The sequence below is a fragment of the Rhinolophus sinicus genome, chromosome 3 (genome assembly GCF_057876585.1).
Source record: "Rhinolophus sinicus isolate RSI-liver-muscle chromosome 3, RSI-T2T, whole genome shotgun sequence".
Classification (NCBI taxonomy): Eukaryota; Metazoa; Chordata; class Mammalia; order Chiroptera; family Rhinolophidae; genus Rhinolophus; species Rhinolophus sinicus.
The window spans coordinates 180,804,113-180,876,201 of NC_142503.1; the positions used below are offsets into that span (position 1 = coordinate 180,804,113).

Here is a 72,089-nt window from a genome sequence, read left to right on the forward strand (position 1 = left end):
TCCAGCTAGGTCTTATTTTCGGGGAAACGCGGTACGTCCTGGTACTTGAGGCCTCCCTGAGCACCTTCGCTACCTTACCGTAAGACCGTCATCACCTCCTCCTCTAGCCAAATCTGACCGTGCGCTGCATCCTGGACATGGCCTGCATTCTTTTATTTCTCTGCCTTCACATATGAGGTGGTCCCTTTCTTCCTGTGTGCACTTCCCCAAATGCCAGCTGGTAAAATGTTATCCGCTTTTTGAGACACACTGGAAACTAAGGCCGCTGCCATGAAGTCTACATCAATCTCACCCTCCACAGAAGTCTGTAGCCCTTGTCTCTTTTTATGGACCTTGCCTCACTATACCCCCTCCTCACCCCCTCTCCTTTGGGGAAGGCAGACAGATCCCAACTTTGGATATCTGGGGTTTGGCACCTTTGGGGCTGTGTGTCATATCCCTTTCACTTGCCAGTGACAGAAACCCCAAGCAAAACTGGTGGAAACAATGAAGGGAATTCAGTAATTGAAAATTCCGGGGGTGTTGGCAGCCAGGCATGGCGGGATCCAGGGGTTCAAACGTCATCCGATCTTCCTCCTGTCCCCTTTCCTCAGGGTGGGTTTCACCCCAGGCAGGCCTCTTCACAGCATGGCCCCAGCACCCCCAGACTAACAGCGTTCCCAGAGCCAGCCATCCTCCCCACTGTTCCAGCACACACCTGAGATTGAGTCTCGCTGGGTTGGCTGGCATCAGGTGATCCCCTCTGGAATGAAGGAGGAATGGGGCCATCCCTCACCAAACCACGTGGATTCCCAATGGGGAGGAGTGGCTCCTCCAAGGGAACTAGAAGAAAACAGCAGAGATGCTGCACCCCGCTTTTATACTCGACCCGTCCTTCAGTACCCAGCCCATGTCTGCCAGCTCTGTAATGCCTCCTCAGCTGCTCTAGATGCCCAGAGTCAGTACCATGTACCCAGGCGCAGACCTTTATGCTGCCTTATCAAGATCTTTACGTTTTCATTTGTTAAAGCCTCATCTGAGCAACAAGATTACAGACCCACCGAGAGCACGGATGTGACCACCCTTGTGGTTTCTGTCGAAACTTCTCTGAAGAGGTTCTTGCCTCCTGCTCTGTGGTCGGCTGAGACATAGTAATATTGAAACCTCAGCTTCTGTTTCTTCTCGCCCATTTCATAAGAATTCAGTTGACAGGACAAAACCACATCCATTGTATAAAAAGAGGCAGACCTGCGCCCACTCGGGGAAAGTACTGTAAGGTGATATGAAGTGTGCCTGGGTAGCACTTGGCATCTAGAAGCTTGGCAAATACCTCTTGGGTGAATTTGAGGGTTCAATTTTATCTTGTGTAATTATTATCTAGCCCCCCTCTTCCTAAAGAATCCTGGGGGGCTAACACGTAGTTGGGACCTGTTAAGTGGTGCTGCCAAAGATGAACAGATAGAGATATTCATTGACTCATTAGTGGTAAAAGTAAAGCATTAGAAACACCCTAAATGCTCATAGCAACAGAAGAGTTAAATAAATGGTGGAAAATTGGTATAGAGAATTAGTATTGGCTTAGTCTGTTCAGGCTGCTAGTACAAAAATACCACAGACTGGGTGGCTTATAAACAAAAATTTATTTCTCACAGTTCTGGAAGCTGAGAAATCTAAGATCAAGGAACCAGTAGATTTGGTGTCTGGTGAGAAACTACATCCTGGTTCATAACTGGCTGTCTTACTGGCCCCATGGCATCTGGGCAAGGGAGCGTTCAGGGGTCTCTTTCATAGGGGCATTAATTTCATTCATGAAAGCTCCACGCTTATGACTTAATCACTCCTCAAAGGCCCCACCTTTAATCCCATCACACTGGGGACTAGGATTTAACATCTGAATTTTGGGGAGACACAAACATTCAATTTATAGCAAGTATATAGGGTGGACACTCGTGTGTGTGAGTGTGAGTGTGTATGTGTGTGAATCAAAAGCCCGTAAATGTAAATCAACTACTTCATTTGGGCTACAGCTGATTCTTTTCCTTAGCACAACTTTGAAAGCTAGCACTCAGCATGAGGTACAGGTTCACTGTTTCCCATCTCTACATCGCCCCAAGAGCGACTTTCTTTGCCTCATTTCTGCAGAAGAACTAGTCCAGGCCATATAGCTAATGTATAGAGGAACTAGAATTTGAGATCGGGTCCTCCGGACTCTGAAGCCTGAACTCCAGATGTCCGTGGGGTTCAAGCATTGTTCCCAAAGTGTGCTCTGCAGAACTCTACTACCCAATGTCATAAGGATAAAGGGTTCCCTGTTCTCAGAGAGATTTGCATTTGTTCTTGAGGTATTTGCATTTCTGTTGTGATTTAAAGTGGGAGACAGCTCATACAGTAGTTTCTAGAATCCACTTGTGGTTGAGTGAGGAGTTTATAGTTTTTTATAGATGGCGGCTGGGTTGACACCTTGGAATCATTCCATGGGAGCACATCAATTACTTGCTCTGAGTTGAAGGTAACCCTTTCTATCGAACGCCAGGGTCATAGAAATGTGGAATAATCAGAGTGAGGAGGGCTTTAGAAATAATAATTTAGGCTACTCCTTCATTTTACAAATAAGGAAATCAAGGCAGAGGGAGACCGACCACTCATCCGAGGACAACAGTTGTTTGGCTGAGAGAGGGCTGGCATGCAGCACCGAGGCCTGCTGACTCCTTGTCCAGGGTTCTTTGCTCCTTCTGTGAATACGAGACTCTTCTAAATTTCCCGGGCATCAGTGAGTGGTTTTACATACATTCTCCCTCTGTTTCCATTCCTTTGTGTTTTAGCTTATGTTCTCACTCTCTTTGTTTCAGGCACTCCTGGTTGTATTTGAGTTCACAGCAAGGTGGCAGGTTGATCACATAGAAAAGGGGACAAGAGAGTTGAGCGGGAGCCTTAGGATGTAGGGTTACAGCCTTGCATCAACTCTGATGGGGGTAAATGTGCATCGTGACACGTTAGATTTGTGACCAAAAAGGTAAGATTTTTACAGTTGAATCAGATCAGGGGATGCTTCCTATTTAAAGACCACTGTGGCCACCCTTTCCCTGATCCATTCCATCTCTAGAAATTTATCTTGCAAAGATGTGTGCCTAAAGATATTTTTAAAAACATTGTATGCAATGGCAAGAGACTATAAACAATCTAAATATCCACTGATGAGGCGATGGTTGTAAAAACTATGGTACATTCATACAGTGGAGCCATGAGATGCAGCATGGCCGGTTGTATCGGCTGATAGGGTGCAAGATCTATTAAATGAAAATATAAGGTGTGTGCATGTTTTGATTGAGGGTCCTTTGAAAGCAGAGCTTCAGACCAGGACTTGGCTGATGGTAGTTTATTTGGGAGGTGATACCAGGAAAAACGAATGAGGGAGTGAAGAGAGTGCGACAGAAGATGCCAACAAAGGGGGTAATATTTTTGAGTTGCTGCTATATATAAGGGAAGCGCAGAGAAGTCCAGACATTTGAAAAACACACACAATGTCTGTCTCCCAGAATTGTCTCTTGGTAAGCAGGAAGGCTGGGGCACTCATGAAACCCATCCTGCATTGGTTAAGGTTCTTCCAGGGGCTTAAATGCCTCTTCTGGCTGCATTTCTGTGGGCTGAACAGGCTCCTGTGACTGTGGAGAAAGCCCTAATGTTCAAGGTGGGATTTTGTCAGTGTCAGGGAAGGGACTGTCCACGGTAGTTGCAGCAGAAATGAGAGGTGTTCTGAGAGGATGGGGTGCTCAGCACTGGAAGCTTCTGCTATAATTCAAAACATGGCTACTTGTATGTAAACAAAGTATATGAGTGCATATACCTACATGCATATCCATGTACAAACACCCATATAGAGGTGTATACATACTCGTGTATACACATCGGCCATTTTTGAATAATATATAAAATTGCTGGCATCAATTGTTACCTTTGGGTAGGGAGATGGGATTTTTGGAGGTCTGGACATTTGGTGTGGGAAAGAACTAACTTTTCAGTGTCTAACTTTTTGAACTAGTTGCTTTTTTAAAATAAAACAACTATACAAATGTATTTTTAACCGTTTTAATTAATTTTATTGAGCTATAACTTATAATAAAGTGCGCCCATTTTAAGTGTACAGTTTAATGAGTTTCAGTGAGTATACACACTGATAGAACCCCTACCCCCATCATGATGTAGAACTTTTCTGTCGAGTTCCCTATTAGCCTTTTACAGTCAATTCCCTTGTCTTCTTTTAGGTGACCGGTGCTCTGCCTTATATCACCTTAGATTAAGTTTGTCTTTTCTAGAGTTTCTATAAAAGGAATCAAGTACTATACACTTCTTTTTTTGTGTCTGGCTTACTTTGCTCAGCATAATATTTTTGAGAATTACCCATTATATATTTTTTATATAAATAGTTTGCTGCTTTTTTCCTACCAACTAGTATTTTGTTGTAGGGATGTAACACAATGTGTTTCCCATTCATTTTTGATAGATTTGTGGATTGTCTCTAGTGTTGACTTACTATGAAAAAAAAAAAAAAAACTATCGCAAAAAAGTCATGAACATTTGCAACAAGTCTTTGTATAGACATATGTTTTCATTGTTGTGTGTGTGTAAATACCTAGGGAATTGCTGGGTCATCTAGTAAGTAAATCTTTAACTTTATAAGAAATTGCCAAAATTTCCAAAGTGCTTTATGTTGCATTTCTACCAGCAAAGTATGAGATTTCCAATTGTTCCACATCCTTGCCAACACTTGGTATTGTTTCTCTTTTTAATTGTAGCCATTCTAGTGGGTGGTAGTAAGTAGTATCTCATGGTTTTAATTTGAAATCCCGCAATGACAATGATGTTAATTAAGCATGTTCCATTTGCATATTTTCCATTTATATTTCTTTTTTGGTGATGTGTCTGTTCACTATTTTGCATATTTTTAATTGAATTAATATTTTATAATTGAACTCTAAGAGTTCTTTATATATTCCAGATACAAGCCTTTTGTTGGATATATGTTTTGTATATACATTTTTTCGATGGCTAGCTTTTTCTTTCTTTTCTTTTAATGCTCTCTTTCAAAGAATAGGAACTTTAATTTTGACATATTCCAATTTATCATTTTTTTTTTCCTTCTAGAGCACACAGTTTTGGTATACCATCTAGGAATTCTTTGCCTATACTTATGTCAGAACATTTTTCTTCTGTGTTTTCATCTTAAAATTTTTAGTTTAGCATTTACAAATTAAGCCAATGATCAATTTTCAGTTAATTTTTGTTTTTAACATAAGGCAATGTTCAAGGTTTATTTTCTTCCTGGGATATTTAATTGTCCTAGCAACATTTGTTGAACATTCTTTCCCGTTGGATTACTTTGGTATTTTTGTCAAAATTAATTGACCATATATGAGTGGGCCTATTTCTGGACCCTTTATTCTGTTCCATTGCTCCCTATGTCTATCCCATGTTAATAGCACACTGTGTCTATTACTGTAGCTTTATGGTGAATCTTAAAATAGTGTAGTTATTCTATTTTAGGATGTAGTATAGGAAGTAGTCTAAGTCCTCCAACTTTGTTCTTCTTTTTCAAAGTTTTCTGGCGATTTTAAGTCTTTGATATTTACATATACATTTTATTACCAGCTTGTCAATTTCTATTAAGAAAATAAACCTGGTTGTATTATGATTGGGATTCCATGGAATACTTGTATCTTAACAATGCTGAGTCTTTCAATCCATAAACATTATATATATATATATCTTCATTTATCTAGGTCTTCTTTAATTTTTTCAGTGATTATTTTGTCATTTTTCATGTGTTAAATTTATCCCCAAGTGTTTTATATCTTTTGAGGCAACTGTAAGTGGTATTTGTGGTCTCCAGGATCCAAATTGGCTCCCAGTGATCATCCCCTTCTGGTATTAATGTCTTTGTGTAATACCCCTCCCCCAACACACACACACACACACACACACACACACTGTACCAGAGTTGGTCTGTGTGATCCAATAGAATATGGCAATAATGATGGAATGCCATCTGAGACGAGCTAATAAAAGGCATCATGGTGTCTTCTTTGCTCTCACTTGCATTGCTTGCTCTGGAATACATGGGAACAGCTCTGTTGGAAGGTCCAATGTGGTGCAAAACCAAGACCTTCATAAACTAGGAATTGAGGCCTCTGCCGACAAGATGTGAATAAACGGTTTCGGAAGTGGATCCTCCAGCCTCAGTCAAGCCTTGAGATTACAGCAGCCTTGACTGACATCTTGGCAATATCCCGAGAGACCCTGAGCCAAAGGACCACACAGTAAAGCTGCTTCCAGATTCCTGACTCTCAGAAATTGTGTGAGATAATAAATGTTTGTTGTTTTAAGCTGATAACTTGGTAATTTGTTATGTAGCAATTAAACTAATATAGTATTCTTTTTTTAAATTAATGGTATCTATTTTATTTCAATTTCTAATTCTTTGCTTCTAGCATATAGAAATTCTACTTTTTAAAAAATATAGACCTTGTATCTGATGTCCTTGCTAAAGTTAGTTCTTTTGCAGGTATCTTAGGATTTCCTTTATAGGCAATCACGTCATCTGTGACAAAGATAGTTTTATTTCTTTTTAAATCTGGATGCCTTTTATTTATTCTACTGCCTTATTAAACCGGCTAGGGCTTTCAGTATAATGATGAATGAAATGGTGAAAGAAGATATTCTTGCTTTGTTCTTGATCTTAAGGGGAAAACATTCAATCTTTCACAATAAGTATGATGTTAGGTGAAGTTTTTCCAGAGATGTTCTATTGAGTTGAGGAAGTTTTCTTGTGTTCTTAAACTTTTTTCCCCAATTCCTGTCATCAATACTAAATATATGGTTTTATTATGTAACAAATAGTTGTTATAGTGAGACCTATACACATACACAGAATTAACTATATTTACATTCATATAGAACAATATTTACATGTTTAAGTTACACTTTTGAAATCAGAAGATGTATGAGCAGCTTAAATTTAACAACAAAGAAAAGACAAATACACAGGACAAAATTGAGTTAACAGTAAAAATATTACTATCTCTTCTTGATACAACATGTATAAACTTTTTGTCAGAAAGTTACATCTTCTTAATCATATTATTTAAATCATTAAAATATGGATAGTACAGTGCAATTCTGCCAGAAATTTGTTTGGCAGGATCACAAACTAACATTTTTGAAAGCAAATCTAAACCACTTTCAACCAAGTTTTTGACATTTATTGCTAGACTTCCTGGTTTCCACTTGGGAAATGTATTCTTATAGGCCTTTTGGCCACTTTTTATTATTGGGTCTTGTCAAGGCTCTGAAAATTCTGAAGAGTTGATAAATTTCTGAATCCCCACGGAAAAGTGGCTTATTTGTTGCTATTTCTGCAAATACAGTGTCTATACTCCAAATGTCAACTGGAGTTGAGTAGTGAAGACTCAGCAGTACTTCTGGAGATCTATACACTACCTTATATATATGAAAGCGTGTATGAGTATATATGAGGTTGGACAATTAAGTTCTCAAACTCAGCCTAGAAAAAAATGCTACATACCTCATTGCTGAATATCACTACGGTCACCTTTGAAGTACTTCCCTTGGGAAGCTATGCACTGACACAGCGCCTATTCCACCCTTCAAAGCAATTTTAGAACTCTTTTTTTGGAATGGCCATCAGAGCTGTCATATTACACTTGATGTCCTGAATGCTATAAAAATGTCTTCCTTTCAATATTTCCTTTCTATTCGGGTAAAGAAAGAAGTCATTGGGGGCCATATCAGGTGAATAGGGAGGGTGTTCCAATACAATTATTTCTTTACTGGCTAAAAACTCCCTCATAGACAGTGCTGTGTGAGCTGGTACATTGTCATGATGCAAGAGCCATGAATTGTTGGTGAAAAGTTCAGGTTGTCTAACTTATTCATGCAGCCTTTTCAGTATCTCCAAATAGTAAACTTGGTTTGGTTAACTGTTTGTCCAGTTGGTACAAATTCATAATGAATAATCCCTCTGATATCAAAAAAGGTTAGCAACATTATTGCAACAAGTTTGTGAACTTAATTGTCAAACCATATATATCTATATCTCTATATATCTATATCTATCTATATATATATATACACACACACACACATACATACAGAGGGTGCCAAAAAAGTATACACATTTTAAGAAAGGAAGAATCTGTATTAAAATTACCCTGATGGTAACCACTTTGAGCACCTCTTGTAATTGCAGAAATCAAACGTGACTTATATTTATCTTTTGTTATCAGTGTATGTTGAGTATTACAATTTTAATACAATGTTTTCCTTTCTTAAAGTGCGTACACATGAGATGACATCATAAAAATGGCAGCATGAGATGAGCTTCTTGAAATCTCCCCTAGAATTTACAACAAATTGAACAACTGTAACTCCACAAAGGACTCCCTGCACAGCAGACAGGCAAGATGAAGAGTCACACTACTGAAATCATCTAAAGGTGGGCAAATTGCGTGAGCTGGCTGGGGGAGGAGGGAAGGGAGAAGTACGGAGCCGGAGCCGCGCAGGCGCAGGACGCAGACCTAGCTCAGTGCTCCCAGCTCGCTGTATCCCGGAACTACTGCAGCTGCGGGAGAGGGAGGAACTCGGACTGCTAGGGCTCCGTTTATGGCCCACAGGGCTGAGGGGGCAGCATATAACACGGCAGAACCCAATGCTCATGGTGGAGACCTCAAAGCAAAGACTGAGGGAAGAAGGCTGAAAATGGTGGTTTAAGCCCTCATTGCTGAGCAGAGAACGGAGCCTTAGGCACTGAGCCTAGCCGCCCCCTCCCTACCCTCCCAGAGCTCACCCCGCCTCCACCTGCCCAGTGCTAGAAGCGGAACAGTGGCAGTGTCAGATCAACAGAACAGAATATTCTGCTGTGAGCAGCCAACCGACAACTGGAGACCAACTGCCTCACCCGGGGGGGGGAGCGCAAGGCTCATAACACCATCATGAGCCAGGGAGCTGTGTCCTACACAACTAGACTGAGAAACAACGGCTTGAACCAGAGTGGGGGTGGGGGGAGGTGGAACAAGGGGAAAAAAAAAAGAACAGAATATTTGTAGTTCTGAGAACTGTGGTATACAGACACGAACTTTTAGCCCAACTAGTTCTGGCAAAGGGGAGGGAGCTATGGAAGCAGGACTGGCTGTGGTGGTGGTCGCAGCCATTCTCTAGGCCACCTCTCACAACCCACCTCGCCCTTGTCCCCACCTATCTGGGTGGATCCCTGCAGGAGCAAACAGAACTGCTGAAACACATGGGCTCTGAATCTGGTGCAGGAAGAGCTTTGGAACTTCAGAAGCTCTCCACAACCCCCCACGGAGGTGGCGCCCTATGACCCAGGCAAACTGTTCACAGAGGAGAAGCATGCTTTCCAGGAAATCCCACCATTGTGTGAGAAGCCAGAATAGTGCAGAGAAAATATAACACTACAGTATGAAAGAGAATAAAAGGCTGCAGTTGAAGAGAAAATAAAACATTCTACCAACACCTAGTGGCAAACAAAAGAAAGACCTCTTTCTATCAGCCTGTTGCAGAACCCACTCCTGTAGACGTCTAGGAAGAGAAATAATAAATCATTAATAGCCATGAATAACCAAGGTAACAAGACAGCTCAGAAAGAAAATGAACTTAAGGATATGGAATTATGTGACTTAAATGACAGAGAATTCCAGATAGCAGTTCTTAAAAACTCAGCGAGATGCAAGAAAACACAGACAGGCAATGAACTCGGAAACACAATCAAAGAACAAAATGAACATTTTACCAAAGAGATTGAAATTTTGAAAAAGAACCAAATAGAATTTCTGGAGATTAAGAACTCAATAAAAGAAATGAAGAATGAAATAGCCAGCTTAGGTAGTAGAGTTGACCAGATGGAGGAAAGAATCAGTGACATCCAAGATAGAAATCAGGCAATGACACAGATGGAAGAAGAAAGAGACTTCAGACTTAAAAGAAATGAAAGACTCCACAAGAACTTTCTGACTCCATCACAAAGAGCAATATAAGAATAATGGGCATACCAGAAGGAGAAGAAAGAGAGAAGGGAACAGAGAATATATTCAAACAAATAGTTGATGAGAACTTCCCAAACTTGTGGAAAGAACTGGATCCTCGAATCCAAGAAGCAAATAGGATACCTAATTTTTCAACCCCAACCGGCTTTCTCCAAGGCACATTGTATCGAAGCTGTCAAAAATTAATGACAAAGAAAGAATCCTCAAGGCAGCCAGGGAAAAGAAGATGGTAACCTACAAAGAAAAGCCCATTAGATTATCATCAGATTTTTCAGCAGAAACTCTACAAGCTAGGAGAGAGTGGAACCAAATATTCAAATGACTGAAAGACAGAAATTATGAGCCAAGAATAATATATCCAGCAAAGATATCCTTTAGATATGAAAGAGGAATAAAGACCTTTCCAGACATACAGAAGATGAGGGAGTTTTCTAACACACAACCTGCACAATAAGAAATACTGAAAGAGGCTATTCGACCAGCATAAATAGGGATAATTTTTGACAACCAAAACATAAAAAGGGGAGAGTAAAGGTCTGAACCGGAATATGGGAATGGAGAAAGTAAGCATGCTGAAGAAAATGGAATACTCTAAATATGAAACTTTATTTTTAAAAAAATCTGGAACTGAAATATATAATGTAATAAAATAAGAAACAGAGGGAAAAACCATGCAATACCACCACACAGAAATAATAGACAACAACAAAAAGGAAAAGAAACAATGGAGACACAGTCTTACCAGAAAACCAAAGATAGAATGATAGGAAATCCTCACATATCAATAATCACCCTAAATGTAAATGGCCTGAACTCACCAATAAAAAGGCGAGTCCATCAGAGGAGCAGATTGGATAAAAAAAAAAACTAAACCCAACCATATGCTGCCTCCAAGAGACACATCTCAGCTACAAGGACAAACATAGACTCAAAGGGTAGAAATTGACACATCAAGCAAATGGTATCCAGAGAAAATCAGGTGTAGTCATACTGATATCAGATGAAACAGACTTCAGGATAAAAAAGGTAACAAGAGACAAAGATGGACATTTCATAATGGTAAAGGGGATTATACAGCAAGAAGACATACAGTCATCAATATTTATGCTCCCAATCAGGGAGCACCGAAATATACCAAACAATTACTAACAGAACTAAAGGGAGAAATTGACCAAAACACAATTATACTAGGGGCCTTAAATACATTATTGACAGCTATGGATAGATCATCCAAACAGAAAATAAATGAAATAGCAGCCTTAAATGACACATTAGATGAAATGGACATAATTGACATTTATAGAGCACTTCATCCTAAAACATCAAACTATACATTTTTTTCTAGTGTACATGGAACATTCTCAAGGATAGACCATTTTTGGACATAAAACTAGCCTCAGCAAGTTTAAGAAGATTGAAATCATACCAAGCATATTCTCTGATCACAAGGCTTTGAAATTGGATATCAACTGCAAAAAGAAAGCAGGAAAAAATACAAATACATGGAGATTAAACAACATACTTTTAAAGAACGACTGGGTCAAAGAAGAAATAAGAGGAGAGATAAAAAATACATAGAAACAAATTAGAATGAAAATATATCCTACCAAATTTTTGGGATGCAGTGAAAGCAGTTTTAAGAGGGAAATTTATATCATCACAGGCCTATCTCACGAAACAAGAAAAATCCAAAATAAATAACCTCACGTTACACCTTAAAGAACTAGAAAAAGAAGAACAAATGAAACCCAAGGTCAGCAGAAGAAAGGAAATAATAAAAATCAGAGTAGAACTAAATGAAATAGAGAACAAAAAGTAGAAAAAATTAATGTGACAAAAAGCTGGTTTTTTGAAAAAAATTAATAAAATTGACAAACCCTTGGCTAGGCTCACTAAGATAAAAAGAGAAAAGACACTAAGAAACAAAATCAGAAATGAAAGAGGGGAAGTTATCATGGACACCACAGAAATACAAAGGATCATCCAAGAATACTATGAAGGACTATATGCCACCAAATTCAATAACCTAGAAGAAATGGACAAGTTCTTAGAAACATATTGTCTTCCTAGGCTGAACCATGAAGAACTGGAAAATCTAAACAGACCAATCACCAGTAAGGAAATTGAATCAGTCATCTGAAACTTTCCGAAAAGCAAAAGCTTGGGACTGGATGGTTTCACTAGTGAATTCTACCAAACCTTCAAAGAGGATCTAATACCAATCCTGCTCAAACTCTTCCAAAAAATTGAAGAAGAGACAATACTCCCTAACTCATTTTATGAGACCAACATTACCCTGATACCAAAACCTGATAAGGGTAACACACAAAAAAGAAAATTACAGACCAATATCTCTGATGAATACAGATGTAAAAATCTTAAGCAAAATTCTATCAAATCGAATGCTGCAATGCATTAAAAAGATTATTCATCACGACCAAGTGGGGTTCATCCCCAGGGCACAAGGATGGTTCAACATACGCAAATCCATCAATGTGATACATCACATAAACAAAATAAAGGACAAAAATCATATATCAATTGGTGCAGAAAAAGCATTTGACAAGATACAACATCCGTTTATGATTAAAACACTTAATAAAATAGGTATAGAAGGAAAATACCTTAACATAATAAAGGCCATATATGACAAACCCTCAGCTAGTATCATAATTAACGGTGAAAAACTGAAGCCCTTTGCTCTACATTCAGGATCACGACAGGGCTGTCCCCTATCACCTCTGCTTTTCAACATAGCGTTGGAAGTCCTTGCCAGAGCAATCAGGCAGGAGAAAGAAATGAAAGGCATCCAAATTGGGAATGAAGAAGTTAAATTGTCACTCTTTGCAGATGACGTGATGCTATATATAGAAAACCCTGAAGACTCTACCAAAAAGCTATTAGAAACAATAAATGAATACAGTCAAGTTGCCGGCTACAAAATCAATGCACAAAAGTCCATTACATTCATATATACTAAAAATGAAACCTCAGAAAAAGAAATAAAAAAACAATTCCTTTTGCAATTGCAACAAAAAGAATAAAATACCTAGGAATAAACTTAACCAAGGATGTGAAAGACCTATATGCTGAAAACTATAAGACATTTTTGAAAGAAATTGAAGAAGACACAAAGAAATGGAAAGACATTCCGTGCTCATGGATTGGAAGAATCAACATAGTTAAAATGGCCATATTACCCAAAGCAATATACAGATTTAATGCAATCCCCATCAAAATCCCAGTGGTATTTTTTAAAGCAATAGAACAAAAAATCATCAGATTTGTATGGAACCACAAAAGACCTGGAATAGCCAAAGCAATCTTAAGAAAAAAGAACAATGCTGGAGGTATCACACTCCCTGACTTTAGCTTGTACTACAGGGCAACAATAATCAAAACAGCGTGGTATTGGCAGAAAAACAGACACACAGACCAATGGAATAGAATTGAGAACCCAGAAATAGCCCACATAAATATGAACAGATAATTTTTGACAAAGAAGCAAAAAACATACAATGGAAAAAAGCCTCTTCAATAAATGGTGCTGGGAGAATTGAAAAGCCATGTGCAAAAGAATGAAACTGGACTGCTATCTGTCACCATGTACCAAAATTGATTCAAAATGGATCAAAGACCTAAGCATAAGACCTGAAACAATAAACTGCATGGAAGAAAACATAGGTACTAAACTTATGGACCTTGGGTTCAAAGAGCATTTTATGAATTTGACTCCAAAGGCAAGGGAATGAATGGGACTGTATCAAACTTAATAGCTCTGCACAGCAAAAGAAACCATCAACAAAATAAAGAGGCAACCAACTGAATGGGAGAAGATATTTGTGAACAGTGCCTCCGATAAGGGGTTAATATCCAAAATATACAAGGAACTCATACAACTCAACAACAAAAAAACAAACAACCCAATTGAAAAATGGGCAGAGGACCTGAAGAGACATTTCTCCAAAGAGGACATACAAATGGCAAATAGACATATGAAAAGATGCTCAACATCACTAATCAGAGAAATGCAAATAAAAACCACAATGAGATATCACCTCACCACAGTTAGAATGGCTATCATCAACAAGACAAATAGTAACAAGTGTTGGAGAGGCTGTGGAGAAAAAGGAACCCTCATACACTGTTGGTGGGAATGCAGACTGGTGCAGCTGCTATGGAAGGCAGTGTGGAGGTTCCTCAAAAAATTACGAATAGAATTACCATATGACCCAGCAATCCCTCTCCTGGGTATCTACCCAAAAAAATCTGAAAACATTCATGCATAAAGACGTGTGTGTTCCAATGTTCATTGCAGCTTTATTTACAGTGGCCAAGACATAGACACAACCAAAATATCCTTTGATTGATGAATGGATAAAGAAGTTGTGATATATATACACAATGGAATACTATTCGGTGGTAAGAAAAAATGAAATAGTACAATTTGTGACAACATGGATGGATCTTGAGATTATAATGCTAAGCGAAATAAGTCAGACAGAAAAAGCAGAGAACCATATGATTTCACTGATATGTGGGATATAAAACTGAAAACAACAAAAGAACAAGACAAACAAATGAAGAAACAAAACTCATAGACATGGCCAATAATTTAGGGGTTACCAGATGGTAAGGGGGGCTCTAGAAGAGGGTCAACGGGGTCTAATATATGGTGATGGAAAAAGAACTTACTCTTTCGGGTGGTGAACACACAATGTGAGATATAGGTAATGTATTACAGAATTGTACACCTGAAATCTATGTAATTTTACTAACAATTGTCACCCCAATAAGGTTTAATTAAAAAAAAAAAGTGTATACATTTTTTTGGCACCGTGTGTGTGTGTGTGTGTGTGTGTGTGTGTGTGTGTTCTAACAGGCTCTGGCAAGGCCAAAACCAGCCAGTTTAATTGTTCCCTTGTTATCAATGGATTTTGAGGTTTTAAGTCTCTGTGAAGTGCTCTTCTAGAGTGACAAAGCACAATCCCTTGTACAATGTGGTATAAATAATTCTGTTTTTTTCCCCAAAGATTTTGTTGTGGAAGGGGAACAGGACTTTATTGGGGAACAGTGTACTTCCAGGACTTTTTTCCAAGTCCAGTTGTTGTCCTTTCAATCTTAGTCGTGGAGGGTGCCATTTAGCTTCAAGTTGTTGTCCTTTCAGTCTTAGTTGTGGAGGGCGCAGCTCAGCTCCAGGTCCAGTTGTCGTTACTAGTTGCAGGGGGCGCAGCCCACCATCCCTTGCGGGAGTCAAACCGGCAACCTTGTGGTTGAGAGGACGTGCTCCAACCAACTGAGCCATCCGGGCAGCAGCTCAGCTCAAGGTGCTGTGTTCAATCTTAGTTGCAGGGGGCGGAGCCCATCATCCCTTGCGGGACTTGAGGAGTTGAACCGGCAACCTTGTGGTTGAGAGCCCAATGGCCCATGTGGGAATTGAACTGGCAGCCTTCGGAGTTAGGAGCATGGAGCTCTAACCGCATGAACCACCGAGCCAGCCCTATTCTTAACAAGTGAAGAATCCATGAACTGACCAGGGAAGATAGAATCCAAGTATTTCTTGAGATCCGAGGAATTCAGAGATGAGATAAACCTGGAATCCTGCATAAGCACATCTTGAAGACTGACTATACTTGAATGTCAAAGTTCTTTTAATAGAGAAATTTCCAGAATTGCAGTATAGGAACCCCTTCCTCTTTACTTTCTAGTGTGATTTTCTTTATGGCTACCACTTGACCTATAGTTTTGTCTATTCTGATACATAACTCTATAGGTACCTTCTCCAATTCTCTATTTTGGTGTAATATTCCGTAGTTACTCAACAGGTTTGGTAGGTCCCAGCTTATCTGTCCATGATGGTTGGCATGGGGTAGGGTTGGGGAGTTTGGGGGAGTTGTGAAGACAGTGTTGGCTGCTACCATATCTGTGTTGCTCTTTTCTAAACTTCCAAGAGCCCTGAGAGTTTTTATTATGAGTCATTTTCTAAAAATCTTTCTGAGTCTATTGAGATAATTGCATTTCTTTCTTTTTTTGTTGTGTCAATATAGTGAATTGCATTGGTTGATATTTGAATGTTAAACTAGCTTTGCATTCCTGAGATAAACCCCATTTGGTCATCATGTGTAAATTGTTTTTGAAAATATCTGATGAATACTTTTCTTTTTCCTATTATTCAGGCACACCTGCCTTTCGTGCATTCGAGCGAGGCCAGGAGACTGCTCCCCATTGGCTGATGCGTGGGATTACAGTGGCCCCTTGGTGGCTGAAACTTACACAAGTAGGTTTTTGTAACCTTCTGAGATCCTGGGGAGAAATGCCCTGACTGAAACGTGTGGGGGAATCTTGGTAAACTGTTGATAATTTCCTGCTCCCTTGAATCAATATATTTGTTCAAATCAAATATTTGTTCAAGTTTAATTCAGTGGAGGAGCTGAAAACTGGCATAATGAGTGGAAGAATGGAGGAAGGAGAAGGAAAAATGAAGAGAAGAAAGACTGCTGGTAGAAACCTCAAAATAGGGAGAATGTTTAGATACTGGCTACCCTAAAATGACAAATATTCACTATTGAAATGATGGCCCTTTCGGGTGTTAGCTACAACTCCAGGATCATTTTACATTATTCGTCTAACCACACACTCTACTTTTCCAGAGATGAGTTTCGAAAGTACATTTCTTCCTCTAGCTCCTTAAGCTTCCAGAGATATACTGGCTCCCCAGTGATGTTGGAGCGCATCTTTCCTTATGTATCGGTTGACCGGGAAGCTGCCTGGCAGACCCATCCTTCAATCTGACCCCGGACCATTTCTTCTTTGTGCCTTGAGCTCAGTAGGACCATGATCAGTATCTTTGTTGAAAGCTCAGTGTCCCCTTCTCTGGGACTCCAAGGAGATAGGTATGAGATATGAAAATTTATTTTCACTTAAGAGCATTAAGACCAGGAGAAACCTCTCTTGGCCTGTCTTGGAGCCTGGGGTCTGTGTTCATATGTTAAGAATGGAAGACTGAGTCATGGGATTCTGGAAAGGAAACCTTCAGTGGATGAGATCATTGGAGAGTCTGAGTGGCGTCACCAAATCCCAAACAGCTGCCAACTTCTCAGCTTTAATATGCAGAGAAGGCTAGAATCTCTTGACTTCCCCTGCATTCAGTCAGCTATGGATCTTGGAGTCTTCGAAAATAGCTGGCGAGCAGAGTAGAGCAATGCAGTCTCTCTTTCTCCTTTATCCCATTTCTCATTCTCGCTCCCCTATCCTGCTCTAACCTAGACTGGGCCAATCAGATGACAAAAGAGTTCTACTTACAACAAGTACACCCAGGTAATTATAGTAAGGCAATGGACTGAATGAGCCAGTTGTTAAAAATAGGTCTGACTTAATCCACTCAGGAAGATTGTGGCCCAATGCATTTAGGGATAAAAATAAATCAATTCAGATCCAATATTTAGAAAACCTATCCCAGATTGGGATGGTAGACCTCTCTTGAGAAACATGATGGATTTTTCCAAAGTGGCAGCAATGATGGGGCTGGGCTTTGCAGGCAAAAGGCTTGACTCATAGCCTGGACGTCAGAAGATCTTCTAAAGTCTGTTCTAATTTTCCTCTAGGGAAAATTGGTCTAAGTCCTCTAAGCTTTGTGCTACATCAATTTCAGTAAAGCTTGCTGAGCCCATAAGGGAGGTTTAGGTCTGAGACTTATGTTTGGGGAATACTGACTCTCTGTCAATCTTATGGTTGATGCTCATTCAATTTTTTTACATGTTTAAGTTTTACATGTTCATTCTTTGAATGAATAAACAAACGCACAACATTTATTGAGCATTTACTGAGTGTCATGCACATGTAAGGCCCTTCTCATACTGTTTTATTAATATTAAAGCCTCACCCTCACCCTGGAATATGCTCTCCATTTTGGTGATTTACAAACTGAGGCTAAGCTAGAATTTTCCAAAGCCATGTTGCTTGTGAATAGAAGGTTGACATTTGAACGTATGTCTAGAACTGGGTAGGACACCAGTATTTCTACAGTCCTGTTGGTATTTTATTCTGGGCTGTGCACCTCTAGGCCCTCAGTCAGTGTTTGTTTATGATGAAGGCTTTCTCAACTACTTCTCTCTTATTATCTTTTCCTCCTTGGAGTTCAACAGCACAATTGTACTGTTCAACTTCATACCTACTTTATGTGGTCTTACCATCCATAGATCAGCTATTAAGTTGCAAGGAAAAAACCATCAATCAATGTGATGGTTTAAAAAAAAATGGCTGCAAGGTCTTTGATACTCCTCCCATTGAGAGTTGGGATCTGTGTCACCTCCTCTTGAAGCTGGTGACTATGTCAACTGAGTACTGCAGAAATGACACTGCATGATGCCTGCATGAGGTTAGGTCATAAAAAAGCATGCGACTTTCACATAGTTCTCTCAGAATGCTTGTCCTTGGGACCCAGCCATCATACTATGAAAAGCCTAAGCCAAAAGGAGGGGTCACCTGCGTAGGCACTCTGGTCAACAGTCCCATCTGAGTTCAATCTTTGGTCATCTCAGGTCAGGTATGAGAAACATGAGTGAAGAGGCCGTCTTGGAAGTGGACACTTCAGGTCCAGTTGTTCTAGTTCCTAGGTGTTTGAGTCACTTCCAGTTGTCTGAGTTTCCTTAGGAGAAGCCCCAGACATTGTGGAGTAGAGACAAGCCATTCCAGCTATACCCTGTCTGACTTCCTGATCCGCAGAATCTGGGAGCTTAATAAAATGGCTTTTTTATGTCATCGACTTTTCAAGCAACTTGTTATGTATTAGCAAAAGTAACTGGGAAATCCAGCCAGCAGGGATTTACAGCAATAAAAGTGTATGTATGTGTATATATATACTTAATGTGGTGAGGTAGGTGCTTGTTGGTATTAGTTCACTGCTCAGCAATGCTATCAGGGACTCAGGATCTTTCCATATGTCCATGTTACCATCCTTAGTATGTTGGCTTTTGTCCTTACGCTTGGTGCTTCATAGTTTTGGCATAAATGCTGTGGCTCCAGGGATTCAATCAGTGTTCAAGTCAGTAAAAAGTAAGGACAGGCAGAGCCAGCCTCATCTATCTGGTTTTATCAGACAAGCAAAAACCTTCCCAGAAAACTCCAGATCTTTACTTATGGCTCATCAGCTAGAATTTTGTCACATGGCCACCCCTAACAGCAAGGGGGGCTGAGAAAATAAGCATTTACCTGGCATATTGCTGTCCTGGACACAACCTGGGTTCACTTAGCAAGGACACAGGAGGACACGAGCACCGTGTGGGCAAGACCAGTGCCTGCCAACTCCTAACTGTTCTACGTGTTTTTTCCTGATTTGCTCAAGGAGATGGTGAATCTTTGAAAACAGACACAAGACCCATTACTTCTCTGGAATGCTTCTTAGCACTCAACACAGCACTGAGAATGTCATTTCTGTTTACTATGTTCACTTATTGAAGAAAGAGAAGAAAAAGGAGGAGGTTTTCCATAGCAGAAGTCTTCATATTTTTTTCTTGCTTATCCCTTGAAAGATTTTTGAGACAGTGTATTCCCTCGTACAATTTTAACTTGATACCTGCAGTTTTCATTATAACTTTACATAGTTGCAAAGAATGTAATTTTTAGCATATTGTAAATACTGGCATCAAAAAAATTAACCTTTGCATTGCTCTTTTTAAAGTTCCCTATGAAATCTAACATAATAGTGATTTGATTCTACTACCTTCTGTTTAAAAATACACAAATAAGCTTTTCTTTAGTAGCCAGAAATTTTTACATTATTTGTTTTCTTCTTGAACTTGTATTTTCATTTCACATTTACCACAGAATTTTATCCTAATATATTTTTATGCTTGAAAGTTTTTTTTATTGATTTCTGTATCACACTTTTCTGCAACAAAAACATACATATAAACTGAAATAGCATTTTAAACCATTTCACGTGACTAAAAGGCTTTAAGTATTGAAACGTTTCTTCTGGATTGAATCATCATTAAAGTTATTGTTATACAATTGAGAAAAACTGCATGAATATATTATACATTATGATGTATAATTTTAAAGCACAGAAGTTAGATTCATTGGAAATATATCTGCTATGAGACAGATGGAATTTAAAAGAATTATTTCATGTATTTGTAGGTGAAAATTACTTATTGCTAGAATGAGACTAAGTTTGGCATCAGTTGCAAGCCTAGTTTTTGTTTATTGAGGCATAAGTGTTGACGGATGTTAACTAGACTTATTGTGGTGATGATTTTTGCAATATATAGAGAAATATCAAATAGTTACATTGAAAAGAAGCTAATATAATGTTATATCTCAATTACACTTCAATTTAAAAAAAACATAGGTGCTGAAAACATCGTTCACAAAAGTAAATGGAAATGTGAGGAATATTGTTACATTTGAATTATTTGAGCTACTTCTAAGTCACAGGGGGACAATTAAGTTCACGAACTCGCCACTGTGTAAGTGCACGGTGGAGAGTTTGCGAATTTAATTGTCTGACCTTTTCATATATTAAAAATCACGTGATCTGTTATCAAAAATTATTTTTAATGCTCTGTTAGCTGACAGTTCAATTAGGACCTCCTTCGATTATTGGAAACCACCTGGCTTGAAAATGGACTTGTAACCAACCAGTCATTTGAGTTGTTCGCTTGCAAATGGATTTCTTACCCACTCATTAGAGACATGCATAACCTCAATATTTCTATTTACTCCCCTGCTTGGAGCCCTGGAAGTTGGTACTCCAGGACACACCAGATTAAGATTTGGAATGAATGAGAACTATACCTTTCTTTTGGGAAGGGGAGGAGGAAAAAGAGAAGATGGGGAAAGAGAGCTTGCCGGATGCCCCACCTGCAGGCAGACCAATTTTAGGCGAGTCTGTGGGAAAACTGAATATTTGGAAATCAATCCTCATAAATCTACCCATTCCCCCAAAGCAAGTCCGTTTGTATGCTTAAGACCACGTGGACCCCAGTTTGAAGACTGTTGCTCCAAAGGCTGTTGGAACTCAGGGAGATGTTGACACTCTTCAAGAGGATGGATTTGCTCGAGTTTTCTTTCTTGCAGGTGGGCTCTCAGTGAGCCGTTCTGTGCTCAGTGCCTTGTAGGTACCATCTCACCAAGGCCTGAAAACAACTTTAAGAGGGAAGAAACGTTATTCCTATTTTGCAGATGAGGGCACAGGGGTTAAGGGAAGTGGCAGCGATTGGGTACCAAAACTGGGGTTCAAACCCAGTGCTATGGGTTGGCAGAGCCCAAGCTCTTTAGCTGCTGTGTTAGATCGTGCCCGGCTTTGGGCACAGTGAGCACAGCTCTTCACCTGAGCTGTTGCCTGCACTGCTGGTGCTTTTATCTTGGTTTACTTCTTGGGAAGTTTTTCTAAAGCCCTGGTTCTCAAACACAGATGACTGGGCCCCAGAAATCCCGGCATTTCTGATTCTGTAGGTCTGCCTGAGGCCAAGAATCTGCATTTCTAGCAGGTTCCGAGGCCTGGGAATCACACCCTGAGAACCACTTCCCTAAAAGCATGTCCAGCCTCCTGGGAGAGATTCTCATTTCTAATGCATTTAGAGACTGACGTTTTTTTCCTTTAAGTTTCTTTTAGGGCTGATGTTTTTAGCTGCTTAGAGGTGAGTCTGTATGATATGCACGTTGCATGTATGTTTCAACCCCTGAAACAACTTTGGAAAAACTTGTGCTGCAGAAAGTTTTGCTGGAGATTTTTTTTGAGCGACATTGCCCCTGGGCATGCCTGTACTGTTTACTTATTTGTCTTTATTTGTGTACACTTTGCACACGAAGGTCCTCCATGTTTTTGTCAAGTTGTTCTCTTTGTCGGGATGGAAGATCCTTTCCTCCGTTCTTCACCTGTTCATTCAATCTTCAAGACTCATCTCAAGATAATATTTCTCTCTGAAGTTTCCTGGCTGAGTTAGGCTCCTCTTCCCTGAGTTCCTCTAGCCCTGCATTGCATTCTACAGGCACCATCTTGCTTATACCGTATCTCTCCCACTGGATGTTAAATTTGATACAACTAAGTGCTCAATGAATAATAATTAGCTAACATTTAATGAGCACTCACTCTATGCTAGGCATTTGCTAAACACCTTACATATACTATTTCATTAAATCCTTATGAGAATCGTATGAGGTAGATACTATTATCACCTCTATTTCATAGTTGAGGAAACTGAGGCACAGACAGGTAACTTAGCCAAGGGCACATCGCTATTCAAGGTCATTTCCTTGTTGAAGTCTCTGTGGCCCAGGACTGACCGTCAGGCTCGTAGCCCCCAAATACTGATCTGTCAGCCCATGAAGTTCATTGCCATTCAGGCACAGAACTTACATCAAGAGAATGCCAGTTCCTTGATTTATGTGGTGAGAAATGCCCAGGGGGGTGGGTACTCTGGGAAGCATGTTCTCTCTGATGGCAGGTTTCTCAGGAAGCCAAAATAGGAGCCTCCGTTTGACCACCCAGCACAGTAAATTCATACCAGAGGAATTAGTAACCTGGGTCCAATCTGTAGTGGCCTCTGGGTAAGATAATCCACTGCCGTAACATGATGTCTCTGGGAGCAATTGGGCAAGTCCTTGGGCTCGATTGCTTCATGGATAAGAGCAGGGGCTCTGCAGCTAGAATGGATGGTTCAAATTCCAGCTCTGCCCCTTACTAGCTATGTGACCTTGGACAAGTGACTCATCTGAACAAGGTGTTTGTAATAATGGAAGCTATTTCATAGGCTTGTGGTGATGGCTACCTTCATTAGCATATGTAAAGAACTTAGAAGTGTGCCAAGTATATAGCAAAGAACTGTAGAAATAGTTGCTATTTTGACTATTAGCATTTTTAGCATTGTATTCTCAGTGCCCCACAGAAGCCTGACGCATAGTAGGTGCTCATGCACATTTTTAAAATAATGAATGATTAGTTTGACCCGAACTTTGTTAGATGCTACTGATGTTTATTTGAGAGAAGTGATTTTTTAAAAAATTTTTTGACAGAGAACAATAGCCAAGAAATACATTTTAAATTGAGACTAGTACACACATACGTACATGTATACATACACACACTCCCACAAAACAATACCGTTACATGTGATACAATCTTGTGTTTTTTATTCTATGCTACTTCTTTAAAAAAATGCTGGTAACCCACTAGTTGATTTTACTACCTAAGGACTCAGGACCGACAATTTGATAAACAATTGCGTGACTGAGATTTCTCCTTCAATGAACACATTCCATTCACACATATGTTAATATTGCCAGGCAGGCTTTGCACATCTTTACTCTGACTTTAAAAGACAGATTCATTCCTCACCTTTCTCTTGTTTTCAAGTTCTTGGGCCCTTGTATCCAGGTCAATAGAGACCATTTCTCTTATTCTCTGACTGGATACATTTCATGGCCGGTTGGCGTTGAAGTCTGTGTGTCTGTTCTCGCTGTGGATGTGACTCTTCCATGAAACTCTGATTATCTCAGGGCTGGTGGACAAGAGCTGTGGCCCGAAAGTAACTGTGTCAGGGGCCTTGTGCCTCTTTGGCAATGTTTGGACCAGCTGAGGAAATGCAGTCTTTTCTTTAAGGTCTCTCGTTCTTTGTTTGAACTCTGCCTAAGGTTGACTGGTACCTGCTGTGGGGATGGTCGTGGTCTTTCATGCTCAGATGTGAATAGCCACCACTCCTTTTCCTGACATGGGCTGTTGGCTCGGGCACATTTCTACATCGGGGAATCCTCTGGCTGGCATTTAGCCCCGATTCCTGCGTTTTTGGGTAGCTGGCAAAGGTGAGTGGAAAATGTGTTTCGTTGTTGGAGAATGGTGATGTGGTGGGGTGGGCTGCAGTGTGGTTGAAGGAGAGAGTGGTGGGAGCGTGTCCTGATGTGGGTTTAAAAGTGAATAGACTCTAGACAGAGGTGCCCTTTTGCAACAGACTGGCCTGAGCTTCATCAGCAGCCCTTTTTTCCGGTCACTCTGTTTTCTTAGGTTAATGGTAAGGACAGAATCCTTGGGAAACGTTTCTTAGCCACCAGCGTGGCTCTTGTCACGGCTTGCATAGAAATGCCACATGTGATACTATTTCAGGTCAAAGGCGAGAAAGGAAAAAGGCCAGAGGAACTTGTAAGGTGACAACAGTAACGTGACTAACCCCTGCTACTATTTATCAGGCATCTCTGAGCTCTGATACCAGTGGATTCTGCTTCCTGACTCAAACTGGCAACTAGGTCTCTGCTCTATAGCTTGTGGTCCACGTGCCCTCTCTTCATCCTGGTTGTTTAAACATTTTCAAGTCCATTCCGCTGTTTCTTTGAAATGCTAACACTAGCTTTCTCAAACCATGGTAATTGAGGGTTCTTGTTTTATCTGAGTTAGGAAGGTAAATACCTCTACCTGTCTCCTGCATTCCTTTTTTCCCCCTCTGTTTTCTAACTTTTCAAAAATGTTACAGTGTTAATATATTCCCCCCAAAGACTCAGTAATGCAGACTCTTACAATTTGTTGATTTTGTATGTGTTCACGTTTTCCAAGTATTCCCTAACCTATTAGTTGTCGATAGATATTTTTGCCAAGTCTTCATTACTTCCTGATTGTTTAAATGTGTTTCTCGCCCCCCGCCCCCCACCACTTTCCATTCCTGTACTTTTCCTGTTTAAGCAGTGGGTCATGGGTGTTTGGATTCCACAAACCAAAAGTTAAAAAAGAGAAAGGCAGGGTAACTTACATAGGGTCACTGTTTTTTAATTTTTCTAAATAATAACAACTACTATTTACTTTTACCGTCACTTCATAAAAGAAATTGCCCAGTGGAGACGTGTTCTTGTAGAACCTCCGCTTCCTCTCTGATTCTAGTTCAGTGCCATCCCTTGGGCACGTACTGTGTGTCAGCACTGCAGTGGCCACAAAAGAAGGACGGGTTTTGCCTTTACCCACTGAGGTCCCACAGAGAAGGAGACAAACAGCTGTGTAGGACTGTGACTTTTAGGTCGACTTCCCCACAAGACTAAACTTTTTAAACTGGTATAAAGGCAAAGATCATATCCTATGTCTCTACGTCCCACTGCACCAATGTAGTGTCTGACACATCACATACGCTCTATCAATGTTTACTCACTCGGAATGAATTACAGAACAGGGGACGATCAAATATACATAGATGTTCAGTTGAAGTCAGTCATGTGCCACTACTGAGCAATAGCGTAACTGGTAGGTTAGAGCAGGAGGGGGATGGGTCACTGCTGGCTCAAGGTGGCAGGAAGACTTCATGGCAGGAGGTGGTGAGGTCTGAGACGGGCCCTCGGGAATGAGTACAAGTCACATGACCTGGCAGTAAGTAGTGGGGTCCTGTTGGAAAGCAGCTTGAGGCCAGGGGGATAAAATTCAGGAGAGATTGTGTCTCTGTTTTGCAGACTTATTTGGAATTTACCATAGCCTGAGACGGTGATGGACACCAGAGAACATTTAGGGCAATGGTTCAAAACGGGAGGTGATTTTGCCCCCTAGGCATTTTTGCCTCAGTGCCTAGAGACATGTTTGATTTGGGGGAGAGGTGCTACTGGCATATAGTTGTGGCCTATGGAAGAGGCCAGGGAGGCTGTTAGACATCGTACAATACACAGGACAGGCCTCTTCCCCCACCAAACATTTGGCTGGCCCCAAATGTTACTGGTGTTATAGTTTAGAAACTGATATGGGGGATTGATAAGAAAAAGGAAATAAATGTGCTATCAGTAGTATTTCACAATCATGAGCAGTGCCTGAAAGCTCAAGTGGCTATTACAGGGTACCATTTCCTTCCTTCTCTCCAAGGAGCTCCATTTTCCCAATCACCTCTATCACACTTCTCTTTCCTGACTTGTGTATGCCAGGTGTTTTTCTCCTCTCTTATTGGCTCTTTGCCTTAATAACTCCAGAACTTCTGTTGGTCTCCTACAAGTCAAGACCTACCTGGAGAGCTACTTGGGGAACCCTGGAAGGCTGTTTGGGCAAAGAAGAGAATTTAGAGATGAATGCAGTGGTCCTGGCCCAAGATGGATCTTTACCTTCATGTCATCTAGGCTAAAAGTCCTGCTGCTAAGGTCATGGGACATGTATTTATTCAGAGGGACATTTCTGGCTTTGTCAAACATTTCTAACCCATTGAGTCCAAGTTAGGCTTTTTTGGCTTTATTTGATTGATTGACTGATTGATTGGCAAGGACAAGATAGCTGCATTTGTTTGCTTTAAGGGTAGTAGCAGAATATAGAGGTAAGTTTTTCAAGTCACTGTAAGATTAATTCTCTATATGTTAAGAAATATTCTCTGAAAAAAAGAGTTCAGAAAAAGACATTTCAGTGGTCACTTACTGTGTTTCCCCAAAAATAAGACCTAGCTGGACAAGCAGCTCTAATGTGTCTTTTGGAGCAAAAATTAATATAAGACCTGGTATTATATTATATGACATTATATTATATTATATTATATTATATTATATTATATTATATTATATTATATGACTGGGTCTTATATTATAGTAAAATAAGACCGGGTCTTATATTAATTTTTGCTCCAAAAGATGCATTCGAGCTGATTGTCCGGCTAGGTCTTATTTTTGGGGAAACACGGTATGTGTAGGACATTACTGGGTTAAACAGATATTTTATTGCAGGCCTTTTTAGAGCCTTTATTATTCATATGGGCATTTTGAATTTTTAAGAGGAAGAAGTGGTATTCTATATTCTCAAAATTAATTGACCATGGGACACCGTTTGTAGAATGCATATCAACAACTTTCTTTGGGAAATAGTGGAGAAGTATGGACTTTGGAGCTGTGTCTCCCTGAATTCAAATCTTTGCCTCCGTCACCGAGTAACTTATTTCTTTGGATAAGGTACTTAACTTTTTGAAGCCTCAGCTTCCTCATCTGGAAAATATAGTTGTAGGCAAGTAATATTTCACTCAGAAAGTACTAGGTGTTACCTTCTAATGTCAAGCTTTCATTGTGTGTCACATGGGTCTGTGGTTTGTTGCTGATGTGAGTGTGTTTCCTACTGGACTGAAATCATTAAGGGCCTGGATGGTATCTTATGGTCTTTGTATTCTTAATTCTTCCCCCAGTTCCTGGCGCATCACGACCCTTAATACATGCTAATTGAATGAATCAATGGGTAATGCATCTAATGCACCTGTACAGTCTCAGTGAATGTTAGTTGTCACCTGGCTCCTTCCCTTATACTTCCTCAGTGGGTAAAAGCTTTTTGGAAGAGAGACAGGAAAGAGATGGAGTGGAGCTATAGAATGATGGTCACTTTGACTCTGACGTTTCGGTTGGCTAAAGCCTGCATGAGGATCTAGGCTTCATACGAGTGAAGGGGGTATCTGAGTCTTGCGTAGGAAGGTGTGCTTATTATTTGGAGCTCTGTGCCACGAAGTAACGTCAGTTAGTTCTCATCCGGAGTAGTCTATTCAATTTGGGACATCAACTGTTAGGAGGGAGAGGATATTGGTTTCTTTAACATCCTTAGCTCTGACTGCTTCTGGCAAGGATTATGGAGCGGGTCCAAGCTGATGAGGGTCTTCCTGGGCAGGTACTGGAGCATCTGGATGTGCCAAGTTATGCTAAATGCTGAAGGAAATGGTGATGTGTACACACTGGGGTGCAAACCAGGGACACAGGTCAACCTTCTTAAGAGTGGTGTGTTATAAAGACAAGGACTTGGGACTAATGTGAGCGATCTTGGGTTTCAGTGCATATGTGACTGGATGAATTTCCTGCTCTCTGGGTCTGAGTTTCCTGTCTTGAAAATAAAGATTTATGACTGGAAGATATTTGTGGGTTTCTTTTGGTTTGATAAAGCATAACTCTGAAACATTTGAAGGCTGTGTTGGAGAAGAGAGTCTAGACTCCAGAGTTTTTTTGTGGGTTTCAGAGGGCAGAACTCAGATCAACAAGGTGGAAAGAGAAGAGGCCAGTTGGCTATTCAATGAGAAAAAGTCATTTCAGAGGGAGGCAGAATGTGGACAAGTCCTGTCCCTAGAAATGCTGCGACTGCCACCTGCCTGGGCTGTTCTAGAGATGATCCTAAGACCATTGCCTCACTTAAAAAAATAAATGTTTTATTATAGAATAGTTTTAGATGTATAGAAAAATTGGACGATAATAAATAATTCCCGTATACCTACATACAGTTTCTCCAGGTAGTATTAACACTTTGCATTAATATGGTACATTTATTACAATGGTTGAACCAACATTGATACGTTATTATTAACTGAAGTTCATACTTTATTCAGATGTCTTTAGTTTTTACCTGATACTCTTTTTTGGTTCCAAGATCCTATCCAGGATATCACAATACATTCAGTTTCTCTTGGCTGTGACAATTTCCCAGCCTTTCCTTGTATTTGATGACTTTGACAGTTTTGAGAAGTACTGGTCAGGCATTTTGTCCCTCAATTGGGGTTTGTCTGATATGTTCCTCATGATTAGCCTGGGGTTGTGGGTTTTGGGGAGAAGACCACAGGGGCGAAGTGCCCTTCCCATGACATCATATCAATATGAGATCACTGACGACGCTTACTTTGGCCATCTAGCACTTGTCAGGTTTCTCCAATGTGAAATTACTATTACTTTTGCCCACTTTTATACTGTACTATTTAGAAGGAAGTCACTGTGCACAGCCCACACTTATGGAGTGGAAAGTTATGCTCCACCTCCGTGGGAGGAGTTTTCAGTTAGAAATGTAAAACTTATTTCTTTTGACTTGCTTGTCTCACATGTCTCTTACAGAGCCCAGGTGCAGTGAGTGAGTACATTCTCATTTTTTTTTTTTTTTTTTTTTTTGTCAACCTCAGATAGTTAATGAAGGCATGGGATTTACTTAAACTAACAAATGATTATCCTTCCCTGTAGAAGGGTTACCAGAATGCTGAATTTGCTAAGTACTCTTCTCTACTCCCCCCAAGCAGTGATCTTGAGAGATGAGACAAATCCATCTTTTTTAAAAAAGATTTTTATTAGAAATATAGTTAGCATACACTATTATATTAGTTTCAGGTGTACACAATAGTTATTTAACATTTCTTGTCTTTTGCTGTTCCAATTGGGTGTTTTCTGCTCTCTTGTCTTCCAAATTGCTGATTAAGTATCTGCTTCATCTAATCTGCTCATGATTCCTTCTAGTGCATTCTTCATTTTGTTATTGTATTCTACATTTCTGACTGGTTCTTTTTTATGGTTTCTGTATTCTTTTTTACGCTTGCTATCTCTTTGTTGAAGTTCTCACTAAGTTCCTTGAGCATCCTTATAACTATTGTTTTAAACCCTGTCTCTGGTAGTTTGCTTGTATTCATTTTGTTTAGTTCTTTTTCTGGAGTTTTCTCCTATTCTTTCATTTGGGGCATATTTCTTTGTTTCCTCATTTTGGCTGCCTTTCTGTTTCTATGTATTATATAGGGCTGCTATGTCTCCCAGTCTTTCCAGGTAGACTTATTGTAGTAGGTTCCCTGAGGGGCCCTGTCACAGTCTCCCTGGTCACATGCTCTGGGTTCTCCAGGAGTGTCCCTTGTGTGGGCTGTGTATGTCCTCCTGTTATAGTTGAGCCTTGATTACTATTGGCATGTCAGTGGGTGGTATTGACCCTCAGGTTGACTGGCTGTGGAGTTTGGTCATGTCCACAGTTTATAGGCTGTTGTGTGGGGGGCTTACCTCACTGAGTGGAATTCACCCCAGTGGGTTCTTGTGCCTGTTGAGACCACCCTTTGTGTGTGCCATTTATGGAGGTAATTGGGGAGTGCTCTGCTGTGGTCTGAAGCCAACCTGTAAGTGTGTTGGTTCTGGGGCCTCTTGGGAGGGGCTCCAGTGCAGGCCCAGGTCATCCACTGCCTGTGATCGGCTGGAGACTACCTGGTAGGAGCTACAAAATGATCTGCAGGTGTTCACTGCCTGTGCTAAACCTGGAGGCATGTGGGAAAGGCCACACTGTGAACTGAGGATGGCTGCCATCAATACCAGTCTGGGGTAGCTCTGCAAAAAGCCGGGATACTCTGAATCCTGCTGCCACCTTCTGGCTCCTGTAACGTTCAGTCACTGATAAAGCCTTCTGCAGTTTGCAAGTTGAGTGAGGCAGGGTCTCAGTGAGTCAGCAGGGTGGAGCAGTGGAGTTCACCAGGCCAATCAGATTCAGATTTGGCTTGTGGGGGGTGGGCTCAACACAGGAAAGATGGCGCCCTCCTGTCAGATGCACTGGAGGAGTGCCTCTCATAGGGAAAATGGGGACTGTCCCTCCAGTCCTTGCCCCAAATTTACACAACTCAGTCTTTCCCAATATGTCTCCAGTCCCCCCAGTGTCACTGTCCCTCCACTGGAGCTCAGGGTGAGTGCCTGCATGGGACCTTTAAGAGGATGTCTGGTTTTCCTGCAGCCTTCCATCCCACCCGGATGGTTAGAATCCCCACTGTTTTTCACAGCCAGATGTTGTGGGGGCACCTCTTCCTAGCACCAGTACTCCAGTCTGCGAAGTATGGTGTTGGGATCTGGGGTCCCTTACTCTTTCATGGGGAATCTCTGTGGCTGAGATATCTCTCCTGATTTTCAACAGCCAAATCTGGTGTAGGACCAGCCCGTTTCACGTCTCCGCCTCTCCTACAGTCTCGATATAGCTTCTTTATATCCTTAGTTATAAAACTTATGTTCAGCTAGACTTCAGATGGTTCTCCAGGTTGATTGTTCTATAATGTAGTTATAATTTTGATGTGTTCATGGAATTAAACAAGCACAGCACTTATCTACTTCGCCATCTTGGATCTAGATTTGAGACAAAATCTATCTCAAATGAGGTCTCGGACTGAGGAAACTGGGAGGCTCAGGAAGAGGCAGCCACTTCCTAAAAATGAGGTGGGAGGAGGAGGAGGCAGAACTGAAATGGCCTAAAAGGAAACAACGGTTAAGAGGGAGTTTGGAATTAATGGGGAGTTTGGACTCTGGGACTAATTGAAATTTCTCAGTCTGTGCTATCCCTCAGCGTTTCTTCCGGATTACTGCTTTTACCTCTGCCAATGGGGCTGAGAGGAAATGTTTATCCTGGGACAGTGGCTGGAAGGAAAGGCTGTTTGGAGTCTGTCTGGCCTTTTGTTCCCAACTGTTGCCATTATCCTGTAAATCAGGCCTTTGCCAGTCTTGGTTTTTCTGCTGCTCACATCCAGAGTTGAATGTTCATGCCCAAGTCTGTGGCTGTGTGATCTTTGATCTCCCATTTCCTCATCTGTAAAATGATGTGTTAGTTTGAACCAAAAAGTGTAAGTACAGGTTTGAATGATACTTGGTCCCTTCTCATACTTTTGGCAGATATTGCTAATTGATATGTGGCCTCAGAATCCTTTTCAACACAGTGCGCTAGGTATTAACTATATATTAGTTGGGGTGGGCAAGCAAGTAAAGAGTTGCCATCTCTGGTTAGATGCTCTTTTAGTTCAGTGCTACAATTCTAAGATTTTAAGATTCAGGTTCTCACAATTCATCTTTTATTCAATCAAGAAATATTTCTGTGCACCTATGTATGTCAGGCACTGTGCTAGACTGGGCATACATTGGTGAATAAAACAGACATGGTCCCTGCCTTTGTGGAGCTTATAGATTTTCAGTTCTTTGATCGATGTCATGTGTTGTATCCCAGTAGCTCTTAGTATAGTTTGGGGCAATCAAAGTCATCAGACAGTGGGAGGGGTAGGAGGTAGATTTTATTAAGCACCTTGGACAAGGTTCAAATATATTATCTCATTTATTCTTAGTCGATGCTGACCTGGAGCTGCTGGAGGCTTTGGCGGGGGATGCTATATGGGGCTGATGCAGCCAGTCAGCCCGACGGGGCAGGGCTCTGGCTAGAACTCTGCTATGAATGAGGCCAGCAAAGAAAACGTGCCTCTGCTTGCTGCCTGGATCATTTATCATATCACATCAGCCAGATGCCTACCTTCAGTTTGCAGGTTAACCAGTCCTCTCCTGAATTCCAAGCTGCTTAAAGCTCTGACATTTCCCCCTGTGCTCCGTGTTGCCTTGAGACAGGTTGCATTCTGGAAAGATGTGTTTAGGAAAGAGGAGGAAGGAGGAAAATAGTGGGCATAGCTGGGATGAATTTGCCTTCCTTGATGTGGCTCCGCTCTAAGCCCAGCCCTCTATCAGGGCGGGAACGCCCAGCCCAGCCTTGCTCTGTCCTCACACTTAGTACAAAGCCTTGCACAAGAACTTTGCAATTCAACTGCAGAATTGTTTCGTTTGCGGAGACTGATGCTACACAGTGTTTGGGGGCCCAGAAAGTTCTCCCTGAATAATAGATTCATGATGGGTGAAATAAAGGACTTTCCTGGAAAGGAAATAGGGAAGAAAATTCCTACAACTTCATTCAGGTATTTCTAGAGATCAGGAAGGTCTTTTTTACCCCCCTCATAGACAAACTCTTTTTTTCTTTTCCTAATTAACAATTTAATGGGCAGTGGGACTCTCTCCTCCATTATGAGTGAACTAAACATTCCAAATGGTCGCAGTTGTTTTTGTCTGGGTTTCCCTGCGAGGAAAGCCTGAAGCAGGTAGTTTATTTGGGAAGCTGGTGGACACTGAATGCATCATTCCGAAGTTCCTTCCTGAATGAAGTCCATCTGCTAGGTGTGCTGGGGCTGAGAGCCTCAGCTGTCCGTCCTTCTGGGATGGCCTGCATTGCAAAGAGCCACCCAGTTCAAGGGCACACCCACTTCCTGGTGGCTTACATCCAATGACTGACTGATGGAAGCCAGGACACAAAGGTCTGGCCCTTCACAGCTGTGGGGGCAGAGCCCCAGAAAGTAGTTTCCAGGCTCTCGGCCTCACATAGACAGGTGCTGGCTCAGGTAGTAAATGGCCAACTGTGATTGCATGGCCATCAGCTGTGGCTAGTTGGCCGTCAGCTGTAACCAGTGAGCCATTGGCCACAATATAACTGCTGTGGCTACGCTAGCAGAAAGGAGAGAGAAAGAATGGGGGCCTAGCAAGAAGATGGCGGCTGGGCTGGCAAGCGTGGATGGCGGTTTGCGGACAGTGTGGATCCAGCCTCCAGTGAGAGTATAGTGCCGCCAGAGAGAATATAGTGGTATGACTCCTCTACCTATGGCTCCGTGGGTGTTCCTTTTTGGCCTCACCATATCCTGCGTTATGAGGGGAGCGGGACCAGAGACCCCTCAGGCCACCCCGCACGACAAATGGCGAAGCAAGCAGGGTCCCCCGCATGACAACAGCCAACTCTGGATAGTTACGAAGTGTCATTTCAGCCTCAAAACTCCTTGGAGGTCAGTGATGGCTCATCTGCTCCTTCCATCCTTCCCCTCCTCAGGTGTTGATTCTGAGAGTTCTCCATAATAAACCTAACCTGTGACTGGAGGTGCCGGACACGGTCTGGGAAAGCAGATGCCAGCTTGAGATTTTGGAGCTGGATCACCATTGCCTGGCTGGCAGGGAGGACCATGTTACTGGAGGTAGGTGGGGTGGTACAAGCTTTAATTTGTGGTGACTTGGGATGTACACCAGTGGGAAAGAATGGATTGGCTGGTGCAGTGTATTAACATTTAGAAATATGGGGTAAATAATAGCCATGAGGACAGTGGATTTGGGAAGCTGTCGCTTAGCTCAAGAATGCTTTGGGGAAAGATCCAGAAGGGATGAGAGTGCTTAATCACAACCATAAGGCTCAGAGTGAAGGCTAGAGAACTTCCCTGGTAGCACGTAAAGAGGTTTTCATCTCCAACAGGAGAGCAGGCAAGCTGAGAGATGGGCCCAGGACTCACTCATTAGAATAGCTGAGTTCAAAGAAAGCAAAACTCTCAACCTAAAGCAAGTGCTTAGGTCAAGTCTAACCAAGGCCAGGGCCCTGGTTAGAAAAGAAAGGGACCCTAACACATGGATGGGGACTTCTGGTTGATGTATCTGGATATCCTGAATCCCCTTCCGTGGACCCTTGAGCGTGCAGAAATGATCCCTTCCTCCCCATTCAGGGCTAGCGCTTCCCTTTGCTTGACGACAATGCGAAGACATCTTCTCTGCAAGACAGCATGTGCCTCCCTCAGAATGCCCCCACCTCCCCTCCTGGCCACTGGGCCAAAAATTAGGGTACGGTCACAACACCTGGCTAGGCACATACAGGGCCTATTAAGGAAGAAAGGGAACATTCCTCCAAGAGCTGGGAGGACATGCTTGAGGCAAGATTTTGAGATGGTTGATCAAGATGGGGTGGAACACAGAGTTGGTTGAGGGAGAGTTTAGAATTTGGGAGCAAGTCCTCTGCCTGGGGGCACACTGCTGGGAGAAGTCCTAGTAGCTTGGGAGAAGTGTTGGCTCACAGTAAGAGGGTGCAGGATTGCTGTGGTGCCGTGTGGGTGGAGGGGTCAAAAGGCTGAGAGAAATGGGCCTGGTAGAGTGGAGGTACTATTATAGCGAGAAAACCCACCGGGCATCATGTTCCCTGGAAGACCAGGAGGATTTATGGAAGCAGTAAGGAACGTGTTGGTGAGGAGACCCTCATCACGAGGTGGCTCTCCGCCAGAGGCCAAGGGCTAACGGCAGGAGATGCCATTACAGAATAGGGCTCCCTGAGAGCCATGGGAGGGTGGAGTCTGAGGCAGTGGAACCCAGGTGATGGTGCGTCAACTTCACAAGCCAGATGGGCACACTTGTGGAGGGCAGAAAGGTCATCAGGCAGCTCGAGGTCATCAGGCAGGCAGAGGAGTCTTCAACTGGGGAGTGAGGAGACGGTTGATTGAACATGGCGTCTCCAGGGGCAGCCAACAGGAGGCTACTCAGTCTGTACAAGGAAAAGAAATTGAGGACGGGTCGTTAGGATGCAGCGGGCAGTTGCCCTGGTAAAACAAATACATACATACATACATACATACATACACACATCCCACAATCCCTTGGAAAAAAGCCAGTTTTCAGAACCAGAACTTGTTGACTGAAGGAGAGGCCAGGCTCCCAGGAGGAGAGACCCTGTAATATCACAGCCAGTATACATGGTGATAATTCTCTCAATTCTTTCCCAAAGTACTCCACAGCTACTTACTTGAGTAACTGTACGCAAGGGAAAGGAGAATGATACTTGCAGGACTGACACAGGGTCACAATTGACATCGATACTTGGAGACCTGAAGTGTCATTTTGGACTCTAGTTGAAACATGAACTATTTCCAGATTTGGGGTATTATTTTGCCTACTTCTTTCCAGTGGTTCTTTCCCGGGTCTCAGTTAATTCCCTTTCACAGATATGCAGATCGACACTCAGCAAATTACTCAAGAAGATCTCTCTGCAGTGTCTCCTCTCTGGTACTCTGCCCCTCAAATTCTAGTCTCCATGGTGTCTTTGAACTTTGATTTCTGTCTCCCCAGCTCAGAGAGACTGCCAGGCTCTCCTTTGGTTGTGCTCAGAAACTGTGTCTATGTAGTAAGCTGGTGCAATAGAAGCTCATCTGGCTTGTTTTTCTTTTCTCAGTGCTACGATGGTGCCTATTGTCTAATCTCTGAAAATTGATGTTCATATGTTTTGTCTGGTTTTGCAAGTTGTTTAAGGTGGGAGAATAAATCTAGGCTGTTATTCCATCTTGTCCAGGAGTGAAAGTCCTCTAATTATTTTTTTTTTTAAAACTTACCACTCAACTCTAACAACACAAAGGATTGTGAAGGAAAATTAAAGTACAATATTTGGTGATAGTGGTGATGGATTCCTTGGAAAATAAAGCGGTGAGAATCCTACAGCTCAGCCATTAACTTGACCAAGACTTGCCCGGACTTTTCAACTGAAGTTGATTATTTTTCTGCCCAGCGGAAGTCCATCTCTCTTTTCATAATGGACCTCACTGGAGACTGGTTGGGACCTCCACAATGGATGTGATCACCCCATTGGGAGGTCTGAGGACCCACCACCCACCTCCAACAGGGAGCAGCTGCATATGCTGACATCAGTGTTTAGTTTCAAAGGTCAGGGCTGGATCCTGGCTACCAAGGATATCCAGTGGCAGCAGGAACAAGAGAGTGTGTAAAATTGGAAAAGACACAGAAGTGAATGTGGAGTATGTAAAAGGAAGCCAAACTCAATGGCCGGGAGCCAGGTAAGCACAGGAAGGAAGGAGGAGGAGGCCAGAGCACAGGTGGGATGCAGGGCCGAGGCCCCTTGACTGGTTCTTGTCCTGGCCTGGAGCACCAGGGGTTCTTTCATAAGGAGAGCATCAGTGAGTCCAGTTAAAGGTGCAGAGATGGGGATTCTGGAAGGATGGGCCTGAGCAGTTGGGTTTGACTCTTGTAGCTTGAGGAAATCCTCTATTCTTTTCCAAGTCTGACCTCTCCCAGAGAACATCAGAATTGGTTCAGAAACCTATGAAGCAGGTTGGCCTTCCCCAGGAGGGCTGGGAGGGTGTCATTACAGGGTCTGGTGCAGCTTTTACAGAAGTGACTTCCTTACAGCACAGTCCTATGAGGTGCTTTTCCTCCCTTTCAAATAAGTTTGGGAAACACTGTATTCTGCATCCCCAAGTTGAAGAGTCATTAGCTTGTTAAAAGGTCTTAGAAACCCTGCAATGAAGAATGCTGTTTAATTTCCCCTAGCTTTTCCTCGGTTTGCCCTGCTGCAGGAAGCGGGAAGTCTGTCTAGGCAACCAGCTGGAGGTGGGAGTGGAGGGCACGAACGGAACGTGCAGTCCAGAACAGGAATTGTGAGACATTGAAGATCAGTCTATATCATGCTCACTAGCAATCCAGCCATGCTGGTCGTTGTGTGTACGAAACCATCCAGCTGTTCTCACTAGATAGTGACTTTACACGAGTGGCTCAGCTTGTCCCTTGTTCTAGAACACCCGGTGGGGTGTCCCCCTCCCACCTCCCGCTTGGTTCTTCAATGGCTGGCTCATTCCTGCTTCCACTCTCAGCTCACCTGCTCACAGAGGCTTTTCCTCAACCCCTGTCTAGAGTTGGCCTCAGCCAGTCATTTTATTTTCTCTATAGTTGTTCTTCTTTTCTGAAATGATCTTTTAAATCTCTTTACTTGTCCTCCTGGAAGGAGGTTTCCAGGAGAGCTGGGATCTTATCTTCTCCCATCGCATGCCCAGGATCTAGAGCTGCTTCAGGTGCTTCAGACATGACAATAGCTAATGGCCATCAGGTCTGATTGAGCACTCAAGTGGGACCGCACTGCTCTTGGCACTTTCCCTGTGTTATCTCGTTCTTAAGATTTGTGGATTCAATTCACGAGGGGAGCGCTCTCCACCCCCGTACATATCTGGTCCATGTCTGGTCCTACCTCCACTAGGAAAGTATTCTGGCGGCACTAGCCCTCCATCTCTGTCAATCACCGCTTCCTGTGTGGGACCCACGTTTCACGTGCAGTTCATAATTCGCCTGTTGTTGATTCCCTTCTTACCAATGGTTAAAATGAACTGGGTGTTATTGTTTTAAATACCAGCTTTACATTTTGCTTTGTAATGTTTATTATGGTAGCCTTGCTGGAAAAAAAATTCTGAACTGTGCTGCAATGTTGCTGAAAAGCCCCTAACGGGGCTGGTAATAGCTAGATATGAGCTCCTTGGTGGCAGGAACTTTCGCTCAACTCACCCACTCAACCCAATCACTCAACTGATACTCACTGAGCATATCACATGGGCCGGGCCCTGGTCAGAGCTGGGGACAGTGTTGAACAAGGCAGGCACCACCCTGGACCCCACCGTGCTTACATCTTACAAAAGTTGTGTGGTTTTCTGCACTTCTCCTGGTGTGAACACATGACTGGGCATTCATGCCTTCACTCATTCACCAGTATTTGGGTACCAGCTGCCTTCCAGGCACTGTGCTTGGTGTATGGATACAGTGAGTATCAATAGACACATAACTCACAGGACAGTGCATAGGGGGAGGGGGCAGGTCAACAAAAATCATAAGGCCTATTGAACTGTATGAAGGGGTTGGGTGGATATAGTCTGGGGTACCAGGGAGGGCTTCCCTGATCTGAAAGAGTAGAAGGTGTTCACTGGACACGGGACTGCCTTTTCCACACTGGGAAGAGAAGTTTCCTGAGGTGGGAGGAAGCCATGATGTTCCGGGAACTCAGAGAAGAAGGCCAGGGAGAAGGGGCTTCTAGAAGGTACTTTGCAACATCTGACAAGTAGGAAATCTAACCATGGATTTTCTTTAAACAAAGACTTTTTTTCAATGTAACTCAATTCTAGGCTTGAAGCAAATGGTTCCCCTCCCTAGGGAGAGTGAGACTAGAGACAGACATGTCCTTTGAAGGTGACTCTAGCAGGGCCCTGCGCTGGGTGTCCCCATGGAGGGGGCAGTGCTGGAGCTCCTCCAGGCTTGAGCCTTACAGGCTTGTAGAATAAATCCCACCGAGGCACAGATTGATATCCACAGTTTCCTCTGAATCTCTTCCCACTTGCAGTGGAGAGGCTGTTTGTGCAAGTCAAACATTGATTCAGCTGCTGGTGGGAAGGGGTTCGGGATGGAGGGGGAGGGACAGACAGCTGGGAATGGGGAGAAGGAGGAGGGGAAAACTGTCAGGGAAGGGGAGTCCGGGGAGGCCCACTCAAGGGTTAATTCCTCCCGTCTAGGGCCCCTCTCTGCGCACAGGCTGTATTTATAGATGGGATAATTGCAGAGGCTTTGAAAGCAATGGCTTCCAGCGCCAGGGCTGGTGGGTGGGGGTGGGGAGGTCTGGGTCCCACCTGCTCCTGGGAGCGGCCTCTCTCCCGCCCTCCCTTGCTCCTTCTTAGGCTGTTAACCAGACCCAGCATGGAATGCAGCCCAACCAAGCCACATTTTCACTAGGTATTAAATATCTCACTTTTACTCCCCCACAGCCCTAGGCAGCGAGTACAGTTATTGCCCCAGCAATTTGGTAAGGCCTTTCCTGACCACCTTAGCTAAAGGGGCCCCTACGCTGATGGAACCCCCACCAACCACTCTCTAGAGCCTCACTGTGTTTTACTTCTTTCACGGCACTGATCATAATCAGAAAATTATCTTGTTTGTTTATTTTTGACTTGTTTATTTTGTGTCTGCTTTGTCTATCTTGTTTACTGAATGCCTGGCCTAGAATAGGTGTTCAATAAATATTTGTTAAATACATGAATGCTTATTTAATAGAATAAGAAACTGAGGCTCAGCGAGGTGAAGTAATTCTCAGGGTTACAGGGTAAGTGGCAGAGCAGAAGTTAGCCTCCAGGTCTGATTGTCGTCAGAGGGTAAGGTTTTACCAGGGGACCAGCCGTCTCAACCACAGAGCAAGGGACGTGTGTGTGTGTGTGTGTGTGTGTGTGTGTGTGTGTGTGTGTGTGTAGGGCGGGGGTGGTGTCTCTGGTGGACAGAGCTCTCGCCTGGTCCTAGCTGAAGGGGCAGATGCTCTTCAGCTGTGACTAATTGTTGTTGGATCTTTTCAGGACAAGCCAGAAATCTGGATTCTTATGTGAAATGTCCTGGTTTTTAAATGCTGGCAACAAATCCAAGTTAAAAAAACACACCTCACAGAGCACAGGCCAAACATAACACAGTGGCAGGCTGGATGGGGCCTGTGGTTTGCAACCTCTGCTCTCAACTCACCAGCCCGCTACTGAAAAGCAACTTGGATAACACTCTTCCCTTCCAGGGGCCCTGCACATTGGACATTTCAAAGCCCTTCCCTACCTAGCATTTGTTCTAAAATTCACAATGTTCCAGGAGGGAGGGAAGGGAGATTGCTGCATCCATTTTACAGATTGGCAAACAGAGACCCAGAGGGACTCTTCTGAAGCCCAGGGAAGCGGCAAATAGCTTTCACTCTCAGCCCTTTGCCTTCTTGTCTAGTGTTGTTTGCCCGGCCCAGGGCCACCTGTCCCCATATGGTTCATTTCTCCAGCTCTACTGGGATATAGGAGAGAGGCAGTGTGGATGGGGTGAAGACATCCCATGCTGTGCCACCCACAGGTTTGGGGTGTCCCCAACAGCATGTATTGCCAGCTCTGTGGAGAGTGGCCTGTGCTGGTTCTTGTTTGGGGATGGAGTTATCAAAATATTGTCACACTGAGTAATGATATAACTCCATCAACACACTTTAATTCTGACTAGGCTTAACAGTTGTCAATCAGCCTAACAAGAGAAGGGGAACCCTTGGTAGTCTGTGAGCTCCTGTACGGCCCAGCACCACCCCGATTCCACCCTGGGGTCACCCTAAGAGAAGACTGGCAGCAGATGACTGCAGCCCTGGAAGGGAGCCTTATTATTACGATGCAGATAAAGGACACGAGTCACTAAGAGGTCAGGGAAATTGCCCAGGTAACCCGGCCAGTAAGTGGTGGGCCCAAGGCTTGAACCTCCAGCTGTCTGACCCCGGAGCTCATGCCCGGAGCTCACTAGGGACTAGCTGAGGAGTGAGAATGCTCAAGAGAGATAAGAGAAGTGAGGAAGAGCATTTAAAAGAGTCAAGAAAGGAAGGATGTGTGTGGGACCCAGGTGGAGAAAGGGTAGCAAATAGGGACCTCAGGCAGAAGGGCTGTGTGAGCGGAGAGAACACAGTTCGAGGGACCCTGCTCCCCCAGGGCTCTTTCCCATGAGAACATGATGGAAGCTGACAGACTCAGGATTAATCTAAAGGTTTCAGTTCTCTGAGTACCAGGTGGAAATTTGCCTGAAGCATGGCCAGAGCATGATTTGCAAGCAGGGCTTGACCTTGGCCACCAGCTGGCCCTGTACCCTCCGTACTTCTCCACCGAGGCTGCCAGGGCCAAAGGCCCCCGCTGACACAGGTCAAAAGGGTTTAAAAACAGGCAAGAAACAAGAGAACAGATCAATTTTTCTCAGTGAACTTACCGCTCTGTGAAGGAAGTGTGTAATTATATGAACTTATGTGTGTGGGGGGAGACCTAGAACTGTCTGTGTCTCTGTGTCTCTCACCATTTATTACCTGTGGATAGTCTGGAACCCTTTTCAGTATGTGTCTCCACAGCTCCTGGTTTAGGGGGAAGAAGGTGAAGAGGGAAATTTGCTTTCAAATTTTTTTTTTGCTCATGGCCCATAGTAAGAAAAACCTTTGATATCATGACATAGTATACAAATACAAAATGGTGGCAGGAGCCATGGTCCTTTCAGGCCAGGCGTGAGAGCCAGAGCTGCTGGTGGGTGTGGTGGGGGCCCCATTAAAGCCCAGCCCTCGCGTTCAGGGAGGTTGAACGGGTCTGGTTCTGTCAGGAGATGAATTGAAGGGAATGGTGGTCAGAGCCCTATCCTTGAGTAAGCCTGGCCAAGTGAATCTGGGAAGGTGCTTAAAAGGGGATTATGGTAGGTTAATTCCAATTCTCCTTTCTTGTTTAATAGTCTCTGGTGACCAAGTTTTGGCCAATGAGCTGCGAAAATAAGACTGTTGGGGGCTTCTAAGAAAGATGTTTTCCTTCCTGATAATTAAGAAAATACGAAAGAAAAAAAGCTATTTTTTCTGCTTTCTTTTTTTGTGAATACTGTTTTGGATACTGTTGTGTGATGAAATGATGCTTGGAGTGTGGCAGCCATGCTGAAGCTATAAGGGAAATGTGCTATAATGAGGAGGGTAGAAGACTTTTGGAACTAGCTTCGAAAGACATAGCTGAGCTGGGGCACTTACCCTGGGACCAGCTCCCTCTACTTCTTGTCTAGTAATAACTGTCCCTATAGTTTAAGCCACTGTTGGTCATATTTCTCCTCCTTGCAGCTGATGTGATCCTAACTGATTTAGAAGCATAAATGTGTGGACTATATTCCTGGGTTTTAGAAGGTCCAGACTTTTTTGAACTGACTCCTAGAACCAGTGTTGGATGATTCAGACCTATGGGTTGGCTTGTACCTTACTTCTTTTGTGTGAAGGAAGTTAGTGTGGGGACGTTACAGTCTTGGCTCACAATCTCTGTTCCTTGGTGTGTTTTGCTCTATTTGATTTCCTTACTTCTTTTCCCTTTTATAAGAAAAAAACCAATTCCCTTGGAAATGAAACTGAAACTTCCCTATCAATTCAATCAAGAACCGTTCTGGCCAAGTCCACTGGAAAAGCCACACATATGGAGCTGATCCCCAAGGACCAGGGTGGAAAGGGAATAGAGAGAGGACCTCTAAAGAACTAACATGAACTACTCACCTATATATGCCAGTCATAAAAAGCTTATTTATGGACTCTCAATTTTATTCCATTGGACTGTATCTCTATTCTTATGCCAGTGCCAACCTGTCTTGATTACTGTCGCTTTGAAGTAACTTGAAATTGGGAAGTGTAGGTCCTCCATCTTTGTTCTTTTTTCAAGATTATTTGGCTATTCTGGATCTGTGGAATTTTCATGTAAATTTGAGGATCCACTTTTCAATTTCTGCAAAAAGGACAGCTGGGACATTGATAGGGATTATATTGAATCTGTAGATCCATTTTGGGTAAACTGCCATCTTAACAATGTTAAGTGTTCTGATTCATGAACGTGGAATGGCTTTCCATTATTTAAAAGTATTTAATTGATTTCAATAATGTTTTGTAGTTTTCAGACTATAAGCTTTGCACTTTTTTGGTTACGTTTACTCCTAAGTATTTTATTCTTTTTGATGCTGTTGTAAATGGAATTGTTTTCTTAATTTAATTTTTAGATTGTTCATTGCAAGTATATAGAAATGCCATTGATTTTTGTATGTTGATCTTGTATCCTGCAATCTTGTTGAACTCATTTATTTCTTATGGGTAATTCTTAGTAGGATAAGCATATTTTTTTCCTTCTGAATTCTACTTGTGTCTGATCTCCAAGCTTTCTGAGCCAACCTTGGTTTCCATAAGTGGTTTTTCCATTTTTAATATAAGTAGACCAAGCATTGAAAAAGCAAATAAACCTGATGAAACTAGACATTCCTCCATTCTTTATTGGTTTCACGTTTGCTTTGAGTCTGAGATATAAAGTAAGAGGGGGAATAATCTTATGTATCCAGGGAAGGAAGGAAAAAGAGATCCATTTACCCAGGGAATGAGAAGGGAGGGTCTCCGCAGAGAAAAGAGTAAAGGAGAGGGAGCAAGAAAGGGAAAATCCCCAGCACCATGAAGCACGACGGTTCCTTGAGGGAGTGTAGGCAGAGAAGAGTGGGAGGGGTGGAGTGAGGGTAGGTTTCAGGAAAAGGCACGTCATTGTGTCTATTACCGCCCCTGGTTGTCCAGGGTATGGGGTGCCAACAACTTGTCCAGGAAGGCCTCTGGCATCGATGTGGTGGTGAGTGAAGAACACGATTGGCACCCAGTTCTCAATAGCTACAGCAACGACTATTATTGCATGTCTGCTATGTGTCAGGCGTGTCTGCTATGTATCTGGCACTTACATTCATGACTCCTTAAAATGACCATGATGGCAGAGCACGATATCCCCATTTGACAGGAAAGGGAATTGAGTCTCAGGGACGTTCAGGAAATTTCCCAGTTTGTGAAGAACAAAGTCAAAAGCTGAGAACTGACGACTTTGACTTCCAAGTCTGCCTCCTTCCTGCTTGCTTTCTTCCTGCCAGCCTGGTAGCCGCTTGAGCCCTGGGCTGGGGAGGTGCTCTCTGGAGGCCTGTCCTACTGCTCCTTCCTGCAGCTGGTACGTCCCCAGCCTTCTCTGAACGTTCTTTCACAGAGCAGAGTGTCTGTGTCTGTGTGTGTGCTGCTCCCAGGTCTGCCTTGCATCACCTTTTTGCAGTCTCCTCAACTCCACTCTAGCCCCGATGGCCAGAGTTTTCTGCCTTATTTAGCACTTTCCCAGGTACAGGTAGCAGAGCTAGGAATGGGAAATGTGAAACATACACCCTCTTGCCCTCAAAGTTCTACAACCACTCCTATAAATTGGTTGGGAGATGAGCCTTCTCCTTGTATTTAGACAGACTGGCCTGTTGGATTCAGTTTTGGGAATATAGGAGAATTCCATGGCCATCCTGCCAGACTTTGGCTTGGCTCATAACATTTGGTCACCTGGAAAAGCAGCTGGGACAGAGTTGGGTCTCAGAAATATCTGTTGAATGGTGAATGAGTGGATTTTAGTCCTTGCCCCAGCACCAGCTTTGTTGGGCTATAATCTGTTAGTGATTTTCAAAAGGGGAGGCAATTCCAGTTTAGGATAGGTGATGGGATTCCCTGTTATAATAGGTCCCACCTTCATGAGTTTATCTGTTCAATAAACAAATATTTATTTTTCTCTGAGGAGCTACCCAGGACAGACCAGCCAATGAGTCCTGGTGCTCATAGAATTTAGAGGGGGAAACAGACATAAAGTAAACAGTTACAAGTGCCCAACTCTTGGTCACTCTGTCATCTGTTACCACGTGGCTTTTCATGACTAAACAACGCCTGTCATCTTGCCAGCTCCGTTCTCCTTCCTCGTTCCTCTTCTCAGCTTTCTATGTTACTTCTCCACTGGGGGCCACGCTCTCCTGCCTCTCTTGTCTCAGCATTGCGTTTGAGTTTACCCTTCTTCCTATGACAGCCTTCCCACCTCCTCCTTTCTGAGGAGCTCCAGGAAATGGTCTGCAGCAGGCGGCTGTGAATCTCCATCTGTGAGTCGTGTTTCCACGCTGTCTCCACCCATACATTCTGGTGGAGCCCCCTTGGTCAGGGGGAGCTCTGCAGAGCACTTTGTGCCATCTGAGTGATGGTTCCGGGAAGAGATACTGTGGAGGAGCAGCATTTCACGCTTCCTGCTTCCGGGGTAGATTGCATGGGACTGAGTTCCTATCTTTGGAGGGAAAACATTTCTTACCATTTCCCTCACTGTCCACTTCACTGAATGTGTCTTTCAGGACATTTGGTGGCCCCGCTCAGAGGACCAGGGGCTGGAGACATGTATGGTGTTCCATCCTCATCCCATTTGTCCTTTTGGGGAGACAGGGTGTACTTATCCTATGGTAGCGAGTGACGTATGGAAGCATAGAATCTCACTGTTAGAGGGATCTTATCGTTTGTTCCAAGTTTACTCCAATATTTTTCAAACTTCTTTGATTATAAAATAATAGTAAAAATACTATATATTACATTCTGTATAATATATGTACAATGATGCTATACTATAATAATATAATATACTAATAGTAAAAAATATATTTAATATTATGACCTGGTGTGCATGTATATACATTATTCATTGGTACATATGCACATACATACTAAATGCATGTATAGCAAAAGTTTTACAAAGCAATATGTACCCTTAATATGCCCATATTCTCTAGTTCATTAAAAAATACTGACCCTACAACTCACCCAATTGTTTCCATGACTTAATACCTGAATATTAAGTTTCAAGCTGCACTTTGGAAAATACTGTTCTAATCTAACAACCTGCCTGGAGCTTACACTCTCTCCACAGGTGTCAAGTAGTTGTCTGCTCTTGTGTTTCTCTGGTGATTGGGAACCAGTATCTACCTAGGAAGCCTATTCTATCTTTGGACCTCTTTGTTAAAAAAGTTTTCCTTAGAAAAATCTTGTCTCCCATGCATGACTGACTCCTTCTTCTTCTTAGGAAAAGCCCATCAGGTTAGCACTGAGCACCCCTCCATCTCTCTGTCTTGTATCACGTAGTAACTCTGGAGCAGCGGTGTGTTTTGCACCAGCTTATGAGAGCCAATTTCCAAATTTTTAGGAGTTTTTGGAGCTGATTATTAAAGTTGGCATTAAAAACTAAATTCTATGACTTACAAGTGAATTATATGAAAAACAAAAGTAGTAAGTATTCAAAGCTCATCACTTCCCAATTATTTTATTGCGTCTAACTATTATCGATGCTCTTGAAGTTATTGGTGTCTGTTGTGTCAGTGCGGTGGCAATACCACGGGGCGGTGTGCTACTGCCAAGCTCTGTGTTCAGTGACGTCACATCGGTAGCTTTACATTGGCCATGGTGAGAGTATGTGCACCATGGAAATCAGCAAATCCAGCAGGGCCTCCCCTCCTGGGAAGCCAGGTAAGCACTTATCAGCGCACTCTTGCTCTGGAGCCACCTTGCTTGGGTTTAACCTCAGCTCCAGGACTTGCTAGCTGTGTGACTTGGGCAAGTTACTTAACATCTCTGTGCCTCAGTTTCTTTCTAATGCACATCCTTCTAGGGTTGCTTTGAGGGTTACATGAATTAACACACAAGAAGTGCTTAGAACAATGCCTGAACATGGACCCTATATAGGTTTTAGCTGGCATGTAGGTTATTGGTGGATTATTTCATTCACCCTGGTAGGGTATGGTTTCCAAGAGTCACTCAATGTGGTCACGTTCATTTATCTTGCTTTCATCTTCAACATCCAGGTAACACAGGGTCCCTGAGATTAGAGGTGGTTGGCTTCCCCCCCACCCCAATCTCTAGGTCCTAGTCTTGAGCTGGGTGCAGGATAGATGCCCAGCCTCACTGGCCATTGTGAACCCTCTGGATTCCCTGTGGACCCTTGCTGTTTTCAGTGAGGTGCCCTTCTCTTGTGGAGGGCTCTGGGCTGGCTGGTGGATTTGAAGATGAATCAGTATTTTGGTTGAGGCAGCCCTGAGCTGGCTAGCATCACAGACAGCCCAACTGCCACCAGGTGGTTGGCCTATAAATCACTAGGCCTTACCTTCCCTGAAACATAAATAGCATCTTGTGTCAGTGATGAAGCAACTGGCCCCTCCCCCAGCTCTGGACAAGGCCTCATGGAATTTGTTTAGGCCCTGATTTCTTTCTTGTGTGCAGCTGCTGCTATTAGAAGAAGTCGAGAGACTCTCCTGCCTCAAAACAGCTCTGCTGGTGTCTATATTTTCCCGTTAGGGATTCATTTCTTTGGGGTAAACAGTGCTTTCTCCACGAGGTTCTATTTTAAAATGGTACCTGGAGAATGGTGTATTATGAAGCCTCTAAAATCTTAGTGTGAATGAACTTGGCAGCTACATTCCTCCCCGCTCTGTTGCCATCCCTCATCAAAGTGGGCACCAATTTCAAAGAAATGCTGGAGGCCACACTGTGCAGTGTTGCGTTCCCAAACCTGGCTGCACTTTCAGAATCACCAGGGGTGTCATTTGCTTAATTAGAAAAATTTTAATTTGATAACTATTAACCTCCCCATTCAAAGTAAATTTCACTGACAATCTCATAATTTAAGTATATGAGGTCTGACAATTAAGTTCTTGAACTTGCCACTGTGCGCTTCCATTGGCGGCACTGTGCAAACAGCAAGGTAAGATTTCATAACCTTGGTATATCAGTGTCTCACAGCTGTGTTCATGGTGTCATGTGGTGGTGTCTTGCTGAGTGGCGTTCATTATTGTTGCGTGTTTTTGTGTGCCGTCACGAGAATGTCTGAGCTTGAATTAGAGCAACGAATAAACATTACATTTCTTGTTAAACTTGGCAAGAGAGGAAATGAAATCAGGGACAAGTTAGCCCAAGTTTATGGGGATAATGCCATGAAGAAAATCGCAGTGTACAAATGGATTAAACGTTTTTCTGAGGGGAGAGAACGCGTCACTGATGAAGAGAAGTCAGGGAGGCCAGGAACAAGCAGAACTGACAAAAACATTGCAAACATTCGCTGAATTGTGCAACAAAATCATCAGCTGACTGTGAGAAGCATAATGACCAAGTAAACATCGATAGAGAAACAGTCAGGAAAATCTTAACTGAAAATCTTGGCATGAGAAAGGTGTGTGCAAAAAATGGTCCCGAAGGAGCTCACTGATGAACAAAAGTAAACGAGAGTCCAAGTTTGCCAAGACCTGTTGGAGAGGCAAGACGATGTTTGGGGCTGTGTTATCACTGGTGATGAAACATGGGTGGACCAATATGACCCTGAAACAAAGCGTCAAAGTGCACAATAGAAGTCAGCCAATTCTCCATGACCAAAAAAGTTCCCTCAGTCCAAATCAAGAGTCAAAACGATGTTGCTAACCTTTTTTGATATCAGAGGGATTATTCATTATGAATTTGTACCAACTGGACTAACAGTTAACCAAGTTTACTATTTGGAAGTGCTGAAGAGGCTGCATGAAAAAGTTAGACGACCTGAATTTTTCGTCAACAGTTCATGGCTCTTGTATCACAACATACCAGCTCACAGGGCACTGTCTATGAGGGAGTTTTTAGCCAGTAGACAAATAACTGTATTAGAACACCCTCCCTAATCACCTGATCTGGCCCCCAATGACTTCTTTCTTTACCCGAAGGTAAAGGAAATATTGAAAGGAGGACATTTTGATGACATTTGGGACATCAAGGGTAATACGACGACAGCTCTGATGGCCATTCCAGAAAAAGAGTTCCGAAATTGCTTTGAAGGGTGGACTAGGCGCTGGCGTCAGTGCATAGCTTCCCAAGGGGAGTACTTGGAAGGTGACCGCAGTGATATTCAGCAATGAGAGATGTAGCACTTTTTCTAGGAAGAGTTCATGAACTTACTTGTCAGACATCATATGTTTATATGTATTAATAAGAAACAAAAATAAATTCTCCCTCAAATTATCCACTTCCATCCTGGAAAGTCTTTAACAAGTATAGATTTCATGGATCCCTTCCTAAACCTACAGAAACAGAATTTTCTGGAATGGGGAGCAAGGAATCCTTATTTAAAAATATCCTCTCCCAATGATTCTAAATATACAGGCAGGTGTGGGAACTAGTGGAGTAGTAATGTTTACTGGTGGCAGGTACTATATTTGATTTATTTCCATATTTCTGCAGCTCTCTGCCCAGGCCTTAGTGCATAGCAGGCACATAATAATAGGTGCTTAATAAGTAATGTTTAAACACTGGAAGAGGCTAGGAATTAGGCAGAACTGGATTTGAGTCTAAGCTCTGCCACTTCCTGTGTACCTTGGGCAGGTGGCTTCTTTCTTATCTGGGAAATCAGGATGATAAAAATATACACAAAAATAGGGCTGTTTAAGGGACAGTAGGGTTGTTCCACTCCCTGTCATGCCTCCCTTCCTGGGCCTGGAGGGGAGGGTTGGTGGTCAATTAGAGGATGGGGTACGTCCCAGGAGGTTTTGTATCAATTACTTAAGGGGCAACTATAAGCCTCCTTCAAGAAGGAGCCTTACCCTGCTGCTCCAGGTCTCATGCATTACCTTTGGGACATGCAGATGAAAAGCTGGGGACGTTGGCAGTGCTGGAATCGATCCCTTCTCTGCCTGCCTGTGGCTGGATTGATCTGATTCCTGCTTGAGACCTGCAACGAGGAGACCAGTGGGAGCTAATTTCCAGCTGTACCTGCCCAGCTCCCAAGGCCCGTGGGGAAGGTGGTGGTAGAGAAAGCCAAGTGACTAGCATGGAGCTTGCAGAGGAAGAGGAAGGGATGTGGATGGGGGTGGCAGTGGCAGAGGGCACTACCTGGGGTAAGATTGGGAAGGGGTGTCACTTGTCATCGTCATTGGTAAGGGAGCGAGCTATGACCACCTTCTCTGCCGTCTTCCTGTGTCTTGCGCATACCTACTTCTTCCAGTCCTAGTTTTAATCATCTTCATGTGAGTGTATTTTCTTAACTATTTTATTGCACAGGGAGACGAGTGCTTAGGGATAAGAATGGCTCAGGCATCAGCAGTGTCTGTGCTCTGTGACCTCTTCCTTTGGGCTTGTCTCACTTCAGGGACTTGGTTTCTGGCTGAGGTCTCTGGTGGAGCCCTGAGGCCGATTCTTGTCGTGGTGAAAAGTGGGGCTCTGCCCCTCTGCATTTGGTTACTTTGGTGCTCAGCTATTCTAGGTAGTGAGGCTCCCTGAGTTTCAGTTTCTTTATCTGTAAAATGGGACCACAATATCTACTTTACTAGAGGGTAGGGTTTCAGTTGGAAAACCCAGGAAAAGCATCCAGGACAATCCTTGGAACACAGTTGCTGCTCAATAAATGGTAACTATTGTTGATGTTGTAATTGTTCTTATTTTCTCTTCTGTTCTAAGACAACCACCCCCATTTTAATGTGTCTGAAATCATGTCGTGTCTTACAGTCAATACGTATACTTTAGGTACAGTGTTTTGCTCCATCTTCCCCCAAGAGTGGTTGTTAAATCAATGATGACTTTTATAACTAAGAGTTTCTCAGACCTTAGAAAATGTGGGATCACAGAGTTCTGCTTCCCAGCCCTCAGCTGGGACTACAGTGATTCGCAGATTTGTAAGGCCAGTAACCTCTTTTTAAGAAGGGAGATTAGCAGGTATTAAACGTGTATTAACAGCTAATTGGACAAAATTAAAACAGCATTGCAGAAAGGGCAAGATTTGCAGAAAAGTAAGCAACTGCGCAAAGCATTTCATGGAAGGGAATATCCCGGAACTTTTCTGATCTGAATTCTCCAGAACCCATGTTTCCTATCTAATCCTGCTCGCCTGCCTGCCTCTTCTTTAGAACAGTGCCTCTCCTGCTAGGGGTCATCTGTCTGCAGGGTGAGGGTATTTGCCCATTCATGTGACAGGGTGTCTTGAATCCTATCTACTGTGTCAGCCTACAAAACGCACTCAATTGAAAAAAAAAATTAGAGTCCAATCTGATGATCTTGAAACTGTTAGGAAATAGCAAAACATGGTATAATTCTGGCCCATCCATTCATAACTATTGCATAAGGAATTTGAAGGTATCCTGAGTCTCTCTGTTTAGTTCTGTATGTGTGTGTGTATGTACGTGTGCTGTGTAATTAGGGGACCTGATATTCCTGAGAAAAATCGTGTTGAAATTCCAGAGAATTATCTCCCACCTTGTTGTGGGCACCCAGGAGCCAAAGGAAGCTTCCTAGCCCACCTTGGTTTCCAGGTGCTGGGCTGTGAGCAGTGTCCTCCTGGGGTCTTGCCTTTCATTGCCACGTTCTTGTCGGGGTAGGAAGGGGATGGCTGCTTGCCCTAGAGCGAGGCAGTGTGGCCTAATGATGATACTACATGTTACTGATACCACCACCACTGCTTTAGCGGGGAGCTGGCACTTGGGTGTGAACTGTGTGTCCAGTACTGTTCTAAACATGTAAGTGGCAGTACCTACTTTGATCCTCACAACATTCCTGTTAGAGAGATTCTATTATCAATACCATTTTGCAGATGAGGAAATATAGTCCTGGAAGGCTTGCATTATAATTTCCAAGTTGGCCTGACTCTACACTCCAGAGTTCTCAGTTCTCTGCCAACATCACTGCTTCCTGGCTGGCCTGACACGGTTCTGAGCATGAGGGTAGATGTGCTGGGCGGGTTTTGGGGGTCCTGAGCTGTGTTTGCCCCATCTGAGCCCTGCTCCTGTCCTGGCTTGCCCGTGGCTATGATCTCGCGGGCCTGCTCATCGCACAACGCCAGGAAGATCATTTACATCTTGGTCTATGGCAGATCGGCAAACTTGGAAAGGGCCAGATACTATTTTTGGCTTTGCAGGCTGTACTGGTCTGTTGCGGCTATGCCCCTGTGCTGTTGTAGCAAGAAAGCAGCCATAGACGACTTGTAAACGAATGGACATGGCTGTGTTCATGAATCCTTGATTTATAAAATCGGGGTACAGCCTGCAGATTGCTGACTCAGGTCTATGGCAGTCAAAGGGGTGAATACCCAGAGACCACCATGTGGAGGGTGCCCCCAGGAGGGGTACAATGAGGGAAGCCTGCTTTCTGGTGACCGAGGAGTATTCCTGAGAGAGAGAAGGGTCAGCTGGGTTGAATGATGCTTGAGTGTGTGGGGTGTACCTGTGCACTCACATAAATGAATCACGTTCCTTATAAAACCATCCTCGTTTAATCCTTTTTAAAACAAAAGCATACATTTCAGCATCGTCAGAGGAGACTTGTGAGTAGGGAAGGATGGTGACTCCAGATCTCCCTGAGTTTCAGTTGTCTTTGGGGGGAGGGGTGTCCCACGGTTACTGAAACAGTGATTCCAGGGATGTGCTCGTCCCCCGTTGCAAGGTCAGGCCCCAGTGCAGGTAAAACTGTTTTCTTAGCCCAGGTGCAGCCGAAAGACACAGAGATTCAAGATTTTTCAGAGCATTTAGAGGATGAATACTTACAATATGAGCCATAAACACATCTTCCCACATGCAAGTTCCAGGCCCTACCCCAGCCAGCTTGTGTCCATGGGTCTCAGAGCATTTCCTTTTCCATATGCTCGTCAGGTCCTTGCTAATTAAGTCTTGCTTCCGGCCCGAGGACACCCCCCCCCCCCCATCCCTAGGTAATCAGTGGCATGTAGGGGTTGCCACTTTGAATGACCTACCTGGAGGAACTCATTCTTAACAGACAAAGAGAACCCATAGCCATGACACGCCTGTTAGCTCTAAAGAAATAGGAAAGCATGTAAGTCGTACAGGAAAATGAAGTACATTTACAAAGAAAGGAAATGAAAATCAGGGGTAGTCCTTGCGTTCCAGGACCACCACTGCACATTCTGATGTGTCATTCTCCATGCCCTTTTGTGTAACATGCTCAGTGTTTTCCTTGAACCATCATTATAAATCCATTCAACAGTAGTGACAATACAGTAACAGAAGGGTCATTCTGTCACAACAGAATAAGTACTGGGAGATGTTTGATGAGGGGGGAGGGAGGAGAGAGAAACTACGGGCATGCAAGGTGCTGGGCTCATCTCTGCTGCTTTCTGGGTGTCCTGACCGGGGTGCTCAGCCTGGGACAGTGGTGAGGGGGGTGGGTGGGTGTGCACAGCTGTCTGAAGTGTCCCTGCCCTCCCTTGCCTTGGAAGGGAGGTGGCAACTGTTCTGCACATGGAGGTGGGACAGGGGCGGGATCTGGTGCTTCCTTCTCATTCTGTGTGGCTGTTCATCCACGCTGGTCAATGAGCTTGTCCATCATCACCCAGATCCAAGACCAGCCATGTGCAAGGGGAGCCGCTGTTCCCACAGCTGCAGGGACTCGCAGTCCTGGACCCAGAGTGACTGTAGAAGCCAAATGCGGGGTCACTGGTTAGTAGCGTGTGTGTTGGGGTGGAAAAGAGAGGAAGAATGGTGCAGAGTGGAGGGCAGGGATCTGGTGTCATTGGGGGCCCTGCCTGTTACTCTCTGGGTATGTGGCACAGCCAATCCATTGGACACTGGGGCTCCTGGGTCCCCACAGGTGGTGGCTCCTTGGGAGCTCAGCAGGCTGTGGGTAGAGGGTGGAGCATAGAGCGTGCTTATCTCCTGATCTCTGTGCCACTCAGCTTCGGCCGTGTAAGAGAGTGTGGCTTTCTCCTGCTACCGTATTGTGAGGGCCTGTGGGCACAGTTCTTTATAGCCTCAGAGCCCAGCGTTCAGAGCAGGACCTGCTTCCATCTTTTCCATTAGTTCTGTCACCAGAGCTGCACGGATAGCACAGGGTGAAGGACCTGCGCTCTGGAGTTAGACCAACGTGGGTTCAAATCGAAGCTCCTTTGGGTACCGGCTGTGTGACCTTGAGCAAGACACGAAACCTCTCTGTACCTGTTTCTTCCCCTGAAAAAAGATGGTAACAATGCTCGTCTTTGAAAGTGTGGGAAGCATTAGTTGAATTCATGTATGTTCATCACCCTGCCGGGTTTGTAGCTGCCATTGGGGTGAGGGTTGATTACTTCCTTTCTGGTTTGGTTTTGTTCACATCTGCATGTATGTGACTGCACTCTTGGAGGTACCCAAGGCCTCTGGCATTCAGAGAAGCATCAAGGTCAGTACCTGTAAGCGCCCTGTTTGATCCTGTGATGGCATCTGGTCACCACCACTCACTGTTCATGCGCGAGGCCTATATCCCAGGCCCTACGGGTACAGGAGAGCTAATGGGTCACGTGGATGGCCAGGACTTGTTTCCTGGCTCTTCACTTTACCTGCTAACATGGGACCTCCACCTCGCAAAGTCCCTACATCCCTAACCCATTTGGGGGGATCTTGAGTGACTGGTCAGAGCTGGTCCATAGCCTCAGGCCTCTGCAGCTGTTGCTCTGCTTCCTGAGTCGCCCCCCAGGAACCCCCCACTCTTTGCCAGGGGACATCACCACCCTTCTCTTGATCTCTCTGCAGGCCTGTCCAGCCTTTCTCGGAAGCCCTTGAGCCACCAAGGCTGTCCCTGAATCTGGGCTGAGCATGGATTGGTGGAAGGAGGATAAAGGCAGTGAATTCCTTTGAATTCTGGGGTCACACTCTGATGGCAGGTACTGTGCTAAAGCAGTTCTGCATCTGCTGTGATTTCAGATTTTCTCTTGAGCTGTCTCTTTTCACTTTTAATTTCTAGCATCTCCCCACACTCCAGACTTTAGACCTGGTTCCCACGAGGACTAGCTGGGAATAGGTCTACATTCATCCTTCCTTCTCAACCCTGGGCTTCTGTGGATTGCGAGATCCCCCAGGAAGATCCTCAGACCTCACAGAGAGGCTCTGGCAGGCCTGCCCCACTGGGCTGCCCGCCAAGTCCAGAAGCCCAGGTGCAGGTGGGGCGGCCTCATGCCCACATGGACATTCACCATTTGCTTGGAGACTGTCATGGGTCATCTGGCCTTCTCTTTTCAAATGAAATAATCCTGTTTTTCCTACAACTGTCTGCTTCCTAACTGCTTATGCATGTTGTGATATTCCTCTGATCCTTTCAAGTGCAGCTGGTTTTTCTTGGTGTGGGGTCAGCTGGGGTTCCGGGGACAGAGTCTGAGTAATGCTGAGTAGAACAGGTAGTTGCACTGCTTCCTGCAGGCCATATTCTCTATATTAGGTGATACTTACGGGGATATGCCCTGGTCAGGGGGCTCCTCTGGAATCATGGGGTGTTCCGGGCATCAGCAGAGCTCTCGCCACCCCTTTTCCTCCTGGCTCAGAAGGCTTTCCCTCCCAGCCAACCCTAGTGCAGGCTCACCCTGGAGACCCACCTTCACATCTGTGAAGGTCAGTGGTCCCACTGTGGTCAAGGTCAGGTCCGAGGACCACCTCACCAGGCTCACCCTGGTGTTCTTGTTAAAATGCAGAGTTTTGAGCCCTTCTCAGGCTCACTGCCAATGTAGCCATTCAGCGATTCAGCCATAGCACATGGTGGAAAAGCTTATTAACCCTCCAGGAGCCTATGGCAACATTTGAATCCAAAGGAAGAAAACATACTGGTCACAAAATATATAAAAAGAAAGTTGCAAAATGAAAATTAATAAATGTTTAATTCAATGTCTAAAAAAATGTAACTGTCAACTTGTCTACCACAAGTCAATTTGCTCTCACGTATCACTCATATCCAATGTGGGGTGTAGATGGCTTTTAGTATGGCCCCCATCGTAAGAGTACCTGGGCCTCCTACAGGTACTCTTGTCCTAAATAAGATGGCCCTGTCTGGACTTAGGATATGTGAACCTCTGGGGGTGGGACCAGGAATCTGCATGGGCTCCTGGCCTTCCTGAGCTGCCACAGTGCCGCCCGAGACGATGGTTATTGAGGGACGAGAGCTATATCCTAAGGCTGGCAGTTCCCAAACCTAGCTGATCGCAAGAGCCTCCAAGGAACCAAACCAAACCAAAAAAACCAAAAGAAAGAAAACCCCACAGCAGCCTAAGCCCCACTCCAGGTCTATTCAATAAGCTCATCTGGGGGTGGGGGTGGCGGCTGGAAGTCTTCATTTAAGAAACGTTCTCTAGGTGGATTTTCGGAACCACCAGAGTTAAGGCAGGGGACCAGACTAGCACTTCTCACACTTTAATGTGCACAGAGACCCCCTGGGGACCCTGTTAAACCCTGGGTTTGACTCAGCTGCTCTTGGCTGGAGCCTCATTTTCAGAGTTTCTCACAAGCAGAGTGATACTGCCCCTGCTTGTCCACAAGCCATGCTTGAGCATCAAGGACCTGGCCCCTGGGCTGGAATCCTGGTACCTACTGACCATTCAGGAGAGCTTGGGACATTTTAATAAAATTAGCAAGCTCTACAAAAAGAGATTGTAATCAGCTTGCCCTGAGGATTTGGAGTTTTAATATAGGGCCCAGGGGTGGTGAGGTTTGGTCGGGTCCGTTCCCTGTACTTGGCTCACCTGTGGATTAGCGTGATCTCCTCAAGATCAAGGACAGGCTGCTCTGTGGGGTTCCCACGTTTCTCAGGTTATAGCCCAGAGCTGGTCGCTCAGCCAGCAGAATCCAGTTTGTGGCTGTTATTTTTCTCTTGGCTTTGTAGTCCCCAGAGAAACCCTTATGATGTGATTAGATATTGTTCTTCAGTGACTGGCCCTCTTGGAAATTCCATGAGCTCCCTACAATCCTTTAATAAATTCCCTTTCTTCTTGACTTAATGAAAGTGAATTCTGTTGTTTGCAATTGAACACATAATGCAATATATAGATGATGTATTATAAAGCTGTACACTTGAAACCTATGTAGTTTGGTTGACCATTATACATTTGTTGACCCTTATAAATTTTAATAATAAAGAACACTAACAAACATGTGTGTATGTGGAAGGGACAGGGATCAAAGCCATAGAAAATGTTAGGAATGGCCGCTGTACCTTACCATCTGTGCTGCGTCCAGCAGCTGGGAATTTCAAGTTCTTTTTGTCCTCCAAATGCCCCTATAATTTATTTCCTTATACTGTGTTTGTTTTATCTTGGCAATTTGTTTGAAACCTTCTTGAGGGCAGGATTGGGCCTTCATTCATATTCACTGACTCAGTCAAACATTTATTAAATGTCAACTATGTGCCAGGTACCAGCTGTCTTAACCTAGGCTTCCCAGAAAGCAGAACCTGAGACAAATGGCTTATGTGGGAATCCTTTATTGGGGGGCCCACCCCAGGGGTAAGAGTGAGGCACAGGAAGAGCAAAGCAAGAAGGAGGGAGAGCCCCAAAGAGGATGCACCACTGAGTTGCCACAGCTATGGGTGAATGGGTGATAGACCCCATGCGACATTTGAGAAGCATACGAAACATCTGCCAAGACCACCTGTCCAAGGTGGGCAAGAAAGAAGCATCTGTCCATCCATTTCTACACCCCATGTGTGTTCGTTTCCTTGGGCTGCTATAAGAAATTACCACCAACACACAAATTTATTCTCTCACAGTTCTGGAGCCTAGAAATCAGAAATCAAACTGTTGCCAGGGCTAGGCTCCCTCTGAAGGTTTTAGGGGAGAATCCTTCCTTGCCTCTTCCTAGCTTCTTGTGGTTGTTGGCACTCCGTGGCTCTCCTTGTTTTGTGACTGGGTCATTGTAATTTCTGCCTCTCTCTTTATATGTTTGTCTTCCCTCTGTGCCTCCAAATCCTTCTTTCATTATAAGGATACCAGTCGCTGGGTTTAGGAACCACCCTAATCAAGTATGACCTTATTCTAACTTAGTTCCATCTGCAAAGACCCTACTTCCAAATAAGGTCATATTCACAGGTACAGAAGTGAAAGAGAAAAATTCTGTTTCTCCCGCTACAGCACTACTCTTAATACGTCACTTCTGAACCAAATGTGGGTCCCCCCGCCCCTCCCCCCAAGCAGTTCTCCTATACCAGCTGGGTGTCCTACAATTTAACTCAATTCTGACACTATCTGTCTGGAGATAGGGTCAGATCCCATAGGTTAAGGGTTCAGTCCTGCACGACTGCCCCCTTCCCCTTCAGTTGCCAATCGCAAAACCAGGTTGTCACCTGTGCCTTCGAGAGACTCGTAATAAATTGGAGGTTCTCATAAATTTCTCCTCAGTAATTTGCTAGAATGGTTCAGAGAACTCAGACAACTGTTTACTTACTAGCTCACCAGTTTATTACAAAAGGAACAACTCAGGGATGGCCAGATGGAAAAGACGCACAGGGCAAGGTCTGAGGGAAGGGGTGTGCCTTCCAGCCACCTCCAGGCGCTCACCAAACCCGGAGCTAGCACTGTCAGGATATTTATGAAGCCTTCATCTCTTAGGCATGGTTGATTAAATCTTTGGCCCTTGGTGCTTAACTCCTCCTCTAGCCCCTCCCCCTCCCTGGATGTCTGGGGGTGGGTAGTTGGGGCTGAAACTTCCAACCCTCTTAATCCCTTGGTTGGTTTCCCTGGCAATAAGTCTCAATCCTGAGGCTACCCAGGAGCCCCCAGCTACCAGGCATCTCATTAGCATACAAAAGACACAACTTTGGAGATTGTAAGGAGTCAGGAAATGAGAGCATATATATTTCTTATTATAACAGGAAGTTAGGACTTCAATATGTCTATTTATTTATTTATTTGTTTGTTTATTTATTTATTTATTTATTTAAGGATTTTATTGGGGAAGGGGAACAGGACTTTATTGGGGAACAGTGTGTACTTCCAGGACTTTTTCCAAGTCAAGTTGTCCTTTCAATCTTAGTTGTGGAGGGCGCAGCTCAGGGCTCAGGCGGTTAGAGCTCCGTGCTCCTAACTCCGAAGGCTGCTGGTTTGATTCCCACAAGGGCCAGTGGGCTCTCAACCACAAGGTTGCTGGTTCGATTCAATATGTCTTTTTGGGGGAGGCAGTTCAATCCACAACACCATAGTGAAAGGTTATCCCCACCATGCTAACTCCGCTGTACTTCTGGATGCATATACATGGGTGCCAAGGCTTTCAGCTTGGCATGAACAGAGGGGCCTTAGGTGGGAGGTGAGAAATCCTAGACAGGGACCTAAAGTGAATGGGCTGCCAGGCTGTACCTGTGGGGCCACACTGAGCTGTTTGCTGCCGCAGGGGCTGGAATATGAGATGAGGCCGAAGGATCTAAAGGGGTGACATGAGGTGTCCACACTGACAATGAGCGTGCTAGTAGCCGACATTCAGCCCTGCTCGGTGCCTCTATCTTTCTACATTGGGTGAATTTTCTTTTTTCTTTTTTTTCTTTTCACAATAAAGTCTTTTAAAATTGTGTGTGTGTGTGTGTGTGTGTGTGTGTGTGTGTGTGTGTGTGTGAATTTTCCTATTTAAATTTCCCAACGACCCCATGATTCAGGTACTGTTATCACCCATCTTACTGAGGCAGAATCGGAAGTTCAGGAGGTGTGTCCTACTTGGCGTTAAACCTCCCCTGCTGCAGACTGTAGGCTTCAGAGGAGCAGAGACTCTGCTCCATGCTGTAACCTCAGCACCTAGAATGAGTTCTGCCACACAGATGGTGCCCCGTAAGGGTTTGCTTAGTTTACTGTTGAAGTGACGGAGCTGGGATTTGAATTCAGGTAGTGTGATGCCCAGAGCCATGCATTTAACCGAAGTAAGAGAATCAGTGGTGATCAGAACAGAGAGATGCCTTCTCTTTCATAAACTACAACCCCATTTGGGACACAGGCCTGAATCAGTAATTCTAAATATTCTGTCCTGGGTTGGCACCTGCTCAGGTGGCGTGCAGTAGGTGCTGCGAACACATCTGATGGGTGGGTGCTGGGTTCATATGCCGCAGGATTTGTACTTTTTGCTCAGCCTGGCTCATCCTTAGCAATTGAACTCTGGTTTCTTCTGTGAAGGCCAGCCTTTGCCTGCCAGATGCATTTCATACTAATAAACATTCACACCTACCCGGAGTATTTAGACAGAAAATGGAGCCTAAAAGCTCTGCAGCAATGTGCCTCCCCTCCTGCGAGCCTGGGGAACATTAACTGAAATGTGAACGCTAAGGAAACTGGCTGCATCACTGTTGGGACTGAGGCATACTCACTCCAACCAATCTATTTTTATTCGAAGCACTTACATTGCATGAAACTGAGCGTAATAACTACAGTCAATGGAGATGTATTTGTTTTTATTTAAACTCATAAATGTGCTAACACCAATAAAGATCTTTCTTCCCTCTGAAAAGTAAGATGTGTATGGAGGAGATGGAAATTTCACATCCATCAAGCCAGGAGGGCCCATTTTCTCAGGAGCCATTTTTTGAATGGCCAGTGATTTATGGTGGCAGACTGAAGACCGAGGTGGTGAGGTTGGGAGAAGGAGAGGGAGAAAACCCATCGGTGGAGTTAATTTATTTTACTCTGTTTAAAGAGCAGAGGTTAAGACTAGGGAGTGAAAGGCAGAGAGAGGGTATCTGAGCAAGATTTGGATTCTAGGAATATGAAGGCAGCTGGATCCTTTTTCATTGTCCTCATTTTTGTCCAAATATGCTTTGGGAATTTGGGAATCAGATGGAATGGTGAGAACAGCCTGGCTTTAGAAGGTCTAGATTTGCTACTTTCTAGCCAAGTCATTGTGAATGGGCCATGGACTTCCTCATCTGTGAACAGGACAATATTGGCCTCGCTTGGTGGTTACGAGCACAGGTTCTCTAGCGCCAGAATCTGGATTCAAATCCTGGCTGTCTCTGGATTTGACACACTCTGGCTATCACACTTACAACTGTGTGAACTTGGGCAAGTTACTCTGCCTCTCTGGGCTTTGGTTGTTTCCTTGATCTGTGAAAGAATGCTAATAAGAAATACATATTTGGTCTTGTCCCTAGCAGAGTTCCTAAAACCCTTGGAATTTCCTAAGTGGTGAGCGCTGTAAAGGTGTCTTGTGTTATATGTCAATGAGGTGACTTTTGGAAAGCCCCTAGCTAACCTAAGGGTGGGGGCTTGTTGCCAGGGGTCCCAACCATTTGTTGGGGGTTGGAACTCTGAGTCCCACCCTCTAACCTCCGGGGAGGGCAGAGGGGCTGGAAATTGAATCACCAAGGGCCAATGAGTTGATCAGTTATGCCTATTAATGAAGCCTCCATAGAAATCTAAAAGTGCGTGGTTCGGAGAGCTTCTGGGTTGGTGAACATGTGGAGGTGCTGGAGGTGCTGGAAGGAGCATGGAACCTCCACGTCCTTTCCCTATGCCTTGTCCTATCATAATAAACTGGTTATCTGGTAAATAAAAATGTTTCTCTGGGTTCTGTGAGCTGCTTTAGCAAATTAATTGAGCCCAAGGAAGGGGTAGTGGGAATTTCCAATCTACAGAAGCACAAGTGACAACCTGGGCTTGCAACGGAACTGGCGTCTAAAGTTGGGGCAGGAGGGGCTGGTCTTGTAGGACTGAGCTCTTTACCTGTGGGATTTGATGCTCTCTCCATGTAGTTAGTGTTAGCATTGAGTTGAATTATAGGATACCAGCTGGTGTCAGAACTGCTTGTTGATATGGGGAAAAAATCCCACACATTGTAATGGGTGACCAGAATCTTAATACCTTACAATCTTACAGTTTTGAGGGTTAAAGAAGTAACCATTAAAAGGACTTAGAACAGGACCTGGGTCGTAACAAGCATTTGAGTAGCTCTTCTCATCAGGAGAGCTAGAGAGGCAAGTTAAAACGTGTGTAGTTCAAAGCCCTTAGTTTACTGGGAGGAAAGTGGGATCCAGTGACCTGTGTTAGTTTCCTATTGCCAGTGTAACAAATGATCACCACACACATGGCTTAAAACAACACAGGTTTATGCTCTTACAGGTCTGAGTGTCAGAGGTCCGAAATAAGGCTAACAGAGCTAAAATCGGGGTGTCCACAGGGCTGATTCCTTCTGCAGGATCCAGGGGAGAATCTGTTCCTTGCCTCTTCCAGCTTCTAGAGGCAGTCTGTGTTCCTTGGCTTGTTGGCTACACCACTGAAACCTCTCTTCCTGTTGTCTTGTTGCCTTCTTCTCTTTCTGAGCTCCTGCCTCCCCCTTAAGAACCCTTATGATTATATCAGGCCCACCTGGATTATGCAGACAAATCTCCCATCTCAAGATCCTTAACTTGCTTGTGAAGTCCCTTTCACCACGTGAGGTAACACATTCAGCAGTTCTGGGGGTTAGGGCCTGGCCTTCTTTGCGGAGTGAGGGGAGGGCAATATTCAGCCTTCCACAACTCCCAAGGTCACCTCGCTGGTTAGCAGCATGGACTAGTTTTGAGCAAGAGATTTCTGGACTCAAATGCTCTTTTCATTTCCCAGTGCTGCCTTGGCTCCTGAGGTGACTTGGAGGCTGGTTGTAGGCACCTGGCCGGGAAGAGGAGGTATTACCCTCGAATGTGTGAGGCCTCTCTCAGAGGTGTGGCTCCTATACCAGGTGACCACCTTCCCATTCAGGGAGTTCTTAGCCCAGCGAGGCTGATGGACCCCACTGAAACTGCTGTATGGTGTTTCCTGAAGGCCTGGCCCCTAAGTTTGCTGCCCGCTGGGGCCTCAGGGACGTGAGGTGGGGGGACTGGATCCAAAGCTCAGCTGGTGTGGAGCTGGCGCTCTGCCATGACACACTCAGGGGGTGGGGGTGCTGCACAGCTGGGGAAGAAGAGCTCATTCAGTCTTGTTCTGCTTGGTCAAAATCTAGATAAAGGGTATAGACAGGATCACAGGGAGGCTCGGGAAGATAACGGACCACTGAATTATTATTATTTTTTCCCCTTCTTCTGCCTCCCCCACCAGCCCCCACTCCAGTTCAAGCCGTTGTTTCTCAGTCTAGTTGTGTAGGACACAGCTCCCTGGCCCATGCTGGTGTTATGAGCCTGCGCTCCCCCCGGCTGAGGCAGTCGGTCACTGGTCGGCTGCTCAAGGCAGTTCAAGGCTGCTCACGCTGGCTGCCGACCACTTACGCTGGCCACTGGCCTCTCCTGGCAGCACATGGTAGCCTGCGGCAGCTCACAGCAGCTCACGCCCACCTCCAGCTGCTCTTGGAAGCCCAGCGCCCGGGAGAGCTGTTGTTCTCAATCTTAGCTGTAGAGGGCACAGCTCACTGGCCCATGTGGGAATTGAACCAGCGACCTTGGCGTTAGGAGCTCAGCACTCCAACCACCTGAGCCACTGGGCCGGACCCATTGAATTATTTAGAGCAGTGGTTTCCAACCTTACCAGCCATAGTGGTTTTTAAAAGCACACCCATCAGGATGGCTAATACTTAAAACAAAACAGAAAATAGCAAATGTTGGTGAGGATGTGGAGAAATTGGAACCCTGTGCACTGTTCACAGGAATGGAAAATGGTATAGCCACTGTGGAAAACAGTATGGCAATTCCTCAAAAAATTAAATGTAGAAGCACCACCTGACCCCGCAATCCCACTTCTGGGTATATATCCCAAAGAATTGAAAGCCAGGACTCAAACAGAGATTTGTACACACATGTTCACAACATCATTTTGTCACAATGGCTAAAATGTGGAAGGAAGTAACCCAAGTATCCACTGATGGACGCATCAGAAAACAAAATGTGGTGTATGCAGACAATGAAATATTATTCATCCGTAAAAAAAAAAAGGAACTTCTGACACATGTGACAACATGGATGGTCCTTGAAGACATCATGCTAAGTGAAATAAGCCAGTCACAAAAAGACAAATATTGTATGATTCCACCATATTATATGGGGTATCCAGAGTTGTCAAATTCATGACACAGAAAGTAGAGTGGTGATTGCCAGGAGCTGGAGAGACGGGAATGGGGAGTTATTTAATGGGACAGAGTTTCAGTTTGACGAGATGAAAAAGTTTTGGAGATGGATGGTGGTGATGGTTGCACAAATGTCAAGGTACTTCATGTGACTGAACTGTACACCTGAAAACGGTTAAAATGGTTAAAAAGCAAAAACAAAAAGTACAAACCACAAACCTGGAAGCAAAGACAGCTGTAGGTGGAGCTACTGAGGTTGAAGTGGCAAGAGGAGCCTGTATGCTGACTTTCAGTCTCCTTTCCATCCTCCTTGGGGGCCTTGAGATAACTCTGTGCAACTCTGGAGCAATTTGGACAGCTTTGGGGAACACCGTTTAAATCCTTGCCAAGCTGAGTAACGGAGCCTGGCCACGTGTAGGTCACTTCCAAGGCACCTTGTTTGCACTACAAATTCTCTCTCACTGTAGGAAAAATCAGTCTGTCCTGGAATTCGCTCTGAGTGGCAATGGTGGTGGAGAAACTCACTGGCCTGGGAGAAAAATGGGGCAACGCTTGCCTCTCTGGAGTCCATCTTTGGGCCCCTGAAGTGCTGTATAGTGGCTGCTCAAGTCATGCCAGCCTCTAATGCAGTGAGACTCTGGATCTTTGCTGCAGGAGGGGAGCAGAGGAGGTGTGGAGCGGACTTCTGCTGCCAGCTGCCAGCTTCCCCAGTGGACCTGTGAGGGCTTCCTTGCAGGTTTGTCTCAGAAGCAACTCAGGGTTAAGCGGAAGGAGGGGAGGGCACAGCGAATAGAAGGTGCAGAGCGTCCTCAGGTGGCCCAGCTCCCAGCTGGCTTGCAGCTCACATTCCAGGTCTGTGTCTTCCTTGGACTCAGCTGTCAGGCTTTGCCCATCAGCACGTAGTGACAGCTTATGTGAGACTGTGGCTTTCTCATCCTCTGACTTTCACCTCTCCTGTCTCTCTTCCTCCACCTACCTTGAAACCTCCTTTTACCTCCTACCCCTAGCTGGTCCCTGTGGGCAGACAATTTGACCAGACTGGCTGCTGGAAGCTGTCCAAGGCTAGGCCAGAGGAGCTGCTGGACGGGGAGCTTGGTTCACGGCTTGGGACGATTGACCAATCTCTGTTCCCCCCTGGTTCCTGTGGCCGCCCGACCCTGCACCTCTGACCACTGCACCAGATGTTGGTTTTGGCAAGTAGGGATGGAAGGGGTGGTGGGGAGGGATTGGTAATAATATGAGCCCCTCACTTGTATAACAAAGTCACTAGGCTGTGTGTGGAAAAGCTCCCATGAGTGAGACAGTCCATCATATTTGAGGACATTGGAAGTGAGAGCCATTGCCGTGTCCTCTGAGGAGGAGTTAGGGTGCGCCAGAAAAAAAGGGGGATTTTATAGCTGAAAATCAGATGTAGATTTAATTTGAGGCCCCATCTTGGTTCTCAGGTGAGGTCATCAGGAATCTCGTTTTCATCTCTCAGTCTTGCTTTCTACTTGCTGCCTTCTTTCCCCGCACATGTTGGCACCATGGCTTCTAGAAGCTCCAGGATTACACCCATCTGCTCAGCAGTGAGGCAGACGAGCAGGCTGCTTCTGTAAGAGTAGAGGTTTCATGCAGGAGATAAATTCGGGAAAATAAATATAAAAGTTTAAAAAATAGATTGGGTTCAGTTTGTGGGTGTTCTCAAATGTCCAGCTAAGGCTTTGCGCTTTATTGAAGGTTTTTGAATAAGAAAGTAACATGATTAAATGGGCACTTTGGGAAGCTGGTGTTGGTGTGAAGTTTAGACTGGAGTAGTGAGAGGCCAGGGGCTGAGAGATCCTTTAGAAGGGTGCTGAGTGGAGGGCCTGTAGTGACCCGAGAGGGTGTCCCATCCACTGTGTTGTTGAGACTGGCAGACTCCCCTATACGGAGAGTCTAGAGGCACAGCCAGGGGCTGTGGGGTGTGTGGGTGGACATCTGGGGGACACCCGAAGTTTTAGACCGAACCATGCCCATGGATGGAAGTTTTGTGGGGAGGACACGTAAATGTGAGGAGCCCCAGTGAGGATGTACAGACATGTCGTTCCATCGGGGTAAGCAGATCCCAGCAAGACAGCAGTGCCCCTGCCCCCAGCCTGCTGCCCCCCAGTCAGCAGAGGTGGGACCCGGTACTCCCCACCTCTGACCCTGCTGGGCCTCTAGCCTCAAGTCATTGTTTCTGCTGGAACATTTTAATGGTTCTTTTCCTTTCAGGGAGCACCAGAAGCAGAGTCTTTGTATAATTTGTTGTGTCAGGAAAGGTGGGCACTAATGAATCTTTCCCTGTTGACCACTGGACACTTTGTCCTTATTTTTACTTTTATCTCACGTGAAGTTGATTGGTTGGGGGGAAAATTGGGTTTTCATACATTTAAAACAAAGCTATTGAATATCTATCACATCTTAAATATTGTGGTAGGTATCAGGACCAAAAGGTGAGTAAAATGAAATTAGATCATTTGTGATTCTTTTTATTGCATTTAATAGAAGCCAACCCTGGCTAATGTAAGCCAACTGGGCAATTAATAGGAAGACTATTGAAATGGTTGCCAGCATCTCCAGAAGAGGAGACTAGCCAGGCCTATGGAAAAACAGGAAGCTGGCCTGCCTAGGCTCTCCAGTTGCCCCCTTTTCAGGAATTTTTGAGGGTCCTAAAGATCTCTAGTCTCATATCTCCTTAAGTCTTACATTCCCAAGATAGAGAATCTGATTGGCTCAGGCTTGGATAAGGTGTCTTTCCTGGGACTGATAAGTAACAGGAGATTAAGGGTCATGCAGCAGAGACATAACTACCCTTGGGAAATGGACCAGTCCCAGAGAAAAGGAAAGAAACCACGGTTGTGTGTCAGATCGCTACCCATATTCGTATTTATTACATAAGCCCCTGTGCAGAGGCCTCTAGACAAATCCCACTCATTCTTGGCCTGGTGACGGGGGGAGATTAGGGAAGACTGATTCAACATTGGTTCCTCAATTTTCACACTGTGTAATAGGTTGTCCCATCTCTTGGCAGGGAGTCATTTCCTTTAGGCTCTTGGAGATGCTCATCCCATCTTTGAGCAAAACAAGGCACACAGACTATATTTCATTAATTTCCAAGCCCCTTAGAAGGCTAGAAACCCTACACAGTGCTTTCATGCCAAAGGGGCTCCCTAGGTATTGCTCAAATTTCCAAAACAGCTCCCCATCACGACAATTTGCAACAGCATTAGCAGTAGGTACACCAGTGAAGGCTTCTCCTGCACCATTCCTTTTTTATTTACAGTACGTTAAATTTGTGGTCATCTGTTTCTTTTCTTTCTGGATAGTGTTTGTCGTTGGTGTTTCTGTTGTAAGTGGGTCAGAGCCTAAATAGGTCACGTTGACTCTCTAAATGTGGTAATCCCGAAATGAACTGGGCAGGGGAGGGCGAGGGAGAAGTGCTTAACTGGGATCGGAAGGGAGAGGGAAGGTGAGCTTGGGGTTCAGGGTCCCACTTGCGTGGATACCTCTGGTGATAGAAGCTAGGAATCCCTGAGTGAATTGAGGGAGAAATGACTATGGGCTTTGAACAGAGAGGAAGGTGGGATATGTGAGAACAATCCTGCTTCCTTCTGACATGTTTGGTGAGGGTGATAAGAACTGGCAGGGATTCTGGATCTTTCAGCAGCTAGAAATAGATGGGATTCGGTAGAGGCAGGAGGAGGAATGTACAGTGTTGTTACAGGACGCCCCACCATGCGCCACAATTCAGATGTTGAAATCCTAACCCTCAGAACCTCAGAATGTGACTGTATTTGGAGGAAACGTCTTTATAGAAGCAATCCAGTAAAATGAGGGCATATGGATGGGCCCCAATCCAATATGACTGGTGTCTTTATAAGAAGAGATCAGGACAGAGACATACAAAGGTCTGACAATTAAATTCACCAACTTGTTGCCACGATGTTGCTAACCTTTTTTGATATCAGAGGGATTCTTCATCATGAATTTGTACCAACTGGACAAACAGTTCACCAAGTTTACTATTTGGAAGTGCTGAAAAGGCTGCGTGAAAAAGTTAGACGACCTAAACTTTTTGCCAACAATTCATGACTTTTGCATCATAACAATGCACCAGCTCACATGGCACTGTCTGTGAGGGAGTTTTTAGGCAGTAAACAAATAACTGTATTGGAACGCCCTCCCTACTCACCTGATCTGGCCCCCGGTGACTTCTTTCGTTACCTGAATATAAAGGAAATATTGAAAGGAAGACATTTTGATGACATTCAGGACATCAAGGGTAATACGATGACAGCTCTGATGGCCATTCCAGAAAAAGAATTCCAAAATTGCTTTGAAGGGTGGACTAGGCGCCGGCGTTAGTGCATAGCTTCCCAAGGGGAGTACTTCTAGGTGACCATAGTGATATTCAGCAATGAGGTATGCAGCACTTTTTCTAGGATGAGTTCACGAACTTAATGTCAGACGTCATATACTAAGGAAAGACCAGGTGAAGACCAGGGAGAAGGCAGCCATCTACAAGCCAAGGAGAGAGGCTGGAAGAAACCAATCCTGCTAACACCTTGATCTTGGAATTCTAACCACCAGAAGTAGGAGAAAAGAAATGTTGTTTAAGCCACCCAGACTCTGGTACTATGTTATGGCAACCCTAGCAGACTAGCTCAGGGGCCTTCGTGAGGGATGCAGCTAAGTTATTTGAAAATAGTGTGATTCTTTCAGGTCTTGCTTTAAAGATTTATTGCACAGAACCTGAGCAGTGCTTAGTCTAGGGCAAACTACTCCTCGCCCCTGAGACAAAAGTCTTCTGAGTATTCTATTCAATGCCTGATGAATTGAGTGCTTTTCCAGGCTGGCCGGTGGGAACAGGCACTATTCCCATCTCTGAATGGGTTTTGGATGCTGTTTCCTCTAATCCTTTTGGGTGGTTCTTTCCCCAGCCTCTGTTAGTTTCCTGACTTGTTTGAAGATGTGAGGGGGACTCTTTGCAAATCTCTGGCGTTCCCTCTCTCTCTGAGGCGCTCTCCTTCACGGTAATCTGACTTTCAAATGGTAGCTCCCTCCTCAACTCAGGGAGTCTGTTGGGTTCCACTTGCATTATGGCCTGGAAACTATCAAGGCAGTAAGCTGGGGCAGTCTTAGGGCTTGTCTCATTTATTTCCTGTCTCTCAGATGTCACTGACTTTCGCTGTGTAATGTCCAGTGTCTAGAGAATTATTCATTCACACACACACACACACACACACACACACACACACACACGTTGATTTCTTGGTAGGCACAGGCTAAATCTGCTCTCCGTTAGTCCATCTTGGAATAGTGTTTTTTTGTTGTTGTTTGTTTGTTTGTTTGTTTTTTAAACTGCATTTGAAGGTCTTCAAAGGGGGCTCGTGTTCTCAAGTTGCCACAGTCCCTGCCATTTCCTATATTCTATGTCATTACTTTGGCTCACTTCTCTCATTTCTGTTCCTTGCTGGTCCCCTAGCCATTTTAAATTGCAATGCTTGAAAGACATGGGACATAGAACAGATAATTTTGGTGATGGTGGGTGTGGTGCAGGATGGACAACTAGGTTCCTGGATAGGGGATAGCAACATGACAGTTTAATCTTTGTAACCCTAGTGCATGGTACACATACATTTTTACTGAAGGGAGAAAAGAAAGATCAGGAAAAACTGAACGATTGCTTGGGTGGGCCAATGGATTTATGGACTTTTTACTTAAGTAGATGTTTCTAAGTGCCTCCAAATTGTAGTAATTTATGCTTCCACCAACTCTGCGTGAGACCATCACGTATCTGAAAACATTGTTGGTAGCTCCCTGAGTCTTTTCTCCTCAAAAATTAAGCCCCTCGAGCTGTGCATAGGGTGGTGTAGCAGATGCTAAAGGTTTATTGCCAAGTCCCCTAGGCTCATCCTTAGGTCACTTTAACGTAATTCCTGGACATGTAACGTAATTGCTGTGTCTCTCTGCCTGCAGGCATTCTCAGGCCTTAAAAGCACACTGCCTACTTGTGCAAGATGGAAATGCTGGCAAAACCACACCCTACTGTGTCCTTCAGCCAATGAGGGATGGGCGTTGGGGGATCAGTATTGCAGGTTCCTCCCCCATCGGGGACCAGTCTCGCTGTGTGTTCTACATAGTTTCTCCGAGAGTCCCCAGGGAGGGATGGAGCCCGTTTTCCCCCGTGATGACCTGTTCATTGGCACACCTTTCATTGGCGTTCTTCCCTTCTCTGCTCTGCTTCTCCATGTCCTCACTGTGCTTCCTAGGATCATCTCCCAATAAACCACCTGTATGTGAATTCCTGTTTCCAGGTCTGCTTTGGGAGGGGCAGGGAATCCAAACCAGGGCAGGTGGATTTGATAAGGAACCTTCCTGGAAGTTAGAGCATCCTCTGTGCTGTCCCCACCCCTGACCCCCAATACAAACCCCTCTGCGTGGTAGGGGAGATGTCAGAAGAATGTGCGTGGCTGGTAGGGTCTCTGGGTTGCCAGGGGCTTCATATTCATGGTGGCCACGCTGACATCCTTTCTGTGTGTCTAAAGATGGGCAGGTCAGTGCAGCTTGGAGGAGGCCTGGCTGGGCCCTCGCGCTTATGGTAGCTTTGCTATGTTTAAATACATATGTGCTGACACGGGAGGCTGCAGGCCAGGGGAGATGTGACAGGACTAGGCCTGCCACTGGGTCTGGTTATTCCATTTTCTGTTTAAAACAAGGGATCTTATTTCTAGGGCATCAGCTAGAGTAGGTCCTTTGGCGTGTGGATCTATATGAATACTGACAGGTACCCTAGCAGCTCTTTGAGGTAGGACCGGTGTCTTGTTTTCATAGTGCCTTTTTTAAAATTTGTTTTTATGAATAAGTAATATATTCGTGTGGCTCCAAATCTTCCTTTTGCTCCTGCCCTCGTCCTGGACACCCACCCAGTTCTAACTCCAACGCTATTCCAGACACCTCTATCGTTAGTTTCCTAGATAAGCCTTCAGAGTTTCCTTATGTGTATGCAAACAAATGTGAATAAAGATTCTTATGCCCTGCCTCCCGATTCTGCTTCATAGTCAAAGCGATTACATAGCACCTAATTGTCTGCTGATTTCTGCTCATGATGTATCTTGGAGATACTTTCATATTTGTGAATACAAAGCATCACCATATTTAATAGCTTGACAGAATTCCATGGTACGGGTGGGTCACAGTTCACTGAACCAGTTTTTATCAGTGGTAATTTGGGTTTTTTCTGATCTTTGCTATTACTTCAAACTGTGTCAATGAATAACCTTGTATATAAGTCATTCTGCACATATGTAAGCATATTTATAGAATAAATTCCAGAAATGGGATTGTAGGACCATAGGGTTCATTCACTGATATATATATATATATATATATATATATATATATATATATATTAAACAACAGAAATTTATTTTTTCACAATTCCGGAGTCTGGAAGTCTAAGATCAAGTTTTCAGCAGGGTTGCTTTCTTCTCTCTCTCTCTCTCTCTCTCTCTCTCTCTCTCTCTCTCTCTTTCTCTCTCTATTAGTTTCAGGTGTACAAAACAATGTACTCATTAGACATTTCACCCCTCACAAAGTGATAACCTCCCTCCCCTAACCCACCCCTCTGACATCGTGTACAGCTGTTACAATATCACTCTATTCCCTGTGCTGTACCATTGATACTTTTGGTAGATTGATTTTACTCAATTGCCTTTCACTGGGGTTGTATGAGCTTATCTTATTACCAGGAAGTAAGAGAGTGCCTGTTTCTCTACAGCTTCATCGACAAAGTGCATAATCAAACTGTTGGAGTTTTGCCAATCTGATGGGTGAAACACGGCATTGTAATGTATTTTAATTTGTATTTATCTTTTTACAATGGAGATTGAGCATATTTTCATAGGTTTAAGAGTGACTGTATTCTCTGTGAACTCTCTAATATTACTTTTCCATTTTCCAGTGTACTTTATTCTTACCCTTTCCGGTCGTTCTTTTTCTTACAGATTCTGATAGCTCTTAGGAAGGTAAGATCTTTATCTATATGACATGAGTGGAAAATATTTTTTTTAATGTTTATTATTTGTCTTTTGACTCCCCTGAATGGTGGGTTTCTTTTTTTATGATGAAGTTATTTTTATTTAAAAGATTTTTTTAATGTAGTCATATTTATTATTTTTAAAAAATACGTTCTGGATTTTATGCATAGACGTCTTCCACTCTCCTTGGTATCCTTAGGCTAGTGCCAGGAGCAGTTTAGCTATCTGAGAGAATGCTGTAATTAATGGGTCACCAGGCTCTCCTCCAAGTGCCTTTGTTCTAAAATCTTCGCTTGCCTCTTCCCCCCAACTCCCAACTTCAAATTAGGAGTAACGGTAATTCATACTCAGGTGTGACTAACTGGTAGATTTAACTTTCCCCAAAGATAATTCTATTTAAATAAGGAGCTGAGTCAACTGAAATGACTTTCCAATTGCTAGTAAGTTGGGAAGCATGGGAAAGAAGTCAGGGACGCTGCAGTACGTTAGAATGACGGCTGTTCCACACTCCAGGTGTCTCCTCCCTTGTTCTAGCAGTCTAGGATCCCAAGAACTCAACTCGGAGGGAAAATGACTCTTCCAATCATGGGCTTCTTTTCTGATGATAGTAGCTGTGAAGCTTATTATGGGCTGATATCTGTTGGAAAGTAGGGAGGCTGCGTAGCACTGGACAAAATGTTGATTAAGCTGAAATTATCACATATACCTATGGCTATCTGCCTGGCTTCTTCTCCCATCTCAATCCTATTCCCTAGACCAGGGGCCCTATGGAGGTTATTGGATAAGAGCACACTGGTCAGTAAGACAATTTTGTAAAGTTCTA

The 72,089-nt window shown here is 44.0% G+C and overlaps 1 pseudogene; it reads right to left on the reverse strand.

Moving 5' to 3' along the window:
• Positions 1-7,094: 7,094 nt before the first annotated feature.
• LOC109448224 (cyclin-dependent kinase 1-like) lies at positions 7,095-58,693 on the reverse strand (annotated as a pseudogene).
• Positions 58,694-72,089: the final 13,396 nt, after the last annotated feature.